Genomic DNA, 72089 nt, shown 5'->3' on the forward strand with positions numbered 1-72089 from the left:
GAATGAGGTATCAGTATTAACATATACAGTATGAACATATATAGTATGAATATGTTAATACTAATAATAGTATTAGAGGTATCTAAATAAATAAATACCCACACAAGCACACAATACATATACATACATATGGATTCCTCTAATTCCAACCCAATACCACACAACATGTTTTTTTTCTTTTCTTCTGTGGTCCTAATCTGCATGAAGATTAGTTAAGGTCCCACTAAAGAAGTGATATTTGGAATGAAATCAGAATAATATTTAGAAGCCAGCCATGCAAAACTCTAGAAGCAGATCTTTAAAAGCAGAGGGAACAACACAAAGGCCTTAGGCAGAAATAAGTGTGATATATTTAAGAAGCAGAATAGCCAGAGTGGCTGGATCATACTGAGCTACAGGAAGGTGGTTTGAAATGAAGTCAATGAGGTAGGCAGTAATAGTTGCTTCATATAAAGCTGTAAGGGATATCATAAGGAGTTGGGAATTAATTTTAGCACAATAGAAAGACACCGAAAGTTTTTGAGAAGATGATTGTGATAATCTGATTTATGTTTCAAAATATTACTCTGGATGTTGTATAGAGAATAAATTGTTCAAGGACAGGGGAAATAAAGCAGGGGGATATTTATAAGACTTGCAGTAATATAGGCAAGATGAAATGATGAATTAGAGTAGCAACAGATGAGATAGAAGAGAATATCTTGAGATAACTTTGAAGGTAGAACTAATTGGACTAATTCTGTGTTCTCAGATGGTTTTTATACATCTACTATGAGCTATGCATTGTGCTAAGTCCTGGGGATAGAAACACTAAAAAGAGATAAGCCCTACTTTTAATGAACTCATAATTTAGCAGTGGGGATAGATACACAAATAAATTGTATGTGTGATAAGAGATCAACTTTAGTTCTAGAACTTGAAGCCAAACAAGGGTACACCTTATAAATGTCATGGGACTGTTGTACATGTTCAATAAAGTGACAGCTGTGCAATACCACTTAGTATCTCAAATCAGGAACATACTTTTGAATTGCCTAAATACAATCTGTAGAATTAAAAACAAAATAATAAGCCATCCACAGTTATATTGTCAAATAAAAGTTTTACACTTACTACTTGATTCAACAGTAAATATCTAGAATAGGATATTGAAAGTGATTTCAGATTCTCATCCTGTTGTACTCTACTGGGAAGGTTTCTTGAGTAGTAGGTGACTGGCTAAAGGTGGGTACAACCAGGACCACAATAGCAAGTAAAGTTCTACCACAGTTTCTATAGTTTTCACTTTTTTGTCTTTGTCAGTTAAAATGAACAGTGGGAATTAAATTATTTATATTTACATATACACAAGGTATGCTGTGAAAACATATTTGCTTACAAACATAAAAATACTTGTTAACTAGTTTGATAAGAAAATAATCTATAAAAGTATATAGCAAAAATATTAATAATCTCTGACCCTGGAAAGATCAATTCCATATTTAATATTACAAACAAAACCAGTTTTGGGTTTTTTGAATTCCTTATCTAGAAATGGTTGAAAAGAAAGGCAGAAAAAATTATTTTTAGTCTCAACATGGCTTTGAAAAGATTAAATTAAAAAACCAAGAATGGGACTTCCCTGGTGGCGCAGTGGTTAGTAATACGGCTGCTAATGCAGGGGACACAGGTTTGATCCCTAGTCTGGGAAGATCCTACATGCCGCAGAGCAACTAAGCCCGTGTGCCACAACTACTGAGCCCATGTGCCACAACTACTGAAGCCCGTGCACCTAGAGTCCGTGGTCTGCAACAAGAGAAGCCACCGCAATGAGAAGCCCGTGCACCGCAAAGAGGAGTGGCCCCTTCTCGCCGCAACTAGAGAAAGCCCGTGTGCAGCAACTAAGACCCAACGCGGCCAAAAATAAATAAATAAATAAATAAATAAATTTATTTTAAAAAAACCAAGAACATTGAAACACCTAAGTCCAGAATGAGTCTAAATACTTGACCACACAGAATATTATCATCTTTAGGAGTAGGAGTAATAATAAAGGCTTTACAAGCAGTTTTTCATCTGCAAATACAGTAGACATTTTGGTATTTTGGCCACTGGCAAACAAAGGCTGTAGCATCAGTAAAGTTTTGAGTTGTCTCACTTTTGTGGATTCAATTCGGTGTATTTAAGGTTAACTAAAGTTGACATCAAAACTTTCAGACAGGCAAAAATTCATATTTTATTTTTTTATTGGGGTATTGTTGTTTTACAATGTTTTGTTAGTTTCTACTGTACAGCGAAGTGGAGTTCCCTGTGCTATACAGCAGGTTCTCATTAGTTATCTATTTTATACATATTAGTGTATATATGTCAATCCCAATCTCCCAATTCATCCCACCCCCCACTTTCCCCACTTAGTGTCCATATGTTTGTTCTCTACATCTGTGTCTCTATTTCTGCCTTGCAAACCGGTTCACCTGTACCATTTTTCTAGATTCCACATATATGCGTTAATATACAATATTTGTTTTTCTCTTTCTGACTTACAAAAATTCACATTTTAAATAAACTCCCTATGATTCTATTTAGAATAACAGTAGGCAATGATTTTAGAAGATAAAAGTTATTTCACAACCTATGACTTCAGCTTGGCAAACAGCTTAGGTTCCAAAACTGATCCATTTCTACTAAAATAAAAGCCCTCACAAAAGAATATGTTTGTGTATAGAGAAACATATTTGAAAGAAATCAGATAATTTTAAAAATATTATATATATATTTATTTATTTTAATCAAGTTATATGTGACATACAATAATATATTAGTTTCACATATAAAACAGTGATTCAATATTTTTATACATTATGAAATAATCGCCACGATAAGCCCAGTTACCATCTGTCACCATGCAAAGTTGTTACAATATTATGACCTATATTCCCTATGTGTAATTACATACTGTGACTTATTTATTTTATAGCTGGAATTTTGTACTTCTTAATCTCCTTCACCTATTTCACCCATCCTTCCACTCCCTTCCGCTCTGGCAACCACTGGTTTTTCCTCTTTATCTATGAGTCTGTTTCTGTTTTGTTTTGTTTGTTCATCTGTTTCATTTTTTAGATTCCACATATGAGTGAAATCATACAGTATCTGTCTTTCTCTGACTTACTTCACTAAACATAATACCCTCTAGGTCCATCCATATTGTCACAAATGGCAAGATTTCATTCTTTTTTATGGCTGAGTAGTATTCTATTACATATATATATGCATACCATATCTTCTTTACCTATTCATCTATTGATGTGCACTTAAGTTGCTTCTATATCTTCACTATTGTAAATAATGCTGCAATGAACACTGCGGTGCATGTATCTTTTTGAATTGGCATTTTTGTTTTCTTCAGATAGATATCCAGGAGTGGAATTGCTGGATCATATGGTAGTTCTTTTCTTCGTTTTTTAAGAATCCTCCACTCTGTTTTCCACAGTGGTTACTCCAATTTACATTCCTACCAACCTTGCATGAGGGTGCCCTTTTCTCCACATCCTCACCAACACTTGGTGTTTCTTGTCCTTTTGATAACAGCCATTCTGATAGGTATGAGGTGGTGTCTCATTGTGGTTTTGATTTGCATTTCCTGGATGATTAGTTATGTTTACCACCTTTTCAGGTGCTTGTTGGCCTTCTGTATGTCTCCTTTGAAAAATGCCTATTCAGATCTTCTGCCCATTTTTTAATCAAATTGTTTGGGCTTTTTTGGTATTGAGTTGCATGAGCTCTTTGCATATCAACCCCTTATGGGACGTATCTTTTGAAAATATCTTCTCCCATTCATTAGGTTGCCTTTTCACTTTGTTGGTGGTTTCCTTTGATATGCAAAAGCTTTTTAGTTTGATGTAGTCCCACTTGTTTATTTTTGCTTTTGCTTCCCTTGCCTAAGGAGACATATCCAAAAAAAATATTGCTAAGACTGATGTCAAAGAGTGTACCACCTATATTTTCTTCTAGGACTTTTATGGTTTCAGGTCTTACATTTAAGTCTTCAATTCATTTGAGTTCATTTTTGTATATGGAATCAGGTAATTTTTGAAGCATCTTTAGTGTTTCCTTTAAATCTGTCTTGAAATGACCATAAGATTAGCTTCGTGGAAAGGATTAACCAGCTTCTTGGTCTAAGGCTACCAGGATCATTTGTCTAAGGCTAGAAAGGTACCAACATGATGTAAACTGTAAGGAGAGAAGGAGAAGATGCAGGCTTTTCCTGGCAGTGGGTAGCTAAAACTCAAATAATTCTTAGAAAATGACACGATGGCAGCTTTTCTTGTCTTTTTCTTTCCTCGTTGATGAAGAAAGACATTCCCACTCTTGAAATTTCCTTATAACCCAGACAAGTTCATGGAAACCTTGATCTACGTTCATCCTAATCTTTGCTGACACCCCCACGGTATGTTACCTTAAGTTGTGGGCTAACTGCTATTCTTCCTATGTTACCTGTCTATGATGATCCAGGTCTGCTTTATTACCAATTAAAATCATTGGAACTCATCATGATCCTTTACTCTGAGAGTCTGTCTTTGAAACTCACAGATTTCTTCAAAACTGCCTCTATGCATGTCTGAAAAGAGCAATAGGAAACCCTCATCAGTTATCAGGAGCTGTTCTCTTATAGCTCCAAGCTTCTTGTCCTATTGTATCCAGAACATCTAGCTGGGCTGCTCTGTCATCTATCACACACACACAAAGCAGATGGTTGGCTCACATTCTGTTACAAAAAAGGACTGTATGAATCGGATGGGGAGCACCAACTTGCCCAAGCCACCCCACCATCCACCACCAACTGGTACTTCTGGCCAGAGCCGTTAGGTCAGTGCGCCACCGCCACCAGGATGCTCAGATTCCAGCCTGGCGACTGAGCTGCCACCTGACCTAGGTCTAGCTCTGGGGACATGTGTTACCTGCAGGTGTCCAGGGTCTGGTGGCATCACAGCACTCCTGGGGCTGGCCGGTCAGGCCCAAGGGGTGGAGAAGCGGGGTGACCTCAGGGGCCAGGAGCGTCAGGGGCCAGGGTCTCGCTCCTCTACACCTCTGTAGAACCCGCCCACAGTTCATTTCAATATATGTGTAATGAACAGATAATAATAGTTAACAATAATAACAACAACTGAATTCAGTACTAGATAAAATGTCGGTACAAAGGAAGAAGGAATTGACTGTGCCAGATGCAGGGAGTGGTTATTGAAGTCTTCATAAAGGATACAGAGAGCTGTCCCTTTCTTTTTCCCATTGAGATATAATTGACATATTACATTATGTAACATTAAGGTGTACAACATGTTGACTTGATACACTTCTATATTGCAAAATGATTACCACCATGGCATTAGCTAATACCTCTGTCATCTCACATACTACCATTTCTTTTTTTTTTTTAAATTAATTTATTTTTGGCTGCGTTGGGTCTTCGTTGCTGCACACGGGCTTTCTCTCCTTGCGGGGAGCGGGGACTGCTCTTTGTTGCGGTGAGCAGGCTTCTCATTGCCATGGCTTTTCCTGTTGTGGAACTTGGGCTCTAGGCGCGCAGGCTTCAGTAGTTGTGGCACTTGCACTTCAGTAGTTGTGGCTCGCAGGCTCTAGAGTGCAGGCTCAGTAGTTGTGGCTCACTGGCTTAGTTGCTCCGCGGCATGTGGGATCTTCCCAGACCAGGGATCGAACCCGTGTCCCCTGTATTGGCAGGCGGATTCTTAACCACTGCACCACCAGGGGAGTCCCTACCTACCTACGACCTCTCTTAGCGACTTTCAAGTATATAATACAAATTATTAACTATAATCACCATGCGGTACATTAGATCCCCAAAACTTATTCTTCTTGTAACTGGAAGTTTTTACCCTCTGACCACAGAGAGCTATCATTTAAAGGCCAAAGGAGTGGGGAGTAAAATAAGCATAAGTGCATGAAACAGCTTGATGAATTCCAGGACTGCTTAGCATGACAGGAACCTAGAGTTTAAGAATGGGATTAGTGTCAGGTGGAAGCAATTGAGGGGTTTTAAGCGAACCCGTGTCCCCTGTATTGGCAGGCGGATTCTTAACCACTGCACCACCAGGGGAGTCCCTACCTACCTACGACCTCTCTTAGCGACTTTCAAGTATATAATACAAATTATTAACTATAATCACCATGCGGTACATTAGATCCCCAAAACTTATTCTTCTTGTAACTGGAAGTTTTTACCCTCTGACCACAGAGAGCTATCATTTAAAGGCCAAAGGAGTGGGGAGTAAAATAAGCATAAGTGCATGAAACAGCTTGATGAATTCCAGGACTGCTTAGCATGACAGGAACCTAGAGTTTAAGAATGGGATTAGTGTCAGGTGGAAGCAATTGAGGGGTTTTAAGTGAGGAGAGATAATGTTAGATTTGCATTTATGAAACATCACTCTGGCTTTATAAGGAAGAAGATAGATTTGAGGAATGCAAAACAAGAGTTAGGAGGGACTTACACTTTTAGCCATGAGGTAGTAACAGGGACTAGATTTACCTTTCCACTTAACTAGAAAACCAGACAAAATATGTGAAACAATGTTTCAGACATTGGGCAACAGGCCTTGCCAGACTGTGAACCCTGAGAAATGGGAAGTTAATGAAGCAAACCCCTTGATTTCCTCAACTTAGTCCCTGGAGGAAGTTTCTACACTGCAGTGGAGGGAAGGGAAATTCAGAGTCTGGTGGTCTTGCTGAGTTGAGAAGATAGATACTGGAGTTTTTGGAGGTGAAGGCAGCTATTATTAGCCAAGCAGAGTGCCAGAGAGGAGGGAACTGCACAAAGAAAGAGCTTTGGAGATCTGCAGGGGATTCCCCCTGAGTCTTTTGATGAGCATTAATTTGTGAATGCAAATGAGAGCACTATCTGAGGCTGGGGAAAGTCTGTTAGAAAGCAGTAGGCCAAACAATTCCCACATTCACCTAGGGCTGGGAATATTTCGTGTGCAAAGCTGGAGTGGGGAGGCATCAAGGCATCAGATAGAGTTATCAGAAGAGGAATATCTTAGTTGTGGAGCTTTATTAGGACCAGAGTAAAGGCTCATCTGGATGCAACTTAACAAATCTTTTTTTTTTTTTTGAGAAAATATCAATATTTGTTTACTCTGGGAATTCACATATGACTTTTTATTATAACTTTTATGGTACTTTTCTGTATTTTAAAATACAAAAACAAGCAAACCAGATAATATTGTTTTTCTCAAAGAACACAGTTTGTTATCTTTTTTATTTTTTTAAATCTATAGGCTGCTGCTGAAGATATTATTATGATATTCAATGAGCATCTAACAGTTTCCTGAAGCCATAGAATTTAATGGAACAGCTTTGGGAGATGTTCTGTTTTGTTTCCAGCTTATTGAATTGATTATATATAATATATATATCATATACATGTAATATATATTATATATCATATTCAAATATAATAGAATATATCATAATTGAATAATTATTGAAAACAATTTTAATATAATAAAATTGCATGTATTTAACAAACAGCTTATGGAGCTCAATATCTATAAAACAAGCACTCCCAACTAAAAAATGGGCGGAAGACCTAAATAGACATTTCACCAAAGAAGATATACAGATGGCCAACAAACACATGAAAAGATGCTCAACATCACTAATCATTAGAGAAATGAAAATCAAAACTACAATGAGATATCACCTAACACTGGTCAGAATGGCCATTATCAAAAAATCTAGAAAAAATAAATGCTGGAAAGGGTGTGGTGAAAAGGGAACCCTCCTGCACTGTTGGTGGGAATGTAAATTGATACAACCACTATGGAGAACAGTACGGAGGATATACAATGGAATATTACTCAGCCATAAAAAGGAATGAAACTGAGTTAATTGTAGTGAGGTGGATGGACCTAGAGTCTGTCATACAGAGTGAAATAAGTCAGAAAGAGAAAAATAAATACCGTATGCTAACACATATATATGGAACCTAAAAAAAAATGGTACTGATGAACCTAGTGGCAGGGCAGGAATAAAGACGTAGACATAGAGAATGGACTTGAGGACACGGGGTCGGGAGGGGGAAGCTGGGGTGAAGTGAGAGTAGCCTCGACATATATACACTACCAAATGTAAAATAGCTAGTGGAAAGCAGCAGCATAGCACAGGGAGATCAGCTCAGTGCTTTGTGACTGCCTAGAGGGGTGGGATAGGGAGGGAGAGAGGGAGGCTCAAGAGGGAGGGTATATGGGGATATATGTATGCATATGGTTGATTCACTTTGTTGTAGAAACTAACACAGTATTGTGAAGCAATTATACTCCAATAAAGATCTATTAGAAAACTGTATATATTTAAAGTGTATATGATAGATTTGACATATAAATATTGAAACATTGTAAAATATTTACCACAATTAATTTAATCAACATGTCCACCACCTTAATAGTTACCCTTTTTTGAGTGTGTATGGTGAGAAAGCTTAAGATCTTCTCTCTTAGCAAATTTCAAGTATACAATACAGTATTATTAACTACAGTCACCATGCTGTACATTAGATTTTTAGAGCTTATTCACCTTATAACTGAAAGTTTGTACCCTTTGACCAACACCTCACCATTTCTCCAATCCTTGGCAACTGCCATTCTACTCTCTCTTTCTATAAATGTGACTTTTTTTCTTTAGAGTCCAAGTATAAGTAATACCACATAGTAATTGGATTTCTCTACCTGGCTTATTTCACTTAGCATAATGGCCTCCAGATTCGTCCATGTTGTGGCAAATGGCAAGATTTTCTTATTTTTTTATAACTGAATAATATTCCATTATTGTGTGTGTGTATATATATATGTATATATACACCACATTTTCTTTGACCATTCATTCATTAATGAGTACTTAGGTTGTTTCCATATCTTAGCTATTGTAAATAATGCTGCAATGAACATGGAGGTACAGATAGCTCTTCAAGAGCAATATTTTTTAAAATTTATTTTTATTTATTTAAAATTTTTTTCCAGTTTTATTGAGATGTAATTGACATATTAGTTTAAGGTGTACAGCATAATGATTTCATACATGTATGTATTGCAAAACGGTTGCCACAATAAGTAACATCCATCAGCACACAGTGTTATTTTTCTTGTGATGAGAACTTCTAAGGTCTATTCTCTTAGCAACATTCAAATATATAATACAGTGTTGTTAACTAAAGTCACCATGTTGTACACTATATCCCAGAAATTATTTATCTTATAAGTGGAAGTTTGTACCTTTTGACCAACTTCACCCATTTCCTCCACCCCTCATCCCTAGCCTCTGGCAACCAGTAATCTGTCCTTTGTTTCTATGAGTTTTGCTTTTTGAAATTCCACATATAAGTGAGATCATACAGTATTTGTCTTTCTCTGACTTATTTCTCTTAGAGTGATGCTCTTGAGGTCCATCTATGTTGTCACAAACGGCGAGATGTCCACTATACAGTCCTATACACTATTCCATTGTGTATATATACCAAATTTTCCTTTTCCATTCATCTGTTGATGGACACTTGTTTCAGTGTCTTAGCTATTGTAAATAATGCTACAATGAATATAAGGATGCAAATACCTTTTTGAGATAGTGTTTTCATTTCCTTTGGATATGTACCCAGAAGAACTGCTGGACCACATGGTAGTTCTACTTTTAATTTTTTGAGGAATCTCCATACTGTTTTCCATAATGGCTGCACCTATTTACATTCCCTCCAACAGTGTAACACCTGTTATCTCTTGGTGTTTTTTTTTTTTAAACAATTCGCCCATCTTTTTTTTTTTTTTTTGAAGATGTTGGGGGTAGGAATTTATTAATTTTATTTATTTATTTTTGCTGTGTTGGGTCTTCGTTTCTGTGCAAGGGCTTTCTCTAGTTGTGGCAAGTGGGGACCACTCTTCATCGCAGTGCGCGGGTCTCTCACTATTGCGGCCTCTCTTGTTGCGGAGCACAAGCTCCAGATGAGCAGGCTCAGTAGTTGTGGCTCACGGGCCTAGTTGCTCCATGGCATGTGGGATCTTCCCAGACCAGGGCTCGAACCCGTGTCCCCTGCATTAGCAGGCAGATTCTCAACCACTGCGCCACCAGGGAAGCCCTATCTCTTGTTTTTTTGATGACAACCATTCTAAAGGGTGTGAGGTAACATCTCATTGTGGTTTTGATTTCAGTTTCTCTGATGATTAGTTATACTGAGGAACTATTCATGTGTCTGTTGGCCATTTGTATGTCTTCTTTGGGAAAATATTTGTTCTGGTCCTCTGCCACGGCTCACTCTTGAACTGTTACATAGGAGAAAATCCAAGTTATCCAGGGGCAAAACAAGAGCTGAAAGAGCCAGACACTTCAGCTGTTGTCTACCACAGTGGAGACAGGTTTAACCTATAAAGACTAACGTGATCTGAATAAGAGGAAAAGCTCTAGCTCGATAAATAGGTCTAATTTGAATCACTACAATATAATTGAGTGGTGGCTCCTCAACCACATCCCAGATTTAAGCTTGTTCTCAGACCCAAAGCCCTTTGGTTAAAAGATGGCCTTTGATGAAGGACCCTGCTGCTCTGCTAAAAATTGACACTGTAAATCTTCCTCCTAGGCTTCCCCCTCAAATATTTGCAACCATTTGCCAGTGTGACAGTGCATTAGGCTAAGGGAAATAACCAGATTTAAAAAATGGATTATTAGATAATTGTTGTGAACTGACACTAATTACTGGAGTTCTAAAATGTCACAGTAGTCCACTAGTCAAATAGGGGTTTATGGAGCTCAGGTCACTAATGTAGTTGTGGTTTGGGTCCATCTCAATGGCTCCAGTAAATTCCAAACCAAATCCATGGTTCTCTCTCCAGTTCCAGAAAGCATAATTGGAATAGACATGCCTAACAAAATCTCCATATAGGTTCTCTAACCCATGGAATGAGAGCTATTATGGTAGCAAAAGCCAAGTGGAAGGCACTAGAAGTGCTTCCCCATACCAAAATAATAAACCAAAAGCAATACCACATAGAGACAATGGAGAGATTAATGTTGCTTGAAGGATGCAGGGATGGTGATTCTTGCCACATCTTCTTTCAGCTTGCCTATTTGGCCTGTGCAGAAGACAGATAGATCCTAGAAAATGAAAGTGGATTGTTCCAAACGACTTATTCATGTAGTCCCTCTAATTACAGCTACTGTTTGGGTGTTGTTTCATTGCTGCAAAAAATCAACACTTTCCCTTGTACCTGCTATCTGGCATTCCTTTGGCAAATACTTTTTTTCCCCTTTATTCCTGTTAGTATGACCACACGAAGCAGTTTTGTTTCATCTGGAAGGATCAGCACCACACCTTCACTGTTCCACCCCAGGGTTATATTATTTTTCTAACCCCTTGTCAAAATCTAGTCCAAATGGGTCTTGATCTTCTTCATTACACAAGAATGGACACCACAGGATATTTGTGGTACCATGCTGACTGGACATAATGAGTAAGAATTAGTAACTATCCTAGATAATTTGATAAGATATATGCACATCAGAGGGTGAAAATAAGTTCCACAAAATTCAAGGGCCTGTTGCCTCAGTAAATTCTGGGCATCCAGTGGTCTGGAGCATGTCCAGATGCTCCAAGATGAAAAACTAGTTGCTGCATCTGACTCCTCCAACCACTAAGAGAGAGGCACAATGGATATTGGAGGCAACATAAACCTCATTTGGGTGTGCTACTTTTACTCACTGAATAACTTGAAAGAGTTCCAATTCTGAGTATTGCCCAGAAGAATAGAAGGCTCTGCAGCAGGTACAGGTTACCAAGTTAGTTTTTCTGTCCCTTGGGCCATATGGTCCAGCAGATCCATGTTATTTGAAGTGTCTGGCAGATAGGGATACTGTATGAAGACTTTAGCAGGCAAATATAGGTTGATCAGAGTTTATAGGACTCCAAACAAAGCTATGTTATCACCTGCCAATAATTATTCTCCTTTTGGAAACACCACCTAGCTTGCCATTAGACTAGTAGAGACTTACCATGTGACCATGGCACCAAGTTACCTTTGAGTTGAGCTGCTCACCATGAACTGGATGTTCTCTGATTCACTAATACGTAAAGTTAGGCATACAGATCTACACTAGATCAAAAATGGCATTAAAACATATAAAATTGAATTTGAGCGGATTCTGAAGGCATAAAGGAATTGTATGAGGAAATGGTTAATATACCTGTGGCTCTTACTGCTGCTGCATGGTCTTCTCTCTTTCAACATATATCTATGACTTGTCACCAATTGACTGAGGAAGAAAATCCTTGACCCTGGTTCACAGATAGTTCTGCATGGTATGCCAGCATCAGCTAAAAATTCACAGCTGGAGTACCATAGCCCTGCTCATGTATGGCTCTGATGGGCAGTAGTGAAAGACAGTCTCAGTAGGCATAACTCTGAGCAGTGACCTATCTGTATAGCCTGGAAGAACAAATGTCCAGACTGTATAGATTTTCACTGATTCATTGGCAGTGGCTAATGATTTGGCTGGATGGTTGCAGACTTGTAAGGACTACAAGGAGTCTAAGGAAGATATATGTAGGTAAATTTCTCTGAATGGGCACAAAATGTGAAGATAAATTTGAGTCCCTTGAAAATGCTCCCCAAAGGGCAATATCAGATAAAGACATTAATAATCAAGTGGACAAGATGATCTGTTCCATGGATGTTAGTCAGCCTCTTCCAACAGCTACCCTTGTCCTTGCCCAATGGACTTGGGAATAAAATTGCCATGTTGGAAGGGATGAAAGTTACTCATGGGCTTAGGAACATGGACTTACACTCACTAAGGCTGACATGACTACAGCCACTTCTGAGAGCCCCATCTGCCAACAGCAGAGACTAACACTGATTTCCCATTCCCTGGGGGGAGTACGAGTCAGCCACTTGGTAACAGGTTGATTACATCAGACCACTTCTACCAAGAGAAAGACATCACCTGTGTTCTCACTGGAATATACACTCACTTTGGATATGGATTTGCCTTTCTAGACCACCGTGCTTCTCCCATTACCACCATCCCTGGATTTCAGGGTACCACATTCACCATCATGGTATCTGAAAAGATTGTTTCTGACCAGAAAATAATTTTACTTAACATCAAATGAGGTATGTCAGTAGGGTCATGCTCATGGAATTAACTCTTCTTACCATTTTTCCCATTACCCAAAGCAAGAACCAATAGAATGGTGTGGAGGTTGGTGGGGGGCACTTTTTGAAGACCCAGTTTTAGTGGCAATACTTTTCATGGCCCAGAGAGATAATATCCTCCAGGATGTGGTATATGTTCAGGTACTAAGATATGGTGCTGTTTGTCTCTTGGCTAGGATTCTCAGGTCCAAGAGAGAAAGGGTGAAAATGAGAGTGACTCTTCTATTACTCCTGGTAATCCAGCAGTGAATACTTTACTTTCTGTCTCAGCTGTGACCATTTGAAAAGTTACAAAAATGATGGTAGTAGTTACGGGCATTTCACTCCTACTTTGAAATGAATATATACCAGTTCTTTTTCTTTTCTTCCCCTATCTCATTCCCCTACTAGCACATGTGAAGAGTGGCTAACTTTATATTTCATTATTTCGGTTACAGAATATCCATGGAGATCTGTCTCACTAGAAGAGAAACATCACTCAAAGATGGATAAAGTGACATAGGGGACTTTGTATCCTCCACTGCGGACAGTGTTGGTGTATTGTTTATTATAGGAGGGATCTTGCATCATGGAACATAAGAACATGATTGCTATTTTGTTATACAGAAGTTTTAATATTGTTAAAGTGTAAATGAATGCCAAACTGATGAGTGGACTGAGGTGGTTTGTACTCTGTTAACTCATTAAGCTCGAATTATGTTCCCCAGTATCCTTTTTCCTGTATGATTCCAGGTTAGAGTTGGCTAAGAGAGGAATCTGTGCAACATTTGGAAGGCAGAATTTAAGCAGAAGCCATTTCTCTGTGAAGGTCATCATGCTTAGATGTGGCAACAGCAGAGAGGACAGTGGGTTCCAAATTGCCCTCATTCTCCTCTGTCGTGTTTCCAGTCCTTCTTCCCAATGTCCAGATTTTCCTCCTAACTTCTGACCCTATTGACAAACAATGGCCGCAGGTTCACCGCCAGAGAGTTGGCAAAATACTGTCAAGGCAGTAGCTACTCAGAGGCACATCTTCTTGTAGATATTCTCACAAGGCTTTCCCCCACCCCGCTGCCCCCACTCCACAGTCTCACTGTGGCAGTTGGACAAGGTAGCTTCTCAGATTATCTGACTGGTGACTTCTCTGATTCTCCGACTTCTCTCCTAAACTTACTTCACTTCCCCAGCTTCTCCTACAACGTGTAAGATATAATTCCTATAATAAATCCCTTTTCTCATACATGATAGTGGTTCATTTTCCCCCATCAAAACTTGACTGGTATGAATAGAGAAATTCCTGATGGACTTTGAGCTTGTTCTGTCTGTTCCTGAGGCCCAGTTACAACCCTTGTGTTTCCTGTATTTAGTTGCTTAACCATTATTTGATTCTATTTACAAAATAAAATATTTTTCCTAAGCTAATTTGCATTGGTTTCCAGGTATTTGTGATTAAAAAAAAACGGAAACCAACACCCTATGGCAATGTTAATTATGGATCTCTTGTATTTCTTCATGCCTGTGAGCAGAGACACAGACTGCCAAACTCTTTTCAAGGATGTTTATGTAGCAAAGAGTCTTGGAATATATTGTGGCTTCCTATGGTACAAAGGGCACGTATGCTTACTGCCCATTATAAAATATCTGTTTCCCTCACTCAGTGTTCCTTTCCCGTTATGCAATCCACTGTGCAGGTATTATTTGGGCCTCTTCCTACTCTGCCCCGTGGGAACTGGGGCTCAGGAAATGAGGCAAAAATGATGATACTTCGGCTATTGCTATTGTTATGACTGTCCTTTGTCGCTGACCTAAGAGACATGAAACTGTTGCAGGTTAACTTGTCAGCTGGTATGGATGGTGAAATCTCAGATCCTTCACATTTCTTGAAAATAAGATTATTTTACACTGGTGTAATTTCATATGAACTGCTCACTAGGCTATTCGAATAGAACAATGTATATACCTATGATACAAAGTAACATTTTAATAAACAAATAAATGTATTAGGTTTTGAAGAAATAAACTCAGTTTATTCTATCACTACAGTGTAACAATTACTTTAAATGCATAGATCTCTTTATTTCTCATTTGTAATGACAAGAATTTGGTTAGGATGCTTTGGTTATAGTAACAGAAACAAAATTCTACTTTATGCAAAAAAGGTTATTTATTTTAAAATTACAAGGGTACCTTACCAAAGCTAAGAAAAACAGTTAAAAACAGGGCTCGGGGATGGTGGCTAGTAACAGAAATCAAATCTTGTTAGCCTAAGCAAAAAGGGGAATTTATAATTAGGATACAAGGTTGCCTTACTAAGCCAAGGGCGGGAAACATGAAGGGCTGGAAACATGAAGGGCTGGAACAAGGGAATGGAGCACTGTTAGAAAGCCAGGAATCACATTCTCCTGATCTCTCATCTCTATTCTTCACTTTGCAGATATTTCACTGCTCTCTCACTGCAGATTTCCTGTTTTTTTTCTTTCTAAACCACAGGTTGGGACATGGCAACTGATAGCTACCTAATTTATATTTCCTCTATTCCAGAGATTAGTCAGACCAAGGTTAGAATCTCTTGTCTTCAATCTCAAATTCCTAGGGAAGTTTTAGAATCTTACCAGATTTAGAGATTACTTTCTTCTCTGAGATAGTAAGATAGAAGTTGGTAGAACACCAAGAGACAGAGACCAATTCAAAATACTTTTTACCACTCCTTACAAACCTTGAGCTGAAATAGCTTATTTTGATTTAGGAATGGATATAGAGAGATGTTCTCACAACCCATGAGATGTTCTCACAACTATAACCAGTAGAAATGTCCAGGTGCTTCAACAGAGAGAGGTGTTCTAATACTTTTTAATATTCCCCCTAGGAGGGAAGTGGTCGACCTGGATAATGCTACTACCATATTTGAGACAAGTTTCTTTTCACTTATTGTAATAGGCATGATTTATCTCTTGGGAAGATATGCACAGGTCCTGGTATGAGTATTTTAAGCACAAAAGGTAATATTATATTTTGTTAATTGTTTTTCCCAAGAGAAAGAAAAACAGAGACTAATTACATGAAGAGTATTTGTGAAAAAGAGATTAAAAGAGATTAAATTACAGGGTGGGTGTCAGAAATCCCTCAGTGCCATAAATAGAAATTTGACCAAGGGTCTCTCAAATTAGAGAGGAATTCTGGTTCATATAGCTTGAGTCACATGTCTATGAACATAGCTGCTCACATCTTCATCATAGTGGGGTAAGGGTTAGAGGGCTATTCTGAGAAACAGACATGGGAAAGGGCAAAGAAAATTATTTTCTGTATTCTTCACAGTGTTCCAGGCTCCCCTAGAGGAGCAAAGTTATATTGCTTACGAAAGTCATGGCATAATAAGATTTAAATGGTATGTGATTTATGTATTTAAAATTCAGAATAGCTGACGGAAGTATTCTGCCCAGCCTTACCCACATTGAAATAAAACTGAAAATGTCAAAGTATAAAGAAATGCTGCAAATGTTTTATTAAAAATGTATTTGTGCTGAAGATTTCTTAAAGTATTTCTCCTATGTGTTGAAATACATTCCTATTATTTATTATGTCCTTTGATGAGATACAAGGAGTTAAAATTAATGTTTATGATATTGCTCTAGTTCTTCCTGTAATTTTGTTTCTAGAAATAATTGGCAAGGGAAGTAGGACCACTCTATGGTAAAGATCAAGAAAAGCAATATTAGCATGGACATGTTAAGAGACTCAGAAGCTAGTAATTCAGTTTTAACTTTACATGATTTCAGTGTACACAAAGTTTCAAAAGAAAAAAGTCATTCAATATTATGTTGAAGGTTTTGTATTTCAACCTCTGTATTTCTTCGTGTAAATATTCCCTTAATGTTGTCACCTTTTTGATCATCATAAAGTGTCATATTTAGTACATTTCCAGTACATTCTCTTCTAATGGAATGGTTGACAAGTATGAAAATACTTTCTCCATTACAGGCTCCCCGAGAAAAGGCATTGGAGGGCTCTTTTTCACTAGGGAATCATCAGAAAACCAGTCATCAGCTACTTCTATACTTTGGCTGTAATAAGAATCAGATGGTAACGTTGATAAGCTTAAGGTAACACTGCTGGGATTTGTTGCCGAGCTAGTCTCTGAGGGGTCACAAATGACCTTTTTTGTTGCAAGGCAGAATTCATCTTTAGAATAATCTTTAATTGCTGTAAAAAAAATTAGATTTACTATGAATATTACATATTCATGAGCCAAACTTAATTATAAGGATAATGTTACTTTCTAAAATTCAAACTCTTCTTAGGGTTTTAATGAACAGGATGATGCAACAGTGAAAATGCTAAGTTGCTATCATCATCCATACAATGTTAAATATGTAATGGGGAATCAGCAATATTTTCATGATAATCAAGAGTACAAAAATCTATTCTAAATAAAATCAACCTGTTTTAACAGGAGAAGATTCTAAACAGGCTAGAAAGCCCAGTTCTGGAATATCCCTTAAAATCAGAGATGGCAGACAGTTTCTTAACTATTTATAGCTAAATACTGTCTTATTTAAAAAATAAATTTTAAAATGCCTCCTTAAGCAGGTAGATTACAAAATGTTTGATCCACAGTGGGAAGGGCCTATGAGTTGGCTTTATACCAATTAAAGTAACAGCTAACATTCACATAGTGCCTTACAATTTACAAAGCAGTTCGATATACTTCCAGATCTCAGTTATTCTTCAAGGTAGTTATTAGCCCTACTTCACAAAAGATATGACTGAGACTGAGACTTAAAGGAATGAGTCACCAAAATCAGATACAAAATGGACTTCAATCTAGATTTGTGTTACTCTAAGACCCACGCTTCTCCCACTACATTATGCTGCACAGTTGTAAATAAAAAATGTTAAGTTTTAGAAAAGATCACATTTACACAATATCCTAAAATATCTTTTACAATATTTTACATGTTAATTTTTGATATGAATATATAACATTAATTGTTAAAGCTGTTTTAAATACCTTATTACATTTTATATTCAGCATTTCTAAAATTATGTAGGAGGGTAATGTTTTGAGGTACTAAGTCAATATCTAAAGGGTTACAAAACACTCATGTCTTTTAACTCTCCATCATTACTATATGGCATTGACTATGATACCTTTGGATATAAAGAAGGGACAAAAATTAAAATTTCACATTTTAATTTAAGACAAGACATTATAAATTTTGTTTTCTAAAAAATATATGCCCATTCATATACTAATAAATGTTTCCCTTGAATTTTTATGATTTTAAAAAATAGTTAGATATTTAGGATATATTTAGGATAGCCTCTGGATTCTTTAAAATGTGAATTGCTGGAAGTTGATTACAATTTTTTGAGAGAAAGTACCTTTTATGTGTGCTGTTTCCTTTTTTCTTTGCTCCTCCTACATAAAAAAATATTTGTGTTTTAAAAATTAATAGTTTTTAAACAATTTGATATATATTTATAGAAGAATAATATATTTTAACATCATAATAAATTTTTGATAGAATCATATTTTCCACAATATGAATTTATTTTACCAAACTATATTGACAGGAAAGAAAAAGTGTTGACGTATCATCTGAAAAGAATGTGAATTGGTTCAAGAAGGCAGTCTCTAGGATAGGGAATGAAGGGTGAAATAGAGTTCAACAGGATTATTTCTCTCCATTCTCACTAACTTAGAGTCACTTGGTTAAAACTAGAGAGGGCTAAAAAAGTAATTACAATTTCTAGACTTGCTCATTCTATTAACTAATGACAACAAAAAAGTGACATCTGGCAGAAGGCTTTTATAAAAATGCAACTATTCTTTTGAAGCAAGTAAAACATTTGATCAAACAATACATTCCAGATGTGTTCTGGGAAGTGTGGTGGTGTAGTAGTTCTCAAACAGGGCATCAGAATCACCTGGTGTGTTTATTAAAATGCTGATTCTTGGACATAATATCAGACCCTACTAAAACAGATTTTCTGGCAGTAGGGTTTAGGAGTATGCAGTGTAACACACTCCTCAAGCAGTTCTGATTCAGTTTTTCCTTAGACCACTAGATAAACAATGAGCTAGTGCATAGGGTGTTTGGTATGCTGTGGGTGAAGACAGAGAGATAACACTGTCTCTTGTGTTATAGGGGAACAGTGTGGGTATTCTATGCTGATTTTCATTGTCTTGTTCACCGAAAAATGCTTGCTTAGGATATACATATATATAGGGTATACATATATATGGGATATACATATATATAGGATAACACATAAGTACTTTATTTTTACAATTAACTTTACTTTTTGGTCATTTTCAACTTTTATTAATATAAATGCCAGTATAGGCTCCTGATTTACCTTGCCTAGATTTAGGACCAATTCAATTTGTGACTCCTGTACAAATTATATTAGAACATTGTTTCTCACACTTTCATGTGCCTATGTATCACCTGGGGGAGCTTGTTAAAATGCATATTCTAATGGGGGAGCTTGTTAAAATGCATATTCTAACTCAGTAGGTTTGGGGTGGGGTCTGAGATTTTGCATTTCTAACAGGCTCCTAGGTAATGCTGATATTGTTGGTCTGGGAACCACAGAGTAAGGTCCTAGACTGATTAAAATTCTACCCAAACTAAGGGAATGACAAAATGGGCATTCTTATATATTGCTATATATAAATAGGTATAATTTTTCTGGAGGGCAATTTAACAAATCCATTTCTAGAAATTTATTATGCCAGGTAAATAATTTTGGATTTGTATAAATATTCAGTTATCAGAATGTTCATCACAACACTGTTTAGCATTTTTAAAACCTACAATTTAAAATTCTAAAAGTAAGGAAATCTTTAAATATGTTAGGATATGTGGATATTAATACAATGAGTATTCTTTCAAAATGATACTATAGTATCAGAAGTAAGTAAAGACTCAAAAAATGATGGGGATGTATAAAAAAGACAGAGGAATAATCTTAAACAAGTGGCTCACTGGTTAAATTTAGGAAAATTTGAGCATCAAAATAATGATAGTAATGGATTATAATCTGCTGAATAAAATAGAAATCCACGAGTCTATACTAATAATAAATAAATAAAATAAGGAAGAGGTTAGGGCTTCTTTCTCACAGTAGAAAGCCAAAGGACAAATATGGATGGGAGTGGCAGAATTAGAAAATCATCATCTTGTTACAGTTTTGTAAAGATTAGCTCAAGTAATAATAATTTATATAGCTAGTAAGTAGAGTTTGATGAAGAGGAGGATATTTACATGTTTTCAAAGTGTCACCACACAGCTTGTTTATTAACTGTAAGGGTAAAAACAGAAATAATTCAGTGAGGAAAGAACAGACATCATCTTGATCATGTGATCAACTAAAATCACCAGTGAAGAGCAGATGTACACTGTACGTCTTCAGATGTGATAAACTGCAAGGAAGAGTCACACTGAGGAACAGTCTATGATCTATAAAATAACTGGCTTGTATTCTTCAAAAATGTCAATATCTTTGAAAGACAAAGAAAGGAAATTTTAAAATATTTTGAACTAAATAATTATGAAAACAAAACATAAAATTTGTGGGGTGCAACAAAAGAAGGCCTTAGAGGAAAATTTAAACATTAAATGTTTATATTATAAAAGAACAAAAGTCTAAGAATAATAAAGCAGAAAACTCCAGGCAAGACTGATTTAGGAAAAGACAAATATAATCAGGAATAAAAAGAGTACCATCACTAAAGATTCTATAGATTTTAGAAGCATAGTAAGAAGAAAATACTAAAAACTTTCTGCCAATAAACTAAACAACTTAGGTAAAATGGACAAATTTAGTGAAAAAAAATTCTAAAACATACAAAATATCAATATTTTGTATGTTCCACATCTGTTAAAGGAGATAAATTCATAGTCAAAAGTTTTCTCTTGAAGAAAATTCCAGACCTTGATGACTTCATTGGTGAATTCTAGAAAAAAGTTTGAGAAAGCAATATAGCTAATTCTACACAAAAATTTTTCAGAAAGTAGAGGAGCAGGAACCATTTCCCTATTGTTTTGTGATGAGAATAAAACCGTGATACTGAAATCTAACCAGATATTACAAGATAAGAAAATTATAAAATAATATCCCTCGTTAACATAGATGCAAAAATTATTAAAAATATATTAGTAAATCAAATCCAGTAGCGTTTATTCCAGGAACACAGGGTTGATTTAACATTTGAAATTCAATGTAATTCACATTAACAAAATAAAAGAGAAAACCCATGTGAACAATTTTAAAAGATGCAGGAAAAGCATTTTGATATTGCTGGCAATATCAGCAACCCTTCATGGCAAAACAAACAGACAAACCTCTCAGGAAACTAGGAATAGAAGGGAATTTCCTCAATCTAACTGTATGCATCTACAAAAATTCTATAGCTAATTTCCTATTTAATGATGAAAAGCTGAATGTATTCTAAGATCAGAATATAAAAAGGATATCTGTAAGATGAGAAAATAAAATAAAAGCATAAACATTGGAAAAGAAATAAAACGGATGTTTTCACAGATCTCATGCTTGTACATGAAGAAAAACTTTTGTGGTCCTCAAAAAAACTACTAGAAGTAATAAATAAATTTATTTATAAAGGTCATAGAACACAGGTCAACTGTAGTAGAGATGGCAATTCATTACAAACTAATGTATAAACTAAATATAACTCTTGGGACTTCCCCGGCATTCCAGCGGTTAAGACTCCATGCTTCCACTGCAGGGGGCATGGGTTCGATCCCTGGTCGGGAAACTAAGACCCCCGTGTGGTGTGGGGTATGCTGTGTGGTGCAGCCAAAAAAGAAAAAAAAAAGGTAATTTTCATCATGATCTCAACAAGATTTTTTCCAGCTAAAGTTCACCTTAAAATGTATATGGACATGCAAAAGAATAAGAAAACCTAAAACAATGTTGAAAAAGAAGAATGAAATTGGAGAAATCGTACTGCTCAATTTTATAATTTACTATACAGCTAGAGTGTGATATTGGTAGAGATAGACACACAGGTCAATAAACCAGATAGAGAATGAAGAAACAGAAACAGACTAACACATATATGCCAAACAGATTTTTCACAAAAGTTGCAAAAACAATTCAATGGAAGAGGATAGCCTTTTCAATAAATAGTGCTGGAATAATATGACATCAATAGCCCCCCAAAATGAATTTTGATTTAAACCTCACACTTTATACAAAAATTAACTAAAAATGGATCAGAGATAGAAATATAAAATGTAAAACGATAATAGACAAAACAATCTTGAAAAAGAAGAACAAAGTTGGAGAACTTACTGATATCAAAACTTACTACAAAGCTATAGCAATGAAGACAGTGTGGTATTGGTATAAGGATAGATATAGAGATCAATGGAATAGAACTAAGATTCCAGAAATAAATGCTCATATTTACAGTCAGTTGATTTTTGACACGAGCACTAAGACAATTTGATAGGAAAAGAATACTCTTTTCAACAAATGGTGTTGGGACAACTAGGTTTATACATGCAAATAAGTGAAGTTGGACCCATACCTCATACTATATACAAAAAACTAACTCAAAATGGATCAGACACTTAAATATAAGAGCTAAAACTATTAAATTCTTAGAAGAAAACAGAGGTGTAAATCTTTATGACCTCAATTAAGGAATGATTATAGATATGACACCAAAGACACAGCAACAAAAGAAAAAAATAGGTAAACTGGACTCAAGAAAATTAAAAACATTGGTTCTTCAAACAACACCATAAGAAGAAAAGACAACTCACGAAATGGGAGAAAATTTTTACAAATCATATATCTGATATAGGATATGTATCTAGAATATATAAAGAATACTTAAAACTCAACAACAAAAAGACAAATAGCCCAAATTAAAAAAATGGACAAAGCTTTGAATAGATATTTCTCTAAAGAAGATATACAAATATCCAATAAGCACATGAAGGTATTTTCAACGTCATTAGGCTTTAAGGAAATGTATATCAAAACCATGACAGGGTTTCCCTGGTGGTGCAGTGGTTGAGAGTCCGCCTGCTGATGCAGGGGATGCGGGTTCATGCCCCGGTCCGGGAGGATGCCACGTACCGCGGAGTGGCTGGGCCTGTGAGCCATGGACGCTGGGCCTGCATGTCCAGAGCCTGTGCTCCACGGCGGGAGAGGCCACAGCAGTGAGAGGCCCGCGTACTGCAAAAAAAAACCCCAAAACCAAAAAACCATGACAAGATAACACTTGATGTCCACTAGGATAACTATAATAAAAAAGACAGGTTAAAAACAAGGGTTAACAAGGGTGTCACAAAATATAATCTTCATATACTGCTTGTGGGGATATAAAATGGTGCAGGCACTTTGGAAAACAGTCTGGCAATTCTTCACAGATTAAACATTGAGTTACCATATGACACAGTGTTTCCATTCCTTGGTATATACCCAAGAGAAATGAAAACATATACCCACACAAAAACTTGTATACAAATATACATAGTGACATTATTCATAATAGTCAAGAAGTGGAAACAACTCAAATGTCCTTCAACTGATAAATGGATAAACAAAATGTGATATATCCACACACAATGGAATATTATTCAGCCATGAAAAAGAATAAGATATTGATATATGCAATAACACAGATGGACCTTGAAAACATTATGCTAAATGAAAAGGCAGATACAAGAGACCTTATATTGTATATTTCTATTTATAAGAAATTCCAGAATAGGCAAATCTATAGGTACAGAAAGTATAGATTAGTGGTTGTCTAGGCCTAGGAGTGTTGGAGGAAAATGGAGGGGCAGTGATTGCTAAAGGTACAAGGTTTCTTTTTGAGGTGATAAAGGTGTCCTAAACTGATTGTGAAGATGGTTCTATAACTCTGTGAATATCTAAAAACTACTGAATTAGACACTTTAAAAAGGCAAATTGTATGGTATGTGAACTATATCTCAATAAAGCTGTTAAATATAAAACAAAGCAACCTAAAACTAAGAAACTTTTAGAAGAAAACTTAGAAACAAATCCTTGGGACCTAGGGTTAGACTAAGAGTTATTGGACATGACACTTAAAGCATGATTCAAAAAGGAAAAATATACAACTCAACAACAAGGAAGCAAACAACCCAATGAAAAATGGGCAGAAGGCCTAAACAGACATTTCTCCAAAGAAGAAATACAGATGGCTAATAGGCACATGAAAGATGCTCAACAGTGCTAATATTAGAGAAATGCAAATCAATTACAATGAGGTACCACCTCTCACCAGTCAGAATGGCCATCATTTAAAAGTCTACAAATAACAAATGCTGGAGAGAGTATGGAGAAAAGGGAACGTTCCTACACTGTTGGTGGGAATGTAAGTCAGTGCAGCCACTATGGAGAACAGTATGGAGGTTCCTCAGAAAACTAAAAATAGAATTACCATATGATCCAGCAATCCCACTCCTGGGCATGTATCTGGGCAAAACTATGATTCAAAAAAATACATGCACCCCTATGTTCATAGCAGTACTATTCACAATAGCCAAGACATGGAAACAACCTAAATGTCCATTGACAGATGAATAGATAAAGAAAATGTGGTATATATATATATATATATATATATATATATATATAATGGAATACTACTCAGCCATAAAAAAGAACAAAATATAAAGCCATTTGCAGCAACATGGACGCAACTAGATTATCATACTAAGTGAAGTAGTCAAAAAGAGAAAGAGAAATACCATATGATATCACTTATATGTGGAATCTAAAATATGACACAAATGAACCTATCTATGAAACAGAAACAGAATCACAGACATAGAGAACAGACTAGTGGTTACCAAGGGGGAGGGGGTTGGGGGAGGGGTGGAGTGAGAGGTTGAGGTTAGCAGATGTAAGCTTTCATATGTAGAATGGATTAACAAGGTCCTACTGTACAGCACAGAGAACTATATTCAATATCCTATGGTAAACTGTAACGGAAAAGAATATATAAAAAAAGAATGTCTATATATGTATAAATGAATCACTTTGCTGTACAGCAGATTAATACAACACTGTAAATCAACCGTCCTTCAATAAAAACAAAACAATAAGGTAAAATGGATAAATTGGACTTTACCAAAATTAAAACTTATGCTGTTTTTCATTTTGAGAGGATGAAAACACAAGTCATCAAATGGGAGAAAATATTTGTAAATCACATATCTGACAAAAAGACTTGTATCCAGAATATACTTTCTAAATTAAATAGAAAGATAATCCAATTAGAAAATGCACAAGAGACTTGAAGAGACTCTTCACCTAAGAAGATATATGGATGGCAAAAAAATTAAAAATATGAAAAGCTGTTCAACATCACGACCCGTTAAAGAAATGCAAATTAAAATCACGAAACACATTTAAATGGCTAAAGTTTAAAATGCTGCTAAGTACCAAATGATAAAGAGGATGCAAAAACATGATTCTCTTATACATTACTGGTGAATATGTAATATGGTACAATCTGGAAATCAATCTGGAAATTTCTTTAAAAATTAAACATATTTACCACATGATCCAGGAACTGCATTCCTGGGCATTTATTTTAGAGAAACTAAAACTAATGTTTTCCAAAAAGCCTATACACAAACGATCGTGGCATCCTTATTTTGTAATAGCTCCTAAATGGAAACAACCCAAATATTCCTCAATGGATAAATGGTTAAACAAACTGTGATATATCCACACAATGTTACACTACTCAGCAATAAAAAAGGAAAAAACTATTGATACATGCAATGATATGGAGGGATCTTAAGGGCATTATGCTAAGTGAAAAAAAGCCAAGCTCAAAAGGCCATATGCTATATGATTCCATTTATATAACATTCTAGAAATGAAGTAATTATAGCGATGGAGAACAGATCAGTGGTTGCCAGAGGTTAGGGAAAGGGAGGGGGGAGTGACTATAAAGGGTAGTATGAGGGAGTTCCTTTATGGTGATGGAACAATTCTTCTGTATGTTGATTGTCGTGGTGGTTATACAAACCTATACCTATGATAAAATGTCATAGAATTATATATAAAAACAACAAAAAGTGAGTACATGCATAAACTGGTAATCTTTGAGTTAGGTCTGTAGCCTAAATTTCCTGGTTTTGATAATGTATACTTAAGTATAAAGTATACTTTTCATAAAGTATACTTATATAAGATGTCATTGGGGGAAGTGGGTGATGGGTATACAGGACATCTTTGTAATTTTTCTGCAACTTTTTGGTCTGTAATTCAGAATAAGATAAGATAAATCAATTGTATTTATATTTACTAACAACAAACAGTTGGAAAATAAAATTTTAAAATCAATACTATTTACCATAGCATAAAAATAACTATAAATAAAACTAAAACAAATGTGAAGGACTTCTATATTGAAAACCACTAACTAAAATAAAAGAACACCTCAACAAATTAAATTAATAAATTTAAATTAAAGAAGTCAATAAAAGTAGAGTGGGACTTTCCTGGTGGCACAGTGGTTAAGAATCTGCCTGCCAATGCAGGGGACACGAGTTTGATCCCTTGTCCGGGAAGATCCCACATACTGCGGAGCAACTAAGCCTGTGCGCCACAACTACTAAGCCTGCTCTCTACAGCCTGCAAGCTGCAACTACTGAGCCCACGTGCCACAACTACTGAAGCCCGTGTGCTCTAGGGCCCGCATGCCACAACTACTGAGCCTGCATGCTGCAACTACTGAAGCCCACACGCCTAGAGCCCGTGCTCCACAACAAGAGAAGCCACCGCAATGAGAAGCCCATGCACTGCAATGAAGCATAGTCCCTGCTCGCTACAACTAGAGAAAGCCCATGCACAGCAACAAAGACCCAATGCAGCCAAAAAAAACACTAGGAAAAAAAAGTAGAGTAATATTATCCTCATAGAAGAATCAATATTAAGATATCCATTCTCCCTAAATTGATTTATAGATTCAATGGCAGTTCAATAAAAATTCAAGCAGGCCGTTTTGAAAAACTAAACAAGCTGCTTTCTAAATTATATGGAAAAACAAAGCACCTAGAATAGCCAAAATATTCTTGAACGAAGAAGAATAAAGTTGATTCCATGACATAAAGCTACAATAATCAAGATAGTATAGTATTGTTTAAGGACAAATAGTTCACTGAAAAAAAGATAGTTCAGCAAATAAACCAACACATATACAATAGATTGATTTTCATTCAAAGTGACTAATTGGTTCAATGGGGAAAGAATATCTTTTCAACAAAATTTTCTGGAACAACTGGATATCATCATAGAAAATGATGAAACTTTACTTCTACCTTATAGACCTAAACATAGAACTCAATACTATAGAGCAAAGATAAAAAAAATATAGAATATTTTTGCAAACTTAGATAAATATTTGTTAGACAGGATACAGATTTCTTTTAAAAGAAAAAAATCATAGATTGGTCTTTATCAACATTAAAAATTTCTGCCTACCAACTGATACCATTATAAAAATGAACAGACAAGCCATGGTCTGGAAAAAACCATTCACAACATATATATCTTACAATAGACTAATTCCAAATTGTATTAAGAACTCCTACAAGTCACTAAGTTAAAAAACAAACAAAACAAAATCACTAAAAAAATTTTTTAAATAAGCAAAAACTTGAAAAGGCAGGTCACAAAAAAATAAAAAATATGCAACTGGCCAATGCACACATGAAAAGGTGCTCAACATCTTTCGTTATCAGAAAAATGTAAATTAAAAGCATACTGAAATGCCATTACACATCCATTAAAATGGCTAAAATGTAAAAATACTAATAACACCAAATGTTGGCAAGGATGTGAAGCAACTGGAACACTCATTTGTTGTTGACAGGAGTGAAATAAGATATAACCACTTTGGAAACTTGTTTGGAAACTTCTTATAAGGATACACATATGTCTACCCAAGCCCCACCAATTCCATGGTCAGGTATTTTTCCAAGAAAAATGAAAATGTATGTTTACTAAAAGTACATAAATATTTACAGCAGTCTTATTGATACTAGTCAAAAACTGGAAACAACACTAATGTCCATCAATAAGAGAATATATAAACATGTTATTGTATATTCATACAATGGAATACTACTTATTAATAGAAAGAACAAAGTTTTAACACATACAGTAACATGGGTGAATCCCCAAAATTTGTATTAGTGAAAGCCATATGTAAAAGGTATATATCATACAATTTTATTTGTATGAAATCTAGGAACAGATTAAAACTAAACTTTGTTGATATAAATCAGAAAGTGCTTACACGGGATGGTTAGAGGAATTGACTGGAAGGGGACATGAGGGAACTTTTTCAGATGATAAAAATATTCTGTATCTTGTTTTTGGTGTTGTTTAAATGTATATACCATTGTCAGGATTTACTGAGTGGAACATCTAAGGTCTTGCATTCTATTGTAGGTAATTATACATTAATAAAATATTTAAAAAATCATATCAATTTCACTTCAGTGTTATTCTTCCCCCAAATCCATAACCCCAGTATAATAATGAGAAAAACATCAGATAAATCCAAATTGAGGAATATTTTACAAAATATATGGCCAGTACTCCTCAAAACTGTAAAGCTCAGGTAAAACAAGGAGACTGAGATACAGTCACAGAGCAGAAGAAATTACAGACAAATGCAATGCGGTATCCTGGATTAGGTCTTGAAAGAGTAAAAGTAAATTCATGTAAGAACTCGTGAACCCAAATAGTCTGAAGGTTGGTTAATAGTGATGTAACGATGTTGGTTTCTTAGTTTTGACAAATGTATCATGGTAAAATGATTTTTTTATTTTTTATTTTTTTTTTTTGTGGTATGCGGGCCTTCCTCTGCTGTGGCCTCTCCCATTGCGGAGCACAGGCTCCGGACGCGCAGGCTCAGCGGCCATGGCTCACGGGTCCAGCCGCTCCGCGGCACGTGGGATCCTCCCAGACCGGGGCGCGAACCCGGCTCCCCTGCATCGGCAGGCGGACACACAACCACTGCGCCACCAGGGAAGCCCATGGTAAAATGATTTTTAACGTCAGGGAAAAATGGGTGAAGTACAAGATACCTCTATACTGTATTACCTTTGCAACTTTCCTGTAAATCAAAAACCATTCAAAAATACTTTACTTAAAAATCATACCATAAAAGCATAAACATATAAAATTTCCTGTAATAAAAGCTATCATAGGGTAGAAGGAGGTTGGATTGGGAGTTTGGAATTAGCAGATGCAAACTGGTATATATAGAATGGATAAACAGCAAGGTCCTACTGTATAGCAGAGGGAACTATAATCAATATCCTGTGATAAACCATAATGGAAAAGAATATGAAAAAGAATGTATATATATGTATAACTGAGTCACTTTGCTGTACAGCAGAAATTAACACAACATTGTAATTCAACTATACTTCAATAAAAAATAAAATTTAAAAAAAGCTAGTGTAAGATGTACAAGGCTTTTATAAAAGTAATTGTAAAGCTTTATTGAAAGATATTAAAGATAACATATGTAGTAAATACAGAGAAACAACATGTTCATGGATTAGAAAACTTAATATTATAAAGAATCAGCTTTTCCCAAATTGATCTAAAACTGCACTGCAGTTCCCCTCAAAATTCCAAAAGAATTTCCGTAAACGCTACTAGGCAGTTGGGCAAACATATGGAAAAGAAGTGAAATTGGCTTGCTATTTACACCAAACACAGAAATCAATTCTAGATTGATTAAAGATCTATGTAGTCAAAACTATAAAACTCTTAGATGGCAACATAGAGGAGTATCTTTATGACTTTGGAGTAAGGAAGGAAATAAATATTAAAGGAAAAGGCTGAGAAATTAGGTTACCTTAAAAATTAAAGAATGTTTTATTCATCAAAACACACCATAAAATAGTGAAACAAAAACAGAAACAGATTCACAGACATAGAAAACAAACTTATGACTACCAAGGGGAAAAAGTGGGGGGGAGGGATAAATTAAGAGTATGGGGTTAACAGATATACACCACTATATATAAAATAGATAGACAATGAGGATTTAATGAATAGCACAGGGAACTATATTCAATATCTTCTAATAACCTATAATGGAAAAGAATCTGGAAAATAATACATATATTATATATGTAAAAGCTGAATCACTTTGCTGTACACCTGAAACTAACACAATATTGTAAATCAACTATATTTCAATTTTAAAAAATAGTGAAAATAAAAGCCACAAAATGAAGATATCAAAATGAACATAACTGAGAAAGGATTAGGTATCCATATTAATATAATCCATTTATATTAATATAAAACTTTTAAAGTTTTATAATAAAAAGGCTAATAGAAAAAGAGGTAAAAGATTTGAACAGACATTTTAAATAAAAGAAAACCATAATGGCCAATGAACTTTAGAAAAGACAATCACCTCATTTTTTAGCAGGAAAATATAAATTAAAATTACAGTGAGATATCAAGAGAATGAGAAGACAAGCCACAGCCTGGGTAAAAGTGTTTGCAAAAGACATATATGATAAAAGACTTATTAAAAATATACAAATAACTCTTAAACCTCAACAATAAGAAAACAAACAACCCAATTTAAAAATGAGCAAAAGATCTGAACAGACACCTCACCTAAGAAGATATACAGATGGCAAGTAAACATATGAAAAGATTATCAGCATCATATATTATTAGGGAAAGGGAAAATTAAAACAACAGAAAACTACTATATGCCTATTATAATGGCAAAAATCCAAAACACTGACATCACCAAGTGCTGGGGAGGATGTGGAGCAACAGGAACTCTCACTCGTTGCTGGGGATGCAAAATGGTACAGCCACTTTGGCAGACAGTTTGGCAACAGAACTAAACACCTCTTACCATTTGATCCAGCAATCATGCTCTTGGTAGTTACCCAAATGAGTTGAAAATACATGTCCACCCAAAAACCTGCACATGAATGTTTATAGCAGCTTTATTCATAATTGCCAAAACTTGAAAGCAACCAAGATGTCCTTCAGTAAGTGAGTGGATAAATAAATTGAAGTAGATCCATACAATGGAATATCATTCAGCACCAAAAAGAAATGTACTTTCAAGCCTTGAAAAGACAGAGAGAACTTTAAATGCATATTAATAAAAGAAAGAAGCCCCAAAAGGCTACATACTGTATGATTCCAACTATATGACATTCTGGAAAAGGCAAAACTATGGAAACTGGGCTTCCCTGGTGGCGTAGTGGTTGCGCGTCCGCCTGCCGATGCAGGGGAACCGGGTTTGCGCCCCGGTCTGGGAGGATCCCACATGCCGCGGAGTGGCTGGGCCCATGGGCCATGGCCGATGGGCCTGCGCGTCCGGAGCCTGTGCTCCGCAACGGGAGAGGCCGCAGCAGAGGGAGGCCCGCATACCACAAAAAAAAAAACAAAAAAAAAACAAAAAAAAAAGCTATGGAAACAGCTAAACAATCACTGGTTGGAGGGAAGGATGAACAGGGATGGAACAAGATTTTTAGGGTAGTAAAACTATTGTGTCTGATACTATGATGGTGCATACATCTCTGTCTCTCTGTCTCTCTGTCTCTTTGTTCCTGTTTCTCTCTGTGTGTGTGTGTGTGTGTGTGTGTCTGTCTGTCTCTCTCTCTCTATATATATATAGATATGTCAAAACCCATAGAATGTAGGATTCAAGAGTGAATACTAATGTAAACAATGGACTTTAGGTAATGATGTGTCAGTGTAGGTTCATTAGTTGTAACAAATGTACCACTCTGGTGCACGATGTTGATAGTGGAGGAGGCTGCACTTGTATGGGGACAAGGAGTATATGAGAACTCTATATTTTTTTCTCAATTTTGTTGTGAACCTAAAACTGCTTGAAAAAATTACGTCTATTAAGAAAAAACTACAGTGAGATACTATTACACATCCATCAGATGGTTAAAAATTTAGGAGCTTAAAAACATCAGTATTTGTTGATATGGGGCAATCCTAGCAATTATGAATGCCTGAGGGGAATGTATATTGACAGAACTACTTTGGAAAATAATTTGAAGTTATCTAATAATATTAAACATGCACAAATCCCATGAGTCAGTGATTCTACTGTTAGGTACATTCCCTATGGAAATTTCCATTAAAAAAACCAACTGAAAACAACTCAAATGTCCATAACATAAAATTTGATATATTAATACAATGGAATATGATATAACAATAAAAAATGATGAACGATAGGTATATGCACCAACCTGGATGAGTCTCAGAAATGTAATAGAAAAAGGGAAGACTATATTAGACATGGAGTCCAAAACATATAAAATTTAATAATGCATTGTTTAGCTATATCATAGTTTTAAATTTCTACTGGTGTCTCCCTTGTTTTACTTTGTCCATACAACTCTTTTGATGCCATATAACAGAAAGTTAATTATGTGTCTGCCTTTCCCACTTGTACTACACTAGCACTTTTAAGGTAGGGTTTGTATTTACTATCCTCAGTAGGTAGGGCCCAGAGCTCAGAATGTAATGAAGCCTTAATAAACCCTTATAAATTTCAACTAGTATTTTGTATTTAATTTCAATTAGTTGGTTTGGTTAGGTTATTTGGTTATCTGAGTATCCTCTTATCTCCAAATCTCTTTCTTCTGATAGGCTTGGCAATTTTTGCTTTTTTTTTTTTATGCCATTTATCTTCAACCCTGTAACAATTCCAATATGGGGAATACAGGTTCTCAGGCTAGAGATACAGAGAAGAAACTGTAGAAGGAGACATTTTCATTTAGTCTTTCAGTTTCCTGTAATATAAACTCTAACTAGTTTGGGTAATTTAAATTTAGCATCTGTTATTGTCCCTCAAATTTAAAAATAATAGTGGATAATTTAAATAATTTAAAGACAACGCTAATGACATGGTGTCAAAAGAAATTATTTGAAAACATTGCTATAAAATATTACACACTACCTGTAATTGGAAATTTCCAGTATGAAAATTTCGAGAAATAAAAACACACTGAGAATGAGATTTAATCTTTGCCTTTGATGGTCTTTGTCTGCATCTCTCATCAATTGTTTTAAATTTGGAATCTTGAAATATTTCTCTGAAAAATATTTTATAGAGAATGTTATTAAACATGAATTATAAAACAAAATTATTCTGTTTCCAACAGTTCTACATAAACGTTTTAAAATCAGAATATATTATATATTTATTTTTAAAAGCACAAATCAACTTATATATTCCCTTTTCATATGTTACTGATTTCATTACACCTATTTTGTTCATAGAACATAAATTAAGCTACTTCTTTGCAGGGTTAATATTTCCAGTTTGAAGATTAGCCATCAGTTTTTGATAACCTTCTCTCTGGTTGTGAGATAATTAATCGACTTTAATGTCAATTAGTCTTTTCATAGATTTGCCTTTAATGGCAAAGGAAATTAAATGAAGTGGAACTCAGTGGCCAATTTTATATTTAATAATGTCTCTGGCAAAAGTAAGTAGAAGGAAACTGAATTGAAACTAATGACTTACAAGGGAAGAGTACCTGTGATCTTTATGCATGCAGCCACAAGTAATTTTGAGAGAGGGTTAGAAACAATGAAGCAGCAAGTAAACTGATCAAAGCTGATCAAAGACAGTTAAGTATAAAGGAATGTGGTTTCTAATAGTAATTCTAAACTTAACAATTTAAAAAATAATGCTGATTGCCTTTTCTTCTTTCCGAGGTACTAGAAATTTTCCAAATTAATTCAAGAGATCATATTATGTTACTTATTGCGGTATTAACAATTAAAATTCATTCATTTATTGAATTCAATTGACTTAACAAATATTTACCAAGTACTTACTATGCGCCATGCATTATTCTGGGTGTTGTATATACAGTGGCAGGGGAAAAAAAGCACAGCCACTATACTTATGGAACTGTCATTGTTCTCATGGAACTTAAACACTAGCAAGGAAGACAGGTATTAATAAAACAATCAAAAGAAAATGAAAAATTAACAACTGTGGAAAGTGTTATCAAGGAAAGCTACCTGCTACTCTGTGAGTATATAAGAAAGGGAATTAACTTGGTTAGAGAGGTCAGGGAAGGCTTTTCTGAGGATGAGATGATTGAATTAGGCATCTGAAGAAATGGGAGTAGTTATTAGATAGAGTGTAGTTGAGGAGGGGAGTTGTAGGAGAATATTCTAGTCAGAGAGAATATCAAGTGCAAAGACCTAGTGGCCAGATTAGGACAGTGTAGCAGAAGCACAGAAAGCAAGAGGGAAGGTGGAGATGAAACTGGAGCGTATGCATGGGCAGACCACGTAGGGCTTTAAAAGTCATGTGACTTTGTCTTCATCCTAAAAGCAATAGCAAGTCCTTTATAATGTAGTGGGATTGGGGTGGAAGGGTGGGGTGACTTGATCAGATTTGCATTTGGAAAATATCTGGCTGAAGTGTGAAGAAGAGATTAACTGAGGAGTATAGTGAAGATAAAGGGTCAGTTATAACTCTGTAGGACTATGTGAGGGATAACGATAAGTTGGATAAGGTAGTGGCAATGATAATGGAGAGAAATGGATAGATCTGAGCAATTAATGAATTAAAATAAATAGAACTTGGTGATGGTTCAAATTTAGCAGGGGTGGGAAAGAGAGAGGGAGATATCAAGCATGTCTACCGTCTTTCAAGGAAAAAAACCAAAACAAAACAATCCTTCCTTGACCTCACATTTTCTTCCAGTTTCTGCCCCTTTCAGCAACTCCCCAACATCAAAAAAAAAAAAAGCTTCTTAAAAGGATGTATACATTTGTCTGAATTTTCTCTTGTACTTTAGACAAAAGTAAGCTTCTGAACACATCACTCCACCAAAACTGTTCAAGGCTACCAATAACTTCCATGTTGCTATTCCAAAACTTATTTGTCTATCCTCATCTTTCTCAGCCTTTAACATAACTGGTCATTGCCTCCTTCTTGAAACATTTTCTAATTTTGACTTCTTTGACACCACACATCTTTCTGCTTTTCCTTCTCAGATGTTGATGATTCTTCCTACTCTTTTTCTATATGTCTAATATTGGTGAGCTGAAGACCAGTCCTATGTTCTTCTCTTTAAACAATCACTCCCTGGTTAGTCTCATCCAGTTGAATGACTTTTTTTTTAAATTGGAGTATAACTGCCTTACAATGTTGTGTTAGTTTCTGCTGTACAATGAAGTGAATCAGCTAGTAATATTACATTGTATATATGTACCACATCTTCTTTATCCATTCATCTGTCGATGGATTTTTAGGTTGTTTCCATCTCTTGGCTATTGTAAATAGTGCTCCAATGAACACAGGGTACATGTGTCCTTTTGAATTATGGTTTACTCAGGGTATATCCCAGTAGTGGGATTGCTGGGTCATATGGTAGTTCTATTTTTAGTTTTTAAAGGAACCATCATACTGTTCTCCACAGTGGCTGTATCAAATTACATTCCAACCAACAGGGCAAGAGGGTTCCATTTTCTCCACACCCTCTCCAGCATTTATTGTTTGTGTACCACTCTGGTGCACGATGTTGATAGTGGAGGAGGCTGCACTTGTATGGGGACAAGGAGTATATGAGAACTCTATATTTTTTTCTCAATTTTGTTGTGAACCTAAAACTGCTTGAAAAAATTACGTCTATTAAGAAAAAACTACAGTGAGATACTATTACACATCCATCAGATGGTTAAAAATTTAGGAGCTTAAAAACATCAGTATTTGTTGATATGGGGCAATCCTAGCAATTATGAATGCCTGAGGGGAATGTATATTGACAGAACTACTTTGGAAAATAATTTGAAGTTATCTAATAATATTAAACATGCACAAATCCCATGAGTCAGTGATTCTACTGTTAGGTACATTCCCTATGGAAATTTCCATTAAAAAAACCAACTGAAAACAACTCAAATGTCCATAACATAAAATTTGATATATTAATACAATGGAATATGATATAACAATAAAAAATGATGAACGATAGGTATATGCACCAACCTGGATGAGTCTCAGAAATGTAATAGAAAAAGGGAAGACTATATTAGACATGGAGTCCAAAACATATAAAATTTAATAATGCATTGTTTAGCTATATCATAGTTTTAAATTTCTACTGGTGTCTCCCTTGTTTTACTTTGTCCATACAACTCTTTTGATGCCATATAACAGAAAGTTAATTATGTGTCTGCCTTTCCCACTTGTACTACACTAGCACTTTTAAGGTAGGGTTTGTATTTACTATCCTCAGTAGGTAGGGCCCAGAGCTCAGAATGTAATGAAGCCTTAATAAACCCTTATAAATTTCAACTAGTATTTTGTATTTAATTTCAATTAGTTGGTTTGGTTAGGTTATTTGGTTATCTGAGTATCCTCTTATCTCCAAATCTCTTTCTTCTGATAGGCTTGGCAATTTTTGCTTTTTTTTTTTTATGCCATTTATCTTCAACCCTGTAACAATTCCAATATGGGGAATACAGGTTCTCAGGCTAGAGATACAGAGAAGAAACTGTAGAAGGAGACATTTTCATTTAGTCTTTCAGTTTCCTGTAATATAAACTCTAACTAGTTTGGGTAATTTAAATTTAGCATCTGTTATTGTCCCTCAAATTTAAAAATAATAGTGGATAATTTAAATAATTTAAAGACAACGCTAATGACATGGTGTCAAAAGAAATTATTTGAAAACATTGCTATAAAATATTACACACTACCTGTAATTGGAAATTTCCAGTATGAAAATTTCGAGAAATAAAAACACACTGAGAATGAGATTTAATCTTTGCCTTTGATGGTCTTTGTCTGCATCTCTCATCAATTGTTTTAAATTTGGAATCTTGAAATATTTCTCTGAAAAATATTTTATAGAGAATGTTATTAAACATGAATTATAAAACAAAATTATTCTGTTTCCAACAGTTCTACATAAACGTTTTAAAATCAGAATATATTATATATTTATTTTTAAAAGCACAAATCAACTTATATATTCCCTTTTCATATGTTACTGATTTCATTACACCTATTTTGTTCATAGAACATAAATTAAGCTACTTCTTTGCAGGGTTAATATTTCCAGTTTGAAGATTAGCCATCAGTTTTTGATAACCTTCTCTCTGGTTGTGAGATAATTAATCGACTTTAATGTCAATTAGTCTTTTCATAGATTTGCCTTTAATGGCAAAGGAAATTAAATGAAGTGGAACTCAGTGGCCAATTTTATATTTAATAATGTCTCTGGCAAAAGTAAGTAGAAGGAAACTGAATTGAAACTAATGACTTACAAGGGAAGAGTACCTGTGATCTTTATGCATGCAGCCACAAGTAATTTTGAGAGAGGGTTAGAAACAATGAAGCAGCAAGTAAACTGATCAAAGCTGATCAAAGACAGTTAAGTATAAAGGAATGTGGTTTCTAATAGTAATTCTAAACTTAACAATTTAAAAAATAATGCTGATTGCCTTTTCTTCTTTCCGAGGTACTAGAAATTTTCCAAATTAATTCAAGAGATCATATTATGTTACTTATTGCGGTATTAACAATTAAAATTCATTCATTTATTGAATTCAATTGACTTAACAAATATTTACCAAGTACTTACTATGCGCCATGCATTATTCTGGGTGTTGTATATACAGTGGCAGGGGAAAAAAAGCACAGCCACTATACTTATGGAACTGTCATTGTTCTCATGGAACTTAAACACTAGCAAGGAAGACAGGTATTAATAAAACAATCAAAAGAAAATGAAAAATTAACAACTGTGGAAAGTGTTATCAAGGAAAGCTACCTGCTACTCTGTGAGTATATAAGAAAGGGAATTAACTTGGTTAGAGAGGTCAGGGAAGGCTTTTCTGAGGATGAGATGATTGAATTAGGCATCTGAAGAAATGGGAGTAGTTATTAGATAGAGTGTAGTTGAGGAGGGGAGTTGTAGGAGAATATTCTAGTCAGAGAGAATATCAAGTGCAAAGACCTAGTGGCCAGATTAGGACAGTGTAGCAGAAGCACAGAAAGCAAGAGGGAAGGTGGAGATGAAACTGGAGCGTATGCATGGGCAGACCACGTAGGGCTTTAAAAGTCATGTGACTTTGTCTTCATCCTAAAAGCAATAGCAAGTCCTTTATAATGTAGTGGGATTGGGGTGGAAGGGTGGGGTGACTTGATCAGATTTGCATTTGGAAAATATCTGGCTGAAGTGTGAAGAAGAGATTAACTGAGGAGTATAGTGAAGATAAAGGGTCAGTTATAACTCTGTAGGACTATGTGAGGGATAACGATAAGTTGGATAAGGTAGTGGCAATGATAATGGAGAGAAATGGATAGATCTGAGCAATTAATGAATTAAAATAAATAGAACTTGGTGATGGTTCAAATTTAGTAGGGGTGGGAAAGAGAGAGGGAGATATCAAGCATGTCTACCGTCTTTCAAGGAAAAAAACCAAAACAAAACAATCCTTCCTTGACCTCACATTTTCTTCCAGTTTCTGCCCCTTTCAGCAACTCCCCAACATCAAAAAAAAAAAAAGCTTCTTAAAAGGATGTATACATTTGTCTGAATTTTCTCTTGTACTTTAGACAAAAGTAAGCTTCTGAACACATCACTCCACCAAAACTGTTCAAGGCTACCAATAACTTCCATGTTGCTATTCCAAAACTTATTTGTCTATCCTCATCTTTCTCAGCCTTTAACATAACTGGTCATTGCCTCCTTCTTGAAACATTTTCTAATTTTGACTTCTTTGACACCACACATCTTTCTGCTTTTCCTTCTCAGATGTTGATGATTCTTCCTACTCTTTTTCTATATGTCTAATATTGGTGAGCTGAAGACCAGTCCTATGTTCTTCTCTTTAAACAATCACTCCCTGGTTAGTCTCATCCAGTTGAATGACTTTTTTTTTAAATTGGAGTATAACTGCCTTACAATGTTGTGTTAGTTTCTGCTGTACAATGAAGTGAATCAGCTATATGTATATATATATCCCTTCCCTCTTGGACCTCCCTCCCTCCCACCCCCAGCCCACCCATCTAGGTCATCACAGAGCACCGAGCTGAGCTTCCTGTGCTTTACAGCAGGTTCCCATTAGCTATCTATTTTACACATGGTAGTGTATATATGTCAATCTTAATCTCCCAATTCATCCCACACTCCCCTTCCCCCCATGTCCACCCATCGGTTCTTGTGTCTGCATCTCTATTCCTGCCCACAAATAGGTTCATCTGTACCATTTTTCTAGATTCTACATATATTAGTTAATATACAATATTTGTTTTTCTCTTTCTGACCCACTTCAGTCTGTATGACAGACTCTAGGTCCATCCACACCTCTACAAATGACCCAATTTCGTTCCTTTTTATGTATGACTGAGTAATATTACATTGTATATATGTACCACATCTTCTTTATCCATTCATCTGTCGATGGATTTTTAGGTTGTTTCCATCTCTTGGCTATTGTAAATAGTGCTCCAATGAACACAGGGTACATGTGTCCTTTTGAATTATGGTTTACTCAGGGTATATCCCAGTAGTGGGATTGCTGGGTCATATGGTAGTTCTATTTTTAGTTTTTAAAGGAACCATCATACTGTTCTCCACAGTGGCTGTATCAATTTACATTCCCACCAAGAGGGCAAGAGGGTTCCTTTTTCTCCACACCCTCTCCAGCATTTATTGTTTGTAGATTTTTTGATGATGGTCATTCTGACCAGTGTGAGGTGATACCTCATTGTAGTTTTGATTTGCATTTCTCTAATAATTAGTGATGTTGTGCATCTTTTCATGTGCCTCTTGGCCATCTGTATGTCTTCTTTGGAGAGATGTCTATTTAGTTCTTCTGCCTATTTTTTGATTGGGTTGTTTGTTTTTTTGATATTGAGCTGCATGAGCTGTTTGTATAATTTGGAGATTAATCCTTTGTCCATTGCTTCATTTACAAATATTTTCTCCCACTCTGAGGGTTGTCTTTTCGTCTCGTTTATGGTTTCCTTTGTTGTTAAGTTTAATTAAGTCCCATTTGTTTATTTTTGTTTTTATTTTCATTACTCTAGGAGGTGGGTCAAAAAAGATCTTGCTGTGATTTTTGCCAAAGAGTGTTTTTCTTATGTTTCCCTCTAAGAGTTTTACAGTGTCCAATCTTACATTTAGGTGTTTAATCCATTTTGAGTTTATTTTTGTGTATGGTGTTAGGGAGTGTTATAATTTCATTCTTTTACATGTGGCTGTCCAGTTTTCCCAGCACCACTTATTGAAGAGACTGTCTTTTCTCCATTGTATACTCTTGTCTCTTTTGTCATAGATTAGGTGACCACAGGTGTGTGGGTTTTTCTCTGGGCTTTCTATCCTGTACATTTGATCTCTATTTCTGTTTTTGTGCCTGTACCATACTGTCTTGATTACTGTAGCTTTGTAGTATAATTGAAGTCAGGGAGCCTGAATCCTCCAGCCCCACTTTTCTTTCTCAAGATTTCTTTGCCTATTTGGGGTCTTTTGTGTTTCCATACAAACTGTAAATTTTTTTGTTCTAATTCTGTGAAGAATGCCATTGGTAATTTGATAGGGATTGCATTGAATCTGTAGATTGCTTTAGGTAGTATAGTTATTTTCAAAATATTGATTCTTCCAATCCAAGAACATGGTATATTTCTCCACCTGTTTGTGTCACCTTGATTTCTTTTATCAGTGTTTTATAGTTTTCTGCATACAGGTCTTTTGCCTCCTTAGGTAGGTTTATTCCTAGGTATTTTATTGTTTTTATTGCAATGGTAAGTGGGATTGTTTCCTTAAATTCTCTTTGTGATCTTTTGTTGTTAGTGTAGAGGAGTGGAAGAGATTCCTGTGCATTAATTTTGTATGCTGCAACTTTACCAAATTCATTGATTAGCTCTAGCAGCTTTCTGGTGGCATCTTTAGGATATTCTATGTATGGTATCATGTCATTTGCAAACAATGACAGTTTAACTTCTTTTTTTCCAATTTGTAGTCCTTTTATTTCTTTTCTTCTCTGATTGCCATGCCTAAGACTTCCAAAACTATGTTGAAAAAGAATGGTGAGAGTGGACATCCTTGTCTTGTTCCTGATCTTCGAGGAAATGCTTTCAGTTTTTCACCATTGACAATGATGTTTGCTGTGGGTTTGTTGTATACAGCCTTTATTACTTTCAGATAGGTTCCCGCTATGTCAACTTTCTGGAGAGTTATCATCATAAATGGGTGTTGAATTTTGTCAAAAGCTTTTTCTACATCTATTGAGATGATCATATGGTCTTTATTCTTTAATTTGTTAATATGGTGTATCACATTGGTTGATGTGCATATATTGAAGAATCCTTGCATCCCTGGGATAAATCCCACTTGAGCATGGTGTATGATCCTTTGAATGTGTTGTTGGATTCTGTTTGCTAATATTTTGTTGAGGATTTTTGCGTCTATATTCATCAGTGATATTGGTCTGTAATTTTCTTTCTTTGTGATATTTTTAGTTTTGGTATCAGGGTGATGTTGGCCTTGTAGAATGAGCTTGGGAGTGCTCCTCCTTCTGCAATTTTTTGGAAGAGTTTGAGAAGGATAGGTGTTAGTTCTTCTCTAAATGTTTGATAGAATTCACCTGTGGCTTTTTCATTTGTAATTTTATTGAGTCCTCTCCCTTTTTTTTTGATGAGTCTGGCTAAAGATTTATCAATTTTGTTTATCTTCTCAAAGAACCAGCTTTTAGTTTTGTTGATCTTTGCTATTGTTTTCTTTGTTACTATGTCATTTATTTCTGCTCTGATATTTATGATTTCTTTCCTTCTACTGACTTTGGTTTTGTTTGTTTGTTATTTTTTCTCTAGTTGCTTTAGGTGTAAGGTTAGATTTTTTATTTGAGATTTTTCTTGTTTCTTGAGGTGAGATTGAATTGCTATAGACTTCCCGCTTAAAACTGCTTTTTTTCACTGTCATCTGTTTCATGTATTTTTAAATTTCCTCTTTGATTTCTTCAGTGATCTCTTGCTTATTTAGCAGCACACTGTTTAGCCTCCATGTATTTGTGTTTTTACAGTTTTTTTCCCTATAATTGATTTCTAATCTCATAGCATTGTGGTCAGAAAAGATGTTTGATATGATTTCAATTTTCTTAAATTTACTGAGGCTTGATTTGTGACCTTGGAAAATGTGATCTATCCTGGAGAATGTTCCATGTGCACCTGAGAAGAAAGTGTATTCTGCCACTTTCGGGTGGAATGTCCTATAAATATCAATTAAATCTATCTGGTCTATTGTGTCATTTAAAGCTTGTATTTCCTTATTTTCTGTCTGGATGATCTGTCTTTTGGTTTAAGTGGGGTGTTAAAGTCCCACACTCTTTTTGTGTTACTGTCAATTTCCACTTTTATGGCTGTTAGCATTTGCCTTATGTATTGAGGTGCTCCTATGTTGGGTGCATAAATATTTATAATTGTTATATCTTCTTCTTGTATTGATCCTTTGATCATTATGTAGTGTCCTTCCTTATTGCTTGTAACAGTATTTTAAAGTCTATTTTATCTGATATGAAATTGCTACTCCATCTTTCCTGTGATTTCCTTTTGCATGGAATATCTTTTTCCATCCCGTCACTTTCAGTCTGTATGTGTCCCTAGGTGTGAAGTGAGTCTCTTGTAGACAGCATATATATGGGTCTTGTTTTTGTATACATGCAGCCAGTCTGTGTCTTTTGGTTGTAGCATTTAATCCATTCACATTTAAGGCAATTTTTTTTTTTTTCAGTACGCGGGCCTCTCACTGCTGTGGCCTCTCCTGTTGTGGAGCACAGGCTCCGGACATGCAAGCTCAGCAGCCATGAGTCATGGCCCTAGCTGCTCCGTGGCATGTGGGATCCTCCCGGGCCGGGGCATGAACCCGCGTCCCCTACATCGGCAGGCAGACTTTCAACCACTGTGCCACCAGGGAATCCCTAAGGTAATTATTGATATGTATGTTCCTAGTACATTTTCTTAATTGTTTTGGGTTTGTTTTTGTAGTTCCTTTTCTTCTCTTGTGTTTCCCACTTAGAGAATTTCTTTTAGCATTTGTTGTAGAGCTGGTTTGGTGGTGCTGAATTCTCTTAGCTTGAGCTTGTCTGTAGAGGTTTTAATTTCTCCGTCGAATCTGAATGAGATCCTTGTCGGGTAGAGTAATCTTGGTTGTACGTTCTTCCCTTTCATCACTTTAAATATGTCATGCCACTCCCTTCTGGCTTGTAGAATTTCTGCTGAGAAATGAGCTGTTAACCTTATGGGAGTTCCCTTGTATGTTATTTGTCATTTTTCCCTTGTTGCTTTTAATAATTTTTCTTTGTCTTTAATATTTGTCAATTTGATTACTATGTGTCTTGGCATGTGTCTCCTTGGGTTTATCCTGCCTGGGACTCTCTGCACTTCCTGGGGTTGAGTGGCTAATTCCTTTTCCATGTTAGGGAAGTTTTCAACTATAATCTCTTCAAATGTTTTCTCAGATCCTTTCTCTTTCTATTCTTCTTCTGGGACCCCTATAATTCAAATGTTGGTGCATTTATTCTTGTCCCAGTGGTCTCTAAGATTGTCTTCAATTCTTTTCATTCTTTTTTCTTTATTCGCTCCTTGGCAGTTATTTCCACCATTCTATTTTCCAGTTCACTTATTCTTTCTTCTGCCTCGGTTATTCTGCTATTGGTTCCTACTAGTGTATTTTTCATTTTAGTTATTGTGTTGTTCATCACTGTTTGTTTGTTCTTTAGTTCTTCTAGGCTTTTGTTAAACATTTCTTGTATTTTCTTGATCTGTGCCTCCGTTCTATTTCCAAGATTTTGGATCATCTTTGCTATCATTACTCTGAATTCTTTTTCAGGTAGGTGCCTATTTCCTCTTCATTTGTTTGGCCTTGTAGGTTTTTACCTTGCTCCTCCATATGTAACATATTTTTTTTGTTGTCTCATTTTTTTTGATGGGTGGAACTGTGTCTTACTGGTTGTTTGGTCTGAGGCTTCCAACACTGGGGTTTGCAGACACTTGGGTAGAGCTGGGTCTTGGTGGTGAGATGAGGAGCTCTGGGAGACCTCACTCTGATTAATATTCCCTAGAGTCTGAGGTTCTCTGTTAGTCCAGTGGTTCGGACTTTGTGTTCCCACCACAGGATCTCAGACCCAACACCCCAAGCCCATGAACCAAGATCCTGGAAGCCACATGGCATGGCAAAAAAAAAAAAAAAAAGAGCAGAACAATAAGAAGGAATAAAAATTAAATAGGGGCTTCCCTGGTGGTGCAGTGGTTGAGAATCCACCTGCCGATGCAGGGGACACGGGTTCGTGTCCTGGTCCGGGAAGATCCCACATGCCGCGGAGCGGCTGGGCCTGTGAGCCATGGCCACTGAGCCTGTGCATCCGGAGCCTGTGCTCTGCAACAGGAGAGGCCACAGCAGTGAGAGGCCCTTATATCACACACACACACAAAATTAAATAAATTTAGAACACTAACAGATATATTAGAAAAAATAAAAATATAAATGAAACAACAACTGAAAGGTAAAACAGAACCACAATAGTAGGAAAAAAAAAGGGGCCAGAAAAGGCCTTGGCTGTGTGGGGAGAGGCTTAAGGGGCAGGGTTTAGGTGGGGGGTGGTGTCTGGGCTCAGTACACACATGGCTGGAAAAGGCCCTGGTGGGAATGGGGGGCATGGCTTAGGCTCAGCATGGCTGGAAGGGGCTCGGATTGCCTCTGGTCTCAGACTGTGGAAGATCATGCCCGGGACCCCAGCAGGCTTGCTGGGGCATGAGTGTGGGGGGGGGAACACTAGTCCCATTCCCCTTGATCTTCAGATCCCCTAGGGTACCTCCCTGTTCACCTCTACTCTTCCCCCTTCTTTCATTCCCACATCCCCAGGACCCATATGGATGGAGGGTCCTCAGAAGGTGGAGGACCAGACCTGGGACCCCAGCATGCTCCCTGGGGCCCGAGTGGGCAGGGGAAATGCTGGCCGCATTCCCCTCTGATCCTCCAAACCCCTGAGGGTCTCTCCCTGTCCCTGTTAATCCCCTTGTGGTGAATGGGTCTCTCCAGGCATGGGAACCCCTTCCCTCTCCCAGCCACCCCTCAGGGGTGCCAGTACCATCTCACCTCCACTTCTCTTCCTCTCTCGCTCCCTCCAACATCCTACCCAGTCACTTGGGGGTTCCTCCCATCCCCTTGGGTGTCAAGGCCACCCACCAGCGTCTGGTAGGTGCCCTAGTTGTGAGGAGATGCAAACTCCATGTCCTCCTACTCCACCATCTTGACTCCATGCCCCCCAGTTGTATGATTTTATATACCCTCTATACATTGATAACCTAAATCTTCAGCCCTGATTTCTCCCCTGAAGTTCACATGTATATCTGACTGTCTAACATCTTTACTTGGATGTCTCATAGGCTTTCAAACTTACATCCAAAATACAACTCCTAGTTTACCACCACTCCCTCAACTTGTTTCCCTCCCAATCACCTCCTCATCTCAGTAAATGGCATGATTAACTACTCAGTTGCTCATGATAAACATGTAGGTATTAGCATTAACTCTGCCATTTCACTTATCTTTCCTTACCTCATCCAATCCATCAATAAGACCTGCTAACTTTACCTGCAAAACTACCCCAAGTCCAGCCCCTTCTCTTCATCTTCTCTACTTCCATATTAGTCTAAAGACACAATCATCCTTAACATGGACTGTGCAGTAGCCTCCTAAGTTGCCTCTCCGCTTTTACTCTTGCTCCATTAACATACAGGATTCATAGAGACATAAGAAAAATCTTTTAAAAATATGAATCAGAACTCTCATACATTGCTGATGGGAATGTACATCCATCTTGGAAAACTGTTTAGTAGTTTCTTATAAAGCTAATCATACTATCCACCAATTCCACTCTTACCCAAGGGGAGTGAAAGCACATGTACAAAAAGATTAGAATGTTCACAGCAGCCTTATTTCCTAAGGGCTAAAAGTTGGAAATGACCTAAATGTCCATTAACAGAAAAATGGATAAAGAAACTGAGGCAAATTCATACCATGTAATACTGCTCATTAATCAAAAGAATGAACAGATAAATGTAACAGCATAAATGAATCTCAAAAATATTACATTAAGTGAAAAAAGCAGACATAAAAAGTCCATTTATATGAAGTTCAAGAATAGGTAAAATTAATCTATGGTGATAAAAATCAGAATAATGACTGCCTCTGGGTAGGAGGTGGGGAGAAATTCCTGGAAAGCAGGATGAGGGATCCTTACAGGATGATGGAAAATTTCTATATCTTGACTGGGGTTGTGATTACATGGGAATATATTTGTTGAAATTCAACATCATATATTTAAAATCTATATCTCAAATTTTTAAGTGTTATTAAAATGTAAATCATCTGTAGGTGGCCTTGTAGTCTTTAAAATGGGGATAATATTACTGCAACTTCATGGGGCAGTTATGAGGTCTAAATGAGATAACTACATATAAAGCACTTAGAACAGTGCACAGTAAACACTCGATTTTAGCTATTATTATGATGATAATGTCATTCTCTTGCTTAAAACCTTCTGATGGCAGAAATAATAAAATCTAAACTCCATGTTTTAGCCTACAAATTCCTGTGTGATTTGACCCTTATCTCCCTCTTTAATCTCATCATTATTTCCCTCTCACTTCAGTCTACTCACACTGACTTTCTTTCTGTTTACTGAACAATACCAAGATCATTCCTACTTGGAGTTTCTGTACTTGCTATCCCATTAGCTTAGAAAAAATCTCTTCCACAGGGTCGTCACATGTCTGGCTTCTTTTTTTAACCTAAGTCTCAGATTAAATACTACCCACTTGAAGAGACATTCCCTGACCACTTTATTTGTTAATTATCTGTCTCCTCCCAGTGGCACTGCAAGTCTGTGAAAGAATGAATTAGTGAATAATTTCTGGTTTTCTGACTTGTGCAAATGGATAGATAGTATGTATTCATTTGCTGAAATAGGGAATACTGGAAGAGTGTGTGGGAAGATCGTATTACAATTTAAATTTTTTAACATGAGCCAAAGCAAATGCTGAACCAATTAAATAATAAAAAACACCAAATTTGGGGGTTGAAAGGAACTGAGGTATCAAGTATCATTTTTCCATCTCTGGCAAAAGACTACATTTAGACCATACCAGAGATTCTGTCAGCTCTCTTCTTAAATATCTCCTAAAGAAAGAGAGTCTTTTTCTCTCAGTAATGTTTTTAACCTCTAAATTAGTAGTCGAAATTTAAAAATTTTTCTACCCTTCTATTATAATTCAAACCCACGTTTTCTACAGAATAAAATAGATCTCGTTATTCCTTAAAATTTTAATGCATGAAGATTGCTATTATACTGCTCGGACTATTATACTACTAGGACTTCTCTTTTCAGGCTACTCTAAACATGTAAAGTTTTCTCTCCCCAATCAAATTACAGAATCAATATCATTATAGTTATCTAAATTTAATACCATTTGAGAAAATCTTTCACTGAATTTTTAAAAGAAAAAAAAGTCAAATGTTCTAATAAATCTTACCTTCGTTTGCAAATCAGGAACCACAAAGCTGATGCCAAAGCAAAGAAACCAATTCCCAAAGTAACAGCACCAGCAGCCAGAAAATAGGTTAAGTGGTTAAAAAAACCTATACAAATAAATTATAAAAGATTATTTCAGGCATGTACCTTCATTCTCTATGTAAAATTAAATGACATAATAGCTTAACACATAATGTAGTGTTAATAACACATAATGTGTGTTAATACACATTAACACCCATAAAAAACACACATAATGTGCATTAATAACACATAATGTAGTGTTTAAGACATTAATGAGGAGGTTGGGAGACCTGAATTCTGATCCTTTGCAATTCTAATAAATTTCAAGACCCTGAGTTTGAGAATTACTCGGAGCCTCATTCTCATTAGGGCCCAGGGCACATTTCTTTGACCCTACCAAAATTTGAGACCTAGGTTTTGCTTGTTTTTTTTTTTTTTCTTCGGTACGCGGGCCTCTCACTGTTGTGGCCTCTCCTGTTGCAGAGCACAGGCTCCGGACGCGCAGGCTCAGCGGACATGGCTCACGGGCCCAGCCGCTCCACAGTATGTGGGATCTTCGCGGACCGGGGCACGAACCCGTGTCCCCTGCATCGGCAGGCGGACTCTCAACCACTGCGCCACCAGGGAAGCCCTGCTTGTTTTTGTACAGCTGCCACCTCCTTTCTTCTTATCTAGTTGTCTCCCTTTCCAGTCCAGCTGTGAATTTTTATGCTACTTTTCCAGTATCATTCTTTGCAGTCCTTCAACATAAGAGGATTTCCATTTTAAGATTTTTATTGTCAATCACTACAAGGAGGTAGATGAGGGTAGTAAAGAACAAATACGAGGAATTTTTAAAGAACTTAGAAATCTTTAAACATTTTATCTCTACTTTTTCTCAGGAACAGTAAAAGATCATAGCCAAAAGCTAAATGAAAGCAATGTAAATAATGATATATCACAGGTTTATAACTGGAAAAGCCTACAGGAATTGTATGGTATAACTCCTTCATTTTACAGATGATAAAACTGAGGCCCAGGTGAAAGCAGTAAGTGAAGTAAGGTCATGCAGCAAATTGAGGGCAGTCCTCTGTTTTTTTCTATTATCGTATCTCTGCTACCAAACATCTTAATACTGGTATGTATTAAAAAGAATTAAGAATAAAGAAAGCATGAGATATTTACAGTTAGGTTGGTCAAGTATTCATTAAGATTCTGAAATCTGCTACCTAAGCATAAAGCAAGCTGTAGAAACTTTCACAGAAGGCTGTATAGAATTTGAAGGGCCTTAAGACAACTTAGGAGTATATTATTTGGGGAAAAAGATGTTTAAAAGTATAAAACTAATAGAAGATCTTTATGTGTGAACATATTATAAGTTCCACTAAGGGTATGACGTGATAAAGACTTTGTTGTTCCCATACTTTTGTTGTTTTCTAAGTAATTTCCAACTTTCTAGATGGTGCCTCTCAGATCTTAGTTTTCTTTGGGTTCAGAGATATCTACATTTGGAAATTAATTAATGGTACAAAAAAGTTACATAAGGCTATTTATCAAAGTGATACAATATGAAAAAACACCTCCAATTTTCATTTTTATATATGAAAAAATGTAGATATTTTGGACCAGATAATTTGTTGTGAGGGACTGTCCTGTGCATTGTGCCAAAGATATCTCCAGGCATTACCAAATGCATTCTGAAGGGCAAAACTGCCCTCAGTTGAGGATCACAGGCATAGTGGTATAGGAAATATCAGATAGTATTAAATGATAAGAGCAAGATAGATAAAACACATATTTTTAAAAAATTTAAAGATACAGTTGTACTCAAATATAAGATAAATATTTCTATGGACAAAAGAAGAAAAGCAACATGCAGAAATAAGTAGGAGCTAAAACCACAAGCATGCTAGGCACCGAGATCTGGAAGCAGGAATTAACTAGAAGAAGCAGAGAATGTCATTGAGAGAATTCCCAGACCAAGCCATCCTCTGGCGTGGTGAATGACCAACTCAAAAAAGGACAAAGGAGGAATCTTGGAAATTATAAATTTAAAAATTTTAAGATGGAGTACATGCTTCTTTAAATACAAAGAATTAATGAAAGGAAAGATAATACTAAGAGAGTCACCCAATTACATAAAAAAAGTGAAAAATATGATAAATTATGAGACTTGGAAAAGATTAGCATATAGCATAAAACTAATAGGGATCCCAAAAGAGAGAATAGAGGAGTAGCAGAGAAGCAATATTAAGAGATACAGCCTAAAAAGGTTTTTTCTTTTCCTTTTTAAAAATTATTAATTTATTTTTGGCTGCGTTGGGTCTTCGTTGCTGCATGCGGGCTTTCTCTAGTTGCGGTGAGCGGGGGCTACTCTTTGTTGTGGTGCGCAGGCTTCTCATTGCGGTGGCTTCTCTTGTTGCGAAGCACAGGTTCTAGGCACGCGGGGTTCAGTAGTTGTGGCACGCAGGCTCAGTAGTTGTGGCTTGCGGGCTCTAGAGCGCAGGCTCAGTAGTTGCGGCACACGGGCTTAGTTGCTCCGCAGCATGTGGGATCTTCCCGGACCGGAGATTGAACCCATGTCCCCTGCATTGGCAGGTGGATTCTTAACCACTGCACCACCAGGGAAGCCCAGAAGGTTTTTGCTTTAAAAAACTTTTTTTCAATTTACACATACTAAAATTCACTTGCGTGTGTGTATGCAGTTCTGTAAGTTTTGACAAATATAAAAAGTATTTAATCACCACCACAACCAACTTACAGAAAACTTCCATCACCCCAAAACATTTCCTTGTACAGCCTCTTAGTAGTCAAGTACTAACTGCTGGCAACCACTGATTATTTTCCATCCCTATTCTCTATCCTTATGTTTTTGCCTTTTCCAGAATTTCGTATAAATAGAATAATACAGCATGTTGTCTTTTGAGTCTGGCTTTTTTAACTTAGCATAATGCATTTGAGATTCAGCCATGTTGTTGCATGTATCAGTAGTTTGTTTCTTTTTATTGCTGAGGAACATTCCATTTTATAGATGGACCACAGTTTATTCCCCAGCTAAGAGACGTTTGGTTGTTTCCAGTTTGGGGTTGTTAGGAATAAGGCATAGTATACATTTGCATACAGTTGCTTATTTGATCATAAGTTTTTATTTCAGTAGGGTCATATAGCAAGTATATATTCAAATTTATAAGAAACTACCAAACTGCTTTCCAAAGTGGCTGTTCTGTCTTGCTTTCCGACAAGCAAATACAACAGTTTCAGTTGCTCTGTATCATGGCTACCACTTGATATTGTCAGTTTCATTTCAGCCACCCTAATAGATGCACAGTGGTATCTTACTGTGGAGATACAGTGGTATCTTCCTTAAAAAAAAGGAAAAGAAAAAACCTTTTAAAGCTGCATCTCTTAATATTGCTTCTCTACTAATTCTCTAATCTCTCTTTTGGGACCCCTGTTTTAATTTACATTTCCTTAGTGAATAATTATGTTGAGCATCTTTCCACATGCTTATTTGCCATCCATATATCTTTTTTTTTTTTTTTGTGGTACGCGGGCCTCTCACTGTTGTGGCCTCTCCTGTTGCGGAGCACAGGCTCAGTGGCCATGGCTCACGGGCCCAGCTGCTCCGTGGCATGTGGGATCTTCCCGGACCAGGGCACGAACCCGTGTCCCCTGCATCGGCAGGTGGATTCTCAACCACTGTGCCACCAGGGAAACCCCATCCATATATCTTATTCAGTGAAGTATTTGTTCAAATCTTTGCTGATTTTTTAGAATTCTTTATATATTCTGGATACAAATCCTTGGTCAGATATATGATTTGGAAATATTTTCTCCCAGCTGTGGCTTGTCTTTTCAATTCTCTTAATAGTGTCTTTCACAGAGCAAAACTTTTTAATTTTAGTGATATCCAATTTATCAACTTTTTTCTTTTATGGTTTGTCCTGTGGGCTGTATCTAAGAACTCTTTGCAGGTCACAAAGATTTTCTTCTATGTTTTCCTATAAAATATTTATAGTTTTATGTTTTACATTTAATTTATGATTCATTTTGAGTTAATTTTTGCATAAGGTGAGAGGTAGGGGTCAAGTTTTTTTGTTTTTTTTTTTTTGTTTTGGGATATGTGTATTCAGTGGTTCCAATAGTATTTGATGAAAAGACCATCCTTTCTTCATAGAGTTGCTGTTGCACCCTTGTCAAAAATCAATTAGCTATATTTGTGTCTGTCTATTTCTGGAATCTCTATTCTGTCCCTTTGGTATACGTTGTCTATTCTTTCACCAATAACAACAATAATAATAATCTAATATTTATACAGCAAATACTATATGCCAGGCACGTTCAAAGTGATTCACTCATTTAAATTCAAAGATATTCACTCATTTAATTCTCACAACTCTATAAGCTAAGTATTATTATTTCCCCACTTTACAGATGAGGAAACAGATGAGGCAAAAATGAGGTTAAGTAACTTGCTCAAAGGCATACAACCAATAAATGAGGGAACAATAGTAATTAAAAAATTGCTAAAGTCCTTCTTTACCTAGTATAGACAATGAATATCTTTAGATTTTGTTAGAAAAACAGTTAAGTATAAATGCTAAATATTTAAGAGTATCATAAAAGAGGATATCTAAATGGCCAATAAGTATATGAAAACTTCATTAATAATCACAGAAATGCAAACTAAACCACAACGAGTCAATACAACAACCCTGTACGATGCCTAAAATGAAAAAGATGGAAAATATCAAGTGCTGTCAAGGTGGCAGAGTAACATGAATTCTCACTCACTGTTGGTGGGAATGTAATTTTCTATAATACTCTGGAAAACTGTTTGGCACTATTATTAATGCTGAACATATACATACCCTATGACGCAGCAATTCTTAGACATATACCAAACTGAAGTACATATATATTTTCTTAAAAATATAGGCTAGAATGTTGATAGCATCACTTTTATGTGTGTATGTTGATAGAGACACAAACCGGAAACTACCCAAAGGCCCACTGATAGTTAAACGGATAGATTTTAAAAGTTTAATTGATTTAAGGAAGCAAAATGTTCTATAACAATGGGAAAGAATAGAGTACAACTATGCACAACAAAGTGGATAAATTTCATAAATAATGTTGGGCAAAAGAAGGCAAACAAAGACATCAGTGGGGAGTTCAGGGATGCTGGTAATTAACATACTGTTTCTTGAACAGGGTCCTGGTTATAGAGATGTGTTCAGTGAAAATTCAAGCTTAACACTTATGACTTATGAATAAACTAGATCTATATGTATCATCATAAATAGAACTGAAAAACCTAGTGTTCAGTGAATAAAGCGATTTCCATAAATTTATATTCAATTATTCTAATCACATACTGATTCCACCTATGCACTTTAAAAGAAAACACAAAATAATACTTTTTAAAAAACAATGTGACAGAAGTATTAAAATACACCATACTCATTATATTAGTTGTGTCTGGGAAGGAAATGAGGGGAATGGGACTATGGATTGAATATAAACTTAAGACTTTATCTGTAATGTTTTCTTTAAAAAATTTAAAATCTGAAGTTTATATGATCAAAAAATATTTATTTAGTAGATTACATGAATGTTTGTTATTCTTTGTCCTTTTCTTTTTACTTTTCTTGTTTTCTCAAATATAAAAAATATAAAAACAATAGGATCTCAATTTTGTAAAAAAAAAAAAGAAAGAAAAGAAAAAGGGAGAAACATACTTTTATAAGGAAAATAATCAATATTGGCTACTCCTGGGGTAAGGACTTAGTTATAATTTTCCACTCCAGACCTTTCTGTACATTCAGATTTTCTAGCATGAGAATCTTAGAAAAATCAGGAACAAAAATTTTTAAGCTTCATATGTGATTCTTGACTCCTTTACTTAGTACAAGTCTCATTGTAGCAACTTCTCTATTGTTATCACTGTGTTTACAGCCTACTTAGCTTTCTCCTCCTTAAGATCTCTGCCCTTCTCTTTATCCTTTTTGTAATTCTCCATTAGGGAAGAAAATAGGTGTGATTAGTAAAACACCATTCTAGTCCCTGGTTTAAATGGGCCATTTATATCTCAGGGGAATTCCAGTGAGCTATAGAGAATATGAAAGTTCCCAAACCACTTTACCAAGAGAAAGACAAATTACATATTTTCTAATACCTCCAAAAAATCACACTTTATCTATAAATCAATCTGTAAAATGAAAAGGCTTGACTCTATGATCATTAAGATCCCCTCTCACTTTGAAGATTTAGTCAATATATAAGTTAAAGAAACACCATATACAGAGGTAGGATTTTTACTTTCTTGACTCTGCCCTTAAGTATGCTATCTAAAGTAATGACTCCTCACTTTCAACAGTTTATTATATGACCCTGTTTCTTCATCTTTAATAATTGCTATAATAAATAGTCTACTTATTGGTTTACTGTCTATTGTCTGTCTTCTACCAGAAGATAAATCTTTTTCACTCTGGTATTCTTAGAGTTTAGAATAATGACTGGTTACTCAAAAATGATTGACTATTCAATGAATAAATGATAGGCACTGTGCTAGATGTTAGTATTAGAAAAATGAATAATAAAGGTATGAGGGTTTTTTCTTGTTTTTTTTTTTTTTTTTTTTTGGCTGTGCCACTCAGCATGCGGATGTTAGTTCCCCGACCAGAGATCAAATCTGCACCCCCAGCAGTAGAAGTGTGGAGTCTTAACCATGGGACCACCAGGGAAGTCCCTAGGTATGTAGTTTAGTAGGAAGTTCATATATGTGAAAAAGAATAAGTGCAATTAAAAAGGTAGTATAGGCATTATCATGGAAGAAATAAATACAAAATACAGATACCGGAAGATCTGTAAAAAGATAGGAGAAAAATTTTTAAAAACTCCATAGTCTAGTTAAACATGGTTTGAGAACTTTCTATTGCCAAACCCTTGCCAAGAATTGGTGACTGAGGACTTCTCTGGTGGCACAGTGTTTGAGAGTCCACTGCCAAGGCAGGGGACACAGGTTCGATCCCTGTTCCGGGAGGATACCACATGCTGAGGAGCAACTAAGCCCATGTGACACAACTACTGAGCCTGTGCTCTAGAGCCCATGAGCCACAACTACTGAGCCCATGTGCTACAACTACTGAAACCCACATGCCCTAGAGCCTGTGCTTTGCAACAAGAAAAGCCACTGCAATGAGAAGCCCGCACACCGTAACAAAGAGTAGTCCCTGCTCGTCACAACTAGAGAAAGCCCACATGCAGCAATGAAGATCCAACACAGCCAATAAATAAATAAATAAACGAACAAAAACAAAAAAAGAATTGGTGACTGAAAGATAAGTAACACATGGTCATAGAGTTTAAAATCTGGAGGGTACAACATTTAAACAGAATATTCGTTACAATATTCTAATTGCTATGATAATGACCTGTTGACAGCACTAAGACAACAGAGGCACTTTGACTAAGTGCAGGAACAGTTTCTTAGAGAACACCTGAGCTAAATCCTACAGAATGAGTAAGAGATAGCTAGCCAAAGATATTAAATCCTAAACCAGGGTATGACCCTTTCACCTTAAGACAAACAAAACTTTCTCTCTATGCACAGTAACCTCCAGCTTACAGTTGATCCTTTTCTTACCATTTGCAGTCAAAACTCTTAAAATGAGAATTTCTACTTCACAACTTCTATTCCCAAGGTCATTAATAACTTCATTAACAAAAAATTGAAATGTCACTATTGACCATTCTCTCTCTCTCTCTTACCTTGGCATAAGTAAAATAAATTCACTTGGTTTTTTCCCATTTCTTTGTCTATAATGTTATTGCCTTTATAGGTTCCTCTTCCCCAGTCTGTCTATCTTTTAACCTATCTATCTATAGCTAGATATAGACATATCCTTTAACATATCTACATATGGATATATATAGATATATAAAGGATATAGATAAATATAGACATGGATATAGATGTTACTTATTTGTATCTATGCATATATCTTTAACCAGAATTACTATATATTTGTGTCAGGAGTAGTTTCAGATTACCTTTTGTAGTGATTCCAGAACTGAATGTTCGGTTTTATTTTTTGAGTATTCAATACCTGTTTATTATACTCTCCTAGGGTTTTGCCAGATTTCGTCTCAGGTTTACTCCAGTTCAACAAATGCTTATTGAACACCAAATATGTGTGCGATACTGTTTGAGACACCAAGGGAGGCATAAAAGGCCATTGAAGTAAGAATGAATCCTTACCCTGAGGTTTAAAAATCCATAATGAAATATAAGCAGGGCTCATATGTAACTGGTATAAAAAGTTGACCACACTGATTTTTTTTTAGTTGGTGTCTGCTCTGATTGAATACAAAGCTAACTAGGAAGAACTTGTACTTGGAAGAGATACTTATTATGCTGGTTGGATTTTAATGTTATTATTTGAAAAATGGGGGTCATATTATCTGTCTCACATAATTAGAATAAGAAATAAATAAGATAATGTTGCAAGGAATTACTAACATAGTAAAGAAGATGACATCTCAAAAAGCATGCATATACCAGGCCATAAAGCAAGACTCAACAGTTTTATAGGATTATTACAGATACCACATTCTCTGACAATAATACAATTAATTTTAAATTAGTAACCTAATACATACTCTAGGAAAAGCTGCCATACATGGAAATTTTTAATCACACTGTAAATAACTCTTGCATTAAAGAAGAAGTCAATGGAAATTTGGAAATTACATAAAACTAATCAATAATGAAGCACTATGTATAAAAGCTTGCAGCAAATAAGGTGAAGACAAATTCAAGGGAAAAAAAAGCTGAAAAAAAATGAGCTTAGCATTCAAATTGCAAGTTGAAAAAGACAAGCAAAGTGAGTCCAAATAATGTGGAGAAAGGAAATAAAAAAGAAAAAAATTAGTGAAAAAATATTAAGATTTTAGGTAAACACTAACAAGATTAACAAATCTCTAGTAAGAGTAACCAAATTTTAAAAAAGAAGGCACATGTAGACAATTTCAAAGATGAAGAAAGAACATAATTACAGTTACAGCAGAAATTAAAATAAGAAAATACTTTCAACAAATTTATGCTAGTATATTCTAAAACTTATACTAAATTATATATACCTAAAAAGTGACTTACAAAAAGTGACTCAAGAATAGAAAACCTAAATGAACATGTATCCATTAAACTGAATCAACAGTTACAAAATTTCCCCCAAAGAAAACAGCAGGCCCCAATAACTTTACAATTTCTACTGTATACCCATGATTCAAGTATTTCTTATCTTATACAAGCCCTTCCAGAGAATAGAAAGAGGTTTCTGGCTGTTTGTCCAAATGCATTTTCCTCTTCTTCCCAGGCAAAAAGCTAGACTACATGTCCCAGCTTCCCATACCATTAGGTGAAGCCATGCGACTGAGTTCTAACCAATGGAATTTGAATGGAAGTGATGTCATAAAAACCTCCAAAGCACCTTTCTCCATGTTCTTTCTCCCTTTAGGCTTGACTGGGATGGAGATGAACCCCAGGGAACCTTGGAAGCCATGTGTCATCATGGATGTAATTGACATTTACAGAACACTCAACCCAAATGAAATGAAACACAACATATCAGAATTTGTGGAATGCCACTAAAGCAGTATGTAGGGGAAAATCAATACCAAAAACTGCAGTATTAGGGAAAAAATATGTGAATAACCTTAAAAACTAAAATAAGTAGAGCAAATTAAGCCCAAAGTAAAGAAAAGAGAAAAATCTAAAGACCAAGTGAAAACCAATGAAATAGAAAACAGAAAAACAATAAAGAAAATCAATGAAACAAAAACCTGATTCTCTGAGATCTATATAATTGATAAACTTCTAGTTAGACTGACCAATAAAAAGAAAAAGGCACAAATTATCAATATCAGAAATAAGAGGGCTTCCCTGGTGGTGCAGTGGTTAAGAACCTGCCTGCCAATGCAGGGGACACGGGTTTGAGCCCTGGTCCAGGGAGATCCCACATGCTGTAGTTCGTGCTCCACAACTACTGAGCCTGCACCCTAGAGCCCACAAGCCACAACTACTGAGCCTGCATGCCACAACCACTGAAGCCTACACGCCTAGAGCCCATGTTCTGCAACAAGAGAAGCCACTGCAATGAGAAGCCCATGCACCACAACAAACAGTAGCCCCTGCTTGCCACAACTAAAGAAAGCCCGATCCCAGCAACAGAGACCCAACACAGACAAAAATAAATAAATAAATTTATTTTAAAAAAGAAATGAGAGATGTGACATTACTACAGATTCTACAGATATTAAAAGAATAATAAGGCAATATTATGAACAATTTTACTAATAAATCTAACAACTTAGATGAAAGGGAAAATTCCTTAAAATATATAAATTTTCAAAGTTCACTCAAGAAGAAATAGATAACATAGATAGACACACATCTATTAAATACATCGAAATTGTAGTTAAAATTCTTAAAAAGAAACTCCATGTCCAGGTGCTTCACTGGTAAATTCTACCAAACACTTTAAGGGAAAAAATAGTATTAATTCTACACAAATGCTTCCAAAAATTTGAAGAAAAGAGAATTCTTTTTTGATTTATCCTATGAGGCTGACATTACCCTGATACCAAAGCCAGGGGAAAAAAGAGGGAGAGAGAGAGAGAGAGAGAGAGAGAGAGAGAGAAAGAGAGGAAATTACAAACTGAACAGATATGCAAAATGCATCTATGGACACAGATGCAAAATTCTTAACAATATTTTAGCAAATTAAGTCCACCATTATATTAAAAGGATAATACATCATGACCAAGTGGGGTTTATCACAAGAAAACAAGGTTGGTTTATCATGAAAAAAATCAATCAATGCAATTCACCATATTAAGAAGTTAGAAAAGAAAATCCATGTGATCATTATAGATCTGTGTCAATAGACATGAAAAATTTTGAAACATCCATTCCCGATTAAAAAAAAAAAGTTCTCAGAAACTAGGATAGAAGGGAATCTCTATCCTAGTTATCAGGTTCCCCAACCTGAGAGAAGTCATTTATTGAAAACATCAGACTTAATGGTGAAAGATTGAATGCTTTCCTCCTAAAATCAGTAACAATACAGGGATGTCCACTCTTACAACTTCTATTCAACACTACACTGAAGGGTCTAGCCAGTGCAACCAGGTATGAAAAAGAAATAAACGGCATCTAGAGTAAAATGGAAAAAATAAGAGTTATATTCTCAGTGCTTTGGTCTGAATGTTTCTGTGCCCCCCAAATTCATATGTTGAAATCCTAATGCCCAATGTGATGGTTTTAGGAGGTGGGGCCTTCAACAAGTGGTTAGGTCATGAGAGTGGAGACCTTGTGAAAGGGATTAGTGCTCTTATGAAAAGATGTCACAGAGCTCCCTAGGCCCTTCCACCACTTGAGAACACATCAAGAAGCAAGAAGAGGGCTCTTACTAGACACAAAACTTGATCATTTTGGCCCCCTGATATCAGATTTACAGCTTCCAGAACTGTGAGAAATAAATTTCTGTTGTTTATAATACATGCAGTTTGTGGTATTATGTTATAGCAGCTCAAATTGACTAAGACACACAGAGAACATGATCATCTATGTAGAAAATCCTGTGGAATTTTAAATAAACAAGTACAAAAATTAAGTGAGTTTAATAAGATTGCAGGATACAAGAACAATATACCAAAAAAAAAATGTCTTCTGGTACTGTTAACTCCTAGAAGAAAACAGAAAAAATGTTTCATGACATTAGTCTTTGCAATTATTTCATGAATATGACACCAAAAGCATAGATTAAAAAAGCAAAAATAGACAAGTGGGACTATATCAAACTAAAAAGTTTCTTCACAGCAAAGGAAACAATCAACAGAGTGATAAGGCAACATACAGAATGGAAAAAATATTTACAAACCATAAGAGGTCGATTTCCAAAATATAAAAGCTACAACTCAATGGCAAAAAAACTAATAACCCAACTTAAAAATGGGCTAAAGACTTGAATAGACATTTCTCCAAAGAAGACACATAAATGGCCAATAGGCATACGAAAAGATGTTCAACATCTCTAATGCTTAGGGAAATGTAAATCAAAACCATAACGAGATATAACCTCACACCAGTTAGAATGACTATTTTCAACAACAACAACAACAACAACACAAAAAAGGATACAGAGAAATTGGAACTCTTGTATACTGTTGGTGGAAATGCAAAGTGGTGCAGCTCCTATGGAAAACAGTATTGAGATTCCTCAAAAAATTAAAGTTAGAACTACCATATGATTCAGCAATCCCACTATGGGTATTTATCCAAAAGAAATAAAAACAAGATCTCAAAGACACATTAGAACTCCAATGTTCAGTACAGCACTATTCACAATAGCTAAAATGTGTAAAAAAACTAAACATCCACCAGTGTATGAATGGATAAAGAAAATGTAGCATATACATACAGCCTTAAAAGAGAATGAAATCCTGCAAAATATGACAACATGGATGAACCTGAAGGACATTATCCTAAGTGAAATAAGTCAGTCACATTAGGACAAATACTGTGTAATTCCATTTATATGAGGTACAATCAAACTCATAGAAACAGAGTGGCGGTTGCCAGGGGCTGGAGGAAGGAAGGAAATGAAGAGTTGCTAATCAATGGGCATAAAGTCTTAACTATGCAAGATGGATAAGTTCTAGAGGTCTGCTGTACAACACTGTGCCTATAGTTACCAGTACTGTGTTACACACTTAAAAATTTATGAGGGTAGATTTCATGTTAAGTGTTCTTACCACAATAAAATAAAAATTTTTTAAAAGACAAAACAAAAAGAAAAATCTTTCTATATACTATCAAAAACAATTGGAAGGGCAGAAGTTGAGACACAGAGGTAGAGAACAAATGTATGGACACCAAGGGGGGAAAGCCGCGGGTGGGTGGGGATGGTGATGTGATGAATTGGGCGATTGGGATTGACATGTATACACTGATGTGTATAAAATTGATGACTAATAAGAACCTGCTGTATAAAAAATAAATAAAATTAAATTTAAAAATTTTAGAAAAAAAGAAGTGCCATAATATTTGCCTTCCTTCTGTTTAGGATAAGAAAAAACAAAAAACAATTGGAAACTGAAATGTTCAAAAATTACCATTTGCAACAGCATAAAAATATGAAATACTTAGGGATAAATCTGATAAAAGATGTGAAAAGCCTGCACATAGGAAACTACAAAATATTGCTAAGAGGAATTAAGGATGACCTAAATAAAAAGAGACACATACCCTGCTCATGGGTTGAAAGACATACTACTGTTCTGATATTAATTCTCCCTAAATTGATCTATAGTTTCAATGCAATCCCAATCAAAATTCCAGTAAGCTTTTTTATAAAAATTGATAAGGTGGTTCTAAAATTCAGATGGAAATGCAAAAGACCAGGAATAGTTAAAACACCTCTAAAAAAAGAAGAAAAAGTTAGAGGGATAACTACCTGATTTAAAGACTTATTATAATTAAAATAGTAATCAAAACAGCATGGTATTGACAACCAGGGCACTTACCAGGCGCTGGTGGGGGACCTCAGAGACCTAAAGGGATGGGAGGAATCCCCATGCAACTGGGTGGGATGTTGGGGGGAAGGAGGGGGGAAGGAAAAGTGAAGGCAGGATGGGACTGGTGCCACTGAGGGGCAGCTGGGGAAGAGGAGGGGTTCCAACTCACACTGAGGGAATCAGCTGGGTCAAGGAGAGAACTTTGGGAGATTTGGGGATTGGAGGGGAATGTGGCCAGCATTTCCCATGCCAGCTGAGGCTCCAGCAAGCCTGCTGAGGTCCTGGGCCTGAACCTCTGCTCTCTGGGGACTCATCAGCCCACGCAGGTCCTGAAACTAAGCATGGCCCCCCAAGGCCTTTTACAGCCATGCAGCTCCTGAGCCTAAGCCCACACCCCCAACTACCCCATCCCCACCCCCAAGGCTTTTTCTGCCTTTTTTTTTTTTTACTGTTGTGGTTCTGTTTTCTTTTGTTCTTGTTTGCTTTGTTGTTCATTCATTTTTATTTTTTCTAATATATTTTTTATTTCTCTAATTTAATTTATTTTTTATTCTTTGTTATTGTTCTGCTCCTTTTACCTTGTTACTTTTTTTTTGCAGTGCTGCATGACTTGTGCGTCTTGGTTCCCAGGCTGGGGGACAGGCCAGAGCTCCTATGGTGGAAGCAAGAAGTCCAAACTGGTGGACTAACAGAAAAACTCAGACCCCAGGGAATATTAATTGGAATGAGGTCTCCCGGAGGTCCTCATCTCGGCACCAAGACACAGCTCTATCCCACTGCCTGCAAACTCCAGTGCTGGACGCCTCAGGCCAAACAACCAACAAGACAAGGACACAGCTCTACCCATAAAAAAAAAATGAGACAACAAAAAAATATGTTACAGACAAAGGAGCAAGGTAAAAACCTACAAGATCAAATAAATGAAAAGGAAATAGGCAACCTACCTGAAACAGAATTCAGAGTAATGATAGTAAAGATGATTCAAAATCTCAGAAATAGAATTGAGGCACAGATCGAGAAAATACAAGAGATGTTTAACAAGGACTTAGAAGAACTAAAGAACAAACAAACAGTGATGAACAACACAGTAACTGAAATGAAAAATACACTAGAAGGAATCAATAGCAGAATAACTGAAGCAGAAGAACAAAAAGTGAGCTGGAAGATAGAATGGTGGAAATAACTGCCAAGGAGCAGAATAAAGAAAAAATAATGAAAAGAATTGAAGACAATCTCAGAGACCACTGGGACAACACATAATGCACCAACATTCGAATGATAGGGGTCCCAGAACAAGGAGAGAAAGAGAAAGGGTCTGAGAAAACATATGAAGAGATTATAGTTGAAAACTTCCCTAACATGGGAAAGGAAATAGCTGCCCAAGTCCAGGAAGCACAGAGAGTCCCATACAGGATAAACCATAGGAGACAAACCAAGATGCATATTAATCAAACTGACAAAAATTAAATTAAAAGAAAAAATATTAAAAGCAGCAAGGGAAAGCAACAAATAACATACAAGGGAATCCCCATAAGGTTATCAGCTGATTTTTCAGCAGAAATTCTGAAGGCCAGAAGGGAGTGGCAGGATATATTTAAAGTGATGAAAGGGAAAACGCTACAACTACAACCAAGATTACTCTACCCAACAAGGATCTCATTCAAATTTGACAGAAAAATCAAAAGCTTTACAGACAAGCAAAAGCTAAGAGAATACAGCACCAACAAACCAGCTTTACAATAAACACTAAAGGAATTTCTCTAGGCAGGAAACACAAGAGAAGAAAAAGACCCACAAAAACAAACCCCCCAAAATTAAGAAAATGGTAATGGGAACATACACGTTGCTAATTACCTTAAATGTAAATGGATTAAATGCTCCAACCAAAAGGCACAGACTGGCTGAATGGATACAAAAACAAGATCCATATTTATGCAGCATATAAGAGATCCACTTCAGCCCTAGGGACATATACAGACTGAAAGTGAGGGGATGGAAAAGATATTCTATGCAAATGGAAATCACAAGAAAGCTAGAGTAGCAATACTCATATCAGATAAAATAGACTTTAAAATAAAGACTGCTACAAGAGACAAGGAAGGACACTATTTAATGATCAAGGGATCAATCCAAGAAGATATAACAATTATAACACCCAACATAGGAGCACCTCAATACATAAAGCAATTGTTAACAGCCAAAAAAGGGGAAATCAACAGTAACACAATAACAGTGGGGAACTTTAACACCCCACTTACACCAGTGGACAGATCATACAGACAGAAAATAAATAAGGAAACACAAGCTTTAAATGACACAATAGACCAGATAGATTTAATTGATATTTATAGGACATTCCACCTGAAAGTGGCAGAATACACTTTCTTCTCAAGTGCACATGGAACATTCTCCAGGATAGATCACATCTTGTGTCACAAATCAAGCCTTGGAAAATTTAAGAAAATTGAAATCATATCAAGCATCTTTTCCAACCACAATGCTATGAGATTAGAAATCAATTACAGGAAAAAATGGTAAAAACACAAACAAATGGAGGCTAAGCAGTGCTAAGTAACAAAAAGATCACTGAAGAAATCAAAGAGGAAATTTTAAAAATACACAGAAACAAATGATAATGAAAACATGATGACCCAAACCTATGGGATTCAGCAAAAGCAGTTCTAAATTTTTTGGTAATTCAATCTCTCCTCAAGAAACAAGAAAAATCTCAAATAAAATATCTAACCTTACACCTAAAGAAACTAGAGAAAAAAGAACAAACATAAAACCCAAAGTCAGTAGAAGGAAAGATATCGTAAAGATTAGAGCAGAAATAAATGAAATAGAAATGAAGAAAACAATAGCAAAGAACACTAAAACTAAAAGTTGGTTCTTTGAGAAGATAAAAAAAATTGATAAACTTTTAGCTAGACTCATCAAGAAAAAAAGGGAGAGGACTCAAATCAATGAAATTAGAAATGAAAAAGGAGAAATTATACCTGACACTGCTGAAATACAAAGGATCATAAGAGATTACTACAAGCAACTATATGCCAATAAAATGGACAACCTGGAAGAAATAGACAAATTCTTGGAAAGGTACAATTTTCCAAGACTGAACCAGGAAGAATGGGAAAATATAAACAGACCAATCACAAGTAATGAAATTGAAACTGTAATTAAAGATCTTCCAACAAACAAAAGTGTAGGACCAGATGGCTTCACAGGTGAATTCTATCAAACATTTAGAGAAGAGCTAACACCTATCCTTCTCAAATTCTTCCAAAAAATTGCAGAGGGAGGAGCACTCACAAGTTCGTTCTACAAGGCCACCATCACCCTGATACCAAAACCAGACAAAGATATCACAAAGAAAGAAAATTACAGATTGATATCACTGATGAACATAGACACAAAAATCTTCAACAAAATATTAGCAAACAGAATCCAACAACACAGTCAAAGGATCATACACTTGCTCAAGTGGGATTTATCCCAGGGATGTAAGGATTCCTCAATATATGCAAATCAACCAATGTGATACACCATATTAACAAATTAAAGAATAAAAACCATATGATCATCTCAATAGATGCAGAAAAAGCTTTGGCAAAATTCAACACCCATTTATAATAAAAACTCTCCAGAAAGTGGGCATAGAGGGAACCTACGTCAATGTAATAAAGGCTGTATATGACAAACCCACAGCAACATCATTCTCAATGGTGAAGAACTGAAAGCATTTCCTCTAAGATCAGGAACAAGACAAGGATGCCCACTCTCACCACTTTTATGAAATATTTTTGGAAGTCCTAGCCACGGCAATCAGAGAAGAAAAGAAATAAAAGGACTACAAATTGGAAAAGAAGAAGTAAAACTGTCACTGTTTGCAGATGACAATGATACTACACATAGAAAATCCTAAAGATGTCACCAGAAAACAACTAGAACTAATCAATGAATTTGGTAAGGTTGCAAGATACAAAATTAATGCACAGAAATCTCTTGCATTCCTATACACTAACAACAAAAGATCAAAAAGAGAATTTAAGGAAGCAATCCCACTTACCATCGCAATAAAAAGAATAAAATACCTAGGAATAAACCTACCAAAGGAGTCAAAAGACCTGTATGCAGAAAACTATAAAACACTGATGAAAGAAATCAAAGATGACACAAACGGGTGGAGAAATATACCATGTTCTTGGACTGGAAGAATCAATATTTTGAAAATAACTACCCAAAGCAATCTACAGATTCAGTGCAATCCCTATCAAATCACCAATGGTGTTCTTCACAGAATTAGGACAAAATATATTACAATTTGTATGGAAACACAAAAGACACTGAATAGCGAAAGCAATTCTGAGAAAGAAAAACAGAGCTGGAGGAATCAGGCTCCCTGACTTCAGACTATACTACAAAGCTACAATAATCATGATAGTATAGTACTGGCACAAAACCAGAAATATAGATCCATGGTACAGGATAGAATGTCCAGAGATAAACCCATGCACCTATGGTCACCTGATCTGTGACAAAGGAGACAGGAATATACAATGGAGAAAAGACAGTCTCTTCAATAAGTGGTACTGGGAAAACGGAACAGCTACATGTAAAAGAATAAAATCGAACACTCCCTAACACCATACGCAAAAATAAACTCAAAATGGATTAAACACCTAAATGTAAGATTAGACACTATAAAACTCTTAGAGGAAAACATAGGAGAAACACACTTCGACATAAATCACAGCAAGATCTTTTTTGAACCACCTCCTAGAGTAATAAAAATAAAAACAAAAATAAATAAATGGGACCTAATTAAACTTAATAGCAAAGGAAACCATAAACAAGACGAAAAGACAACACTCAGAATGGGAGAAAACATTTGCAAATGAATCAACAGACAAAGGATTAATCTCCAAAACACAGAAACAGTTCATGTAGCTCAATATCAAAAAAAAGCAAAGGAAACCATAAACAAGACGAAAAGACAACACTCAGAATGGGAGAAAACATTTGCAAATGAATCAACAGACAAAGGATTAATCTCCAAAACACAGAAACAGTTCATGTAGCTCAATATCAAAAAAACAAACAACTCAATCAAAAAATGGGCAGAAGACCTAAATAGACATCTCTCCAAAGATGACATACAGATGGCCAAGAGGCACATGAAAAGATACTCAACATCACTAATTATTAGAGAAATGCAAATCAAAACTACAATGAGGTATCACCTCACACTGGTCAGAATGGCCATCATCAAAAAATCTACAAACAATAAATGCTGGAGAGGGCGTGGAGAAAATGGAACCCTCTTGCCCTGTTGGTTGGAATGTAATTTGATACAGCCACTGTGGAGAACAGTATGATGGTTCCTTTAAAAACTAAAAATAGAGCTACCATATGACCCAGCAATCCCACTACTGGGACATACCCTGAGTAAACCATAATTCAAAAGGACACATGTACCCCCGTGTTCATTGGAGCACTATTTACAATAGCCAGGACATGGAAACAACCTAAATGTCCATTGACAGATGAATGGATAAAGAAGATGTGGTACATATATACAATGTAATATTACTCAGCCATAAAAAGGAATGAAATTGAGTCATTTGAAGAGGTGTGGAAGGACCTAGAGTCTGTCATACAGTGTGAAGTGGGTCAGAAAGAGAAAAAAGAAATATCATATATTAACGCATGTGTGTTGAATCGAGAAAAATGGTATAGATGAACCTATTTTTAGGGCAGGAATAGAGACGCAGACACCGAGAAGAGACGGGTGGACACGGGGGAAGGGCAACGTGGATGAAATGAGAGATTGGGATTGACATATATACACTACCATGTGTAAAATAGGTAGCTAGTGGCACCTGCTGTATAGCACAGGGAGCTCAGCTCGGTGCTCTGTGATGACCTAGATGGGTGGGATGGTCCATGAGAGAGGGGATATCTGTATACATAAAGCTGATTGACTTTGTTGTACAGCAGAAACTAACACAACATTGTAAAGCAATTATACTCCAATTTAAAAAACAAAACAAAACAAAACAACAACACAACAGCATGGTGTTGGCATGAAGATAGAGAAATGGATCAATGGTACAAAATAGAGACTGCAGAAATAAACCCACATATAAGAAGACAACTGAGTTTTGACCAAGTGTCCAAGACAATACAGTAGTACTGGAACAACTGGATAACCATATGCAAAAAATAAACTTAGAACTATATCTCACAAAAATCTCATATAAATTTTAACTCAATTAATCAAAACCTAAACATACCTAAAACTATAAATTTCTAGTAGAAGACATAGGGGAAATATCTTTGTGACATTGAGCTAGGCAAAGATTTCTTAGATATGACACCAAAAGCACAATTCAAAAAGAACAGATGGACAAATCAAATTTAAAACATCTGCTCTTCAAAAGACACTACTAAGAGAATGAAAAGACAATCCACAGACTGGGAGATAATCTTAGTAAAGCATATATCTGATTAAGAAGTTGCATCCATAATTGGGTGATTGGGATTAACATATACACACTACTATATATCAGATAGATAACTAATAAGAACCTACTGTATAGCACAGGGATCTCTACTCAATACTCTGTAATGACCTATATGGGAAAAGAATCTAAAAAAGAGTGGATACATGTATATGGATAACTGATTCACTTTGCTGTATGGCAGAAACTAACACAACATTGTATATCAAGTATAATCCAATAAAAATTAAATTTAAAAAAGAACTTGCATCCAGAATATATAAAGAAATCTCAAAACTCAACAGTAAAAGAAAAGAAAAACTCAACAGTGACAGAATGAACAACCCAATAAAAATAAGCAAGTTCTATGAACATACCCTTTACCAAACAAGACATATATACGACAAATAAGTGTATGAGAAGATTCCCCACATAATTAGGACAGCTAAAATTAAGGATTGACCATACCAAAGATTGGCAAGGAATTGGAACTCTCATAACTTGCTGGTGGGAATGCACAATGGTACAATCACTTTGGAAAATAGTTTGACAGTTTCATGAAAAGTTAAACATATGCCTACCATGTGACTCAGCCATTCTATTCCTATATATTTATCCAAGAGAAAAAGAAATATACGTCCATACAATTTTCATAGCAGCTTTATTTGTAACAGTCAAAAACTGTGTGTTAGGCAGAATTCTAAGTTGGTTCCAAGATTCCTGCATGTATTCCCCTGGTATACATGCACCTACCTTCTCCCAGTTATTAAAAAAGTACTAATCTAGGTACTACTTCGAAAAGATTGTGCAGATGTTATTAAGGTCCCAAATCAGTTGAGTTTAAGATAGGGAGATGACCTGAGGGCCCTGACCTAATCACCTGAGCCCTTTAAATCTGGGTCTAGTGGTCAGACTGGTAAAGTCAGGGATTTGAAGCATGAGGGGGATTCATGTATGAAAAGTTCTCTGCTACTGGTTTGAAGATGGACGGAGCCATGTGGCAAAGAATGAAGACAGCCTCTAGCAGCTGAGAGAGACCCCTAACTGACAGCCAGCAAGAAAATGGGGACCGCAGTTCTACAGCTAGAAGAAACTAAATTTAGTGAACAACCTAAATGAGCTCTGAAGTGGCTTTTTCCCCAGAGCCACAAAAAAGAAATGCAGCCTGGCAGACACCTTGATTTCAGCCTTATAATACCATAAGCAGAGAAATTTGGCTACAGTGTGCCTGGACTTTTGCCCTACATAACTAAAAACTAATAAATGGGTGTTGTTTTAAGCAGCTAAGATTGTAGTAACATGTTATGCAGCAATAGAAAACTACTACAAACTAGAAACAACTCAAGTGACAATCAACAGATAAATGGATAAACAAGTTGTAACATATTCATACAATGTAAAACTCTCATCAGTAAAGAGAAATAAACTATTGATACATGCAACATGAATAAATTTTAAAATTCTGCTGAGAGAAAAAAGTCTACATATTATATGATCTCATTTTCATAAAACTTTACAAAATGCAAACTAATGTACAGTGACAGAAAGCAGATGAGTGATTGCTTGGAGATGGGGGACACAGAAGGGTGGGAAGGGGGGATTACAAAAGGGTACACAGATACTTTTGGGATAATGAATAGGCTCATTATCTTGATTGTGATGATGTATATTTATACATATGTCAAAACTTTGTCAAAAGTGTCAAAAATGTGTTTCAATTATTCCTCAAGAAGTTTTTTAAAGTAAAAATTAAATTATAATATTTTAAAAGAAAAGATGAAAGAAAATTTGAACACATTGAAAATGAAATTAAATGCTACATGTTAAAAAATAAATAGAAGAGTCTCTGGGAACTTTCTTTTTGCTTGTTTTTAGAACCATTTAAATTCTACAATGAAAGACGGATCTGAAACCTTGCTAAAGTAATTATAGTGGATATTCATAATTTGTGGATTCCTTATTTGTGAATTCATTACACACTAACATTTATTTGTAATACAAAAATCAACACTCACAGTGCTTTTGTCGTTGTTTACAGATGTGCATATGGGCAGTGGTGAAAATTTTGAGTTGAAGTGCATGTTTTTAACTGAGGTCAAACAAGGCAACATTCTGCCTTTTTGCTGCAGCTCTCATACTATAAACAATAGTCCTTTTTGTGATTTATTTAGTGCCATGATTTTTGCATTTTTGCAATTTTTGTTGGTGAGTTCGCTGTTTAAAATGGTCCCCGAGCATAATGCAGAACACTGTCTAGTGTTCCTAAGTGCAAGATGGCTGTGATATGCCTTAAAGAGAAAATGTGTGTGCTAGATAAATTTTGCTCAGCTATGAGTTATATTGCTGCTGTCGGCTGTGAGTTCAATGTTAATGAATCAGCACTATACCTTATGAAGTGTCTTTAAACAAAAGCACACACAGAATAATATAATACATTCATTGTTTGATGAAAATGTTGTAATCAGAGGCTTGCAGGAACCTAACCCTGTATTTTCCCCTAGGAGTAATGTTTAAGTATTTGTTAATTCAGTTTTCACAGCAACTTTATAGAACCTAAATACCATGAATAAGGAGAATTTTGTTTTTAATGAACTATAGATCTAGATCCTATAATCTAGGCTTATATGGGTAGTCAGAGGCTTTAGAAATAATTATTTCTCTGATAACTTCTGCTTTGCCTATTTTTTATTTCAGTAAATTAAATCCAATAAATTATATAGATTTTTTCCACCTATTCTCCACTGTAGATACTCTAATTTTCCTCCTTCACACTCAAGTTTTCAATCCTATCTACTATCCTTAATTTCAGATGACCTCTGTCCATTTCATGCTTTAAAGCATGAATTTCCTCTTACTTAAAAGCATTTTTAAATGTTATAAACCTTATAGTTACAGGAATTGCATAAAACTCCTTCCTCATATAAAACAAGATGATATTCCAACTTTCCTTCTTAAATTTACTTTTAAATAACTTGGTTCAGTTTTTACATGAATTGACAAGAAACGTTATTGTATTTGCTATAAAATTTTTATTGGGGATGCATTTTGCCATATCACCAAATAGACTCTTAATAAAAATCCTATGTGAGAAATAGGATTTTCAAAGGCAACAAAAGCAAAAATAAACAAGTGGGACTACATCAAACCAAAAAGCTTCTGCATGGCAAAGGAAACCATCAACAAAATGAAAAGGCTTGTAAAAATTGGGAGAAAATATTTGCAAATATGATAAGGGGTTAATATCCAAAATATATAAAGAACTCATGTAATTCAACAGTAAAAACCCACAATTTGATCAAAAAATGGGCAGATGATCTGAATGATGGCCAACAGGTACATGAAAAAGTGTTCAACATCACTAATCATCAAGGAAATGCAAATCTAAAGCACAATGGGGATATCACTTCACACCTGTCAGAATGGCTATTATCAAAAAGACGAGAAATAACAAGTGTTGGTGAGGATGTGGAGAAAAGGGAACACTTGTGCACGGTTTTGGGGAGTGTAAATTGGTGCAGCCAGTATGAAAAACAGTATGGAGTTTCCTCAAAAAATTAAAAATAGAACTGTCATATGATCCAGCTATTCCACTTCTGGGTATTATCCAAAGGAAACAAAAACAATAACTCAAAAACATATATGCACCTCTCTGCTCACTGCAGCATTATTTACAATAGCCAAGACATGGAAGTAACCTAAGTATCCATTAATGAATAAATGGATAAAGAAAATACTGCATATATACATACACACACACGCACACACACACACACGATGGAATATTATTCAGCCATAAAAAGAAGGAAATCTTTCCATTTGTGACAACATGGACAGGACTTGAGGGTTGAGGGTATTATGTGAAGTGAGATAAGTCAGACAAAGACAAATACCATATAATATCACTTACATGTAAAATCTAAACAAAACAAAACAAACAAAAGCAAAAACCAGAACTCATAGATACAGAGAACAGATTGGTGGTTGCCAGAGGTGGGGGGTGGGATGGAGGGTGGGTGAAATGGACGAAGGTGGTCATAAGGTACAAACTTCCAGTTATAAAATAAATAAGTCCTGGGGATGTAATATATAGCATGGTAACTATAGTTAATTATACTGTCTTGTATATTTGAAAGTTACTAAGAGAGTAAATCTTAAAAAGTTCTCATCATAAGAAAAAAAATCTGTGCCTAAAAAAAATTATTTTTTTTTTGTC

At 35.8% G+C, this 72089-nt stretch overlaps 1 protein-coding gene and 1 pseudogene across 1 annotated transcript; both read right to left on the reverse strand.

Annotated features, from left to right (window-relative positions):
* Nucleotides 1-4169: 4169 nt before the first annotated feature.
* Nucleotides 4170-4843, reverse strand: LOC102978878 (ras-related protein R-Ras2-like; annotated as a pseudogene).
* A 12045-nt stretch (nucleotides 4844-16888) lies between these two features.
* Nucleotides 16889-57224, reverse strand: C4H1orf185 (chromosome 4 C1orf185 homolog). Its single transcript, XM_007113816.3, is given in 6 exon segments — nucleotides 16889-17095; nucleotides 17098-17366; nucleotides 18549-18585; nucleotides 36951-37086; nucleotides 47791-47896; nucleotides 57209-57224. Coding segments are annotated over 6 exon segments (690 nt in total). The 3' UTR covers nucleotides 16889-16969.
* Nucleotides 57225-72089: the final 14865 nt, after the last annotated feature.

The sequence above is a fragment of the Physeter macrocephalus genome, chromosome 4 (assembly GCF_002837175.3).
Source record: "Physeter macrocephalus isolate SW-GA chromosome 4, ASM283717v5, whole genome shotgun sequence".
Classification (NCBI taxonomy): Eukaryota; Metazoa; Chordata; class Mammalia; order Artiodactyla; family Physeteridae; genus Physeter; species Physeter macrocephalus.